At 38.4% G+C, this 72,089-nt stretch overlaps 1 protein-coding gene and 1 non-coding gene across 3 annotated transcripts; one reads left to right on the top strand and one right to left on the bottom strand.

Annotated features, from left to right (window-relative positions):
• Positions 1-31,876: 31,876 nt before the first annotated feature.
• On the top strand, positions 31,877-31,963 carry LOC119513023. The gene has a single exon (XR_005212530.1). It is a non-coding gene; the product is annotated as a small nucleolar RNA SNORD35 (small nucleolar RNA).
• Positions 31,964-45,857: 13,894 nt separating this feature from the next.
• Positions 45,858-62,020, bottom strand: C1D (C1D nuclear receptor corepressor). 2 transcript variants are annotated; one of them, XM_037807568.1, is made up of 5 exons: positions 61,955-62,020; positions 50,994-51,140; positions 50,161-50,227; positions 49,801-49,856; positions 45,858-47,076 (listed from the first exon to the last, which is right to left on the bottom strand). In XM_037807568.1, the coding sequence occupies exons 2-5, from the start codon at positions 51,129-51,131 to the stop codon at positions 46,912-46,914; spliced, it is 426 nt and encodes a 141-aa protein (XP_037663496.1). In that variant the 5' UTR covers positions 51,132-51,140; positions 61,955-62,020; the 3' UTR covers positions 45,858-46,911. The 2 variants fall into 2 exon arrangements, with proteins under 2 accessions (XP_037663496.1, XP_037663495.1); XM_037807567.1 differs by lacking the exon at positions 61,955-62,020 and adding an exon at positions 61,781-61,919.
• Positions 62,021-72,089: the final 10,069 nt, after the last annotated feature.

Below are 72,089 nucleotides of genomic sequence, written 5' to 3'. Positions count from 1 at the left end.
TAATATAAACGGATTCATTCACTATATAGTCTTTCTCGTGTAGCTGCTTTCACTCAGCATACTTAGGGATTTGTCTAAGTTGTTATGTGTATCACTACTTTTTCCCTTTTTATTGCTGAGTAGTATTCCATTGTGTAGGCATGCCACATTTTTTTTATCCATTAACCTGTTGTTGGACACTTGGATTGTTTCCATTTTGGGGCTATTACAAGGAAAGCCACTATGAACATTCAGGTACAAGAATTTGTATAGACAGATGCTTTCATTTCTCTTGGATAAATATCTAGGAGTGTATCAATCATGTGACAGGTTTATATTTTAAGTTTTTAAGAAACTGCAAAATTGTTTTCCCAAAGTAGTTGTATCAGCTTATATTCCCACGAGTTTATGAATGTTTCAATGCCACTATATTCTTCTTAAGACATGGTACTGTCAGTCTTTTTAATATTAGCCATTCTAATAGATGTGTAGTGGTATCTTACTGTGGTTTTAATTTGCATTTCCCCAATGATTAATGATTTTGAGCAACTTTTCAAGGGACTTTTTGTTGGTGGAGCACCTGTCAAATCTTTTGTCTATCTTTTTATGTTTTCTTATTATTGATTTTTAATAGTTCTTCATATATAGTCTTCATATATGCTGGGTACAAGTCCTTTATCAGATATATTTATAAATATTTTCTCCAAATCTGTGGCTCATCTTCTCATTCTCTTAACAGTGTCTTTTGAAAAACAGAATGCTAAACATTTTGATTTAGAAGACTGAGTGTGGTTTTCAGTAAATGAATTAGAGATAATACACTCTAGTCATTATGCTCAAGTCATGTAAAAAGTTTGGATACCTAAATATTGTTTAAGCAAGATAAAAAGAAGTTGAGGCAATAATGACATATCCTCAACACTCCAATCGTCACTTTCCTCTCTTCTCCAGTTGAATCTTAGAAAGAAATAAACCAAAGAAAGATTAAGCCCCCATCTCTGAATTAAAAGCCTTGGCAAAAACGGTCTAGTCATAGCGCTTGACTTGCTTTAGTAGACAGAGGCAAAGAGGGATGGAAGCACCATAAGAGGACAGAGCTGTGGTGAGCCATGGTGGGCACCTTCTTCTGCCTGGGATGATGCCCTGTGACAACACGACCCCTTAGATTTTCCAGGATGGGAGCTTGAAAGGGATCCAGATCAGTCAAGGCCTGTCCAAGAAAAGGCATTAACATTACAGCCCACCACATTTATCCCAAGAGTGAAGAACGAGGGATCAAGGACATCCTTCCTGGAGACCAGAAGTGGGGGAATAGGAGGGACAGGCAGTGAGTGCCCTTCCTGCTTCGTCCACCGTACCTGGTGTTAAGAGCTCAATTAGTTCAATACTGAGTTAGAGTTTCAATGGCATGTCTTTAATTCCTCCCACAAACCAAGACGCCATTCTGAAATCCTCTCTCTCTCTCACTCTGGCAGGGTCATCATCTTATCCAGTTTTTTGTACATAATCCTTAGCACAGTGCCTAAACACATGTCAGTTAAACTGTTGAATGTCTTGTATATAGATTAGTAGAAAGAATAGTGGATTAAGAAATAGCTCTGGGTTGGAGACCAGGTTTAGCTATTTACTATTGGTAGGGAGTTACTGTTTGTCCCTTTGAGTCCCAGTTGTGTCATCAGCCAAATGAAGATACTGGACCTTGATCTGGCTACCTCCCAGGGCTGCTGCAAAAACCAAGTGGGGTTCTGAGGTCAACACATAAGGCAAAAATCTCATTTAAGGAAAATTATCCTTGGTAAAATTCTTTAAATACCCATCAAGTATATCACATAAGTATAGAAGCAAGGTTTTATGTATATATCCTTGAAGGTTATTCTTTGCACACTAAAAATTGAGAACCACTGAGCTGCATTAAAAGAAATAAAAGGAAAGTCTATATGTAGATGTAGGAGTCTTCAGGAACATTTATTGTCTTCTGCTTTTCAGTTACTATCAAATCCTAGGGCAAGGTTTCTAAATCTTGACACTTTCGACATTTGGAGCTAGGTAATTGTTTGTTGTGGGGTGGGGGGTGATGTTTAGCAGCATCCCTGGCTTTTACCCATGGCTTGTGCCAGTTAGATACATTATGTCCCCAAAACAGCCATATTTTTTAATGAAATCTTGTGGGGGCAGATTTATTAATCTTTTTTATTAGGATGTGACCTCTTTATTGAAAGTTTCCATGGAGATTTGACCCTACCCATTCTGGGTAGGTCTTGATTAGTTCACTGGAGTTTTTAAGAGAGGACAAAACACCCCAAGGGCAGTTGAGAGAGACTTTTGGAGAGATGCTTGGGAGCTGACAGAGATGCTTGAAGATGCTGGTAGAAGGACAGCCCTGGGAGAAAGTAGCAAGGATGCACAGGAGCTGAGAGGAACCCAGAAACATTTTGGAGAAAGCCATTTGAAACACAACCCAGGAGCAAAGGACCAGCAGACACCAGCCACGTGCCTTCCCAGCTGACAGAGGTGTTCCGGACGCCATTGGCCATTCTTCAGTCAAGGTATCCTCTTGCCTTAGTTTGGACACTTTTATGGCCTTAGGACTCTAAACTTGTAACCTAATAAACCCCCTTTATAAAAGTCAATCCCTTTCTGGTATTTTGCATAACAGCAGCATTAGCAAACCAGAGCACTGCCCTAGAAGAACATGTCCACCAGCTTCCTATTTTTCCAAGCTGGCATTTCATGGCTCTCACTACACAGCTTTCCCTCTCATGTCCCAGGCCACTGTTCTCATCCTATGAGGGAACTAGGTTTTAAACTGGTGTGTAGATTAAGTGCACTTGTCATGTGACTGCACGCCATGTGAAAGTGTTTTGTTAACTTATTACTAATATTTCCAGCTTCCAAGCTTTTGTTCACAGCTACTCCTTCACCTTTCTAGATCCCCTTGGCCTGGTGTGCAGCCCTCATTTACTAGCTCTGTTTTTGCTCTCATTCAGTAATTAATCACTTTTAGAAATAATGCTCCTGTGTGTGTTCCATTGTTATTTCACTCTTCTGTTGTCGTTTTACTCTATCCAGACCTTATATCCAGACTGCAAGCACCTAGCTGAGAGTGGGGCCACAGCTGATGTGTCTTTCTATCCCTCACAGTGCTTGGCATGGTGCCTTGCATAAATGCTCCAAAAACATTCAGTGATTTGTAGTGCTTTTTGTGACTGCAAATTCTCTGATACATCTGCAAAGGTGGAATCTAGTTCCATTCCCCTTGAATATGGGCTAGCTTCGTGACTCGCTTCTAATAAACAGAATACAACGGAAGTGATGTGCATATCACCCAAGCCTGGGCCACAAAAAGTGGCACCGTGTCTGCCTGGTTCTCCCTCAGAAGATGCACCTTGGGAGCCAACTTGTAAGAAGTCTGGCTGCCCTGAGGCCACTATGCCAGAAAGACCGCATTAAGAGGCCACATAGAAATAGAGAGTCGCCCACAGGAAGGCCAGTTGCACCAGCCCGAGCTGGCTGAGTCTTCCCAGAATTAATCCCAAGACTATGAGTGAATGAGTCTTCAGATGATTCCAGGCCCAGCCTTCAAGCTGCCCCAACTCCCATGAGCTCTGCCCGAATTGCACATTCATGAGCAAATCAATGTTGGTGTTTTAAGCCACTAATATTTGGGTGGCTTGTCATGGAGCATTACCTAACAGGAAGACATTGGACCCACTAGCAAGTAGCTGTGAAATACCTAACCAAATATTTTATCCATTTCAAATACATTCCAGAAGCTTAAAGGTGATCTGTGAAGGTCACTCCAATTGCACCATCTTACTTTGCTAGTTCTCTAACTGAGCTTATGAAAGGAGTAGCATTACCTTGACGACAAAGACAGTCCAGAAAATCTCCAGGTTGACATAATATTAACTCCTCACATTCCAGCTTCTTGGGAATTTTCTTTCCAACCCACACTTTTTTTTTTTTTGACAGAATTTCAAGTAGTGGTTCCAGTGGGCGTTCACTAGGCAGAAGTAGAATACTTGTCCTTTATTCCTTAACAACTGAACTCCTGAGATGATCCCATTAAGCTCTTGTTAAGAAATTCAGCACAGCAACCAGGCTCGTTTTTGTTCGAAACTATAGGTGCCCAAATGTGGAGACTGTTCCCAGCTTGGAGTTCATGACAATTAAAAGGGGGACACATCCTGACAGCCCATCTCTCCCCTCAGCAATGATGCTCTTCAATGTCCTTGGTCCTCTTCCGGCTGCATTACTTTTCTAGTTTCTCGTTTGAAAAACCAAACTTCTTTGACCTTCACAAGCAATTTATCAGGAACTGAACTAAAACAACTTAAAAATGAAAACTGATGTCAGATGTTAGATTCATTGAAGAAATCCAGGAAAATCATCATGTTGCATTTTAATCAGCTGGCAGGTGGTCTGTGATCATGATGAATTTCTTACTCTGGTTGACACATTTTCAAATGTTAATGTCCGCTCAAGGAACAAACTGTGTTCTAATGATTGAAATAATGGCTTCAAAGGTGAGCATTCCGCTTATTATGGTTTCAGACCTTGGCACTGTGCATGAAGAGGTGTTAGGTTAGGCACTCGACGGAGAAATAATTATGACCGCATAATGAAAAGGAAGAGCCTTTCAAAGAAGGATTACAGAGAAGCTCTGGATTGTGGAGAAAAGACCCTCCTTCAGCTGGATGAAACAATCCTTAATCTAATTCAGCACAAGGTGGAAGACAAGGAGATCCAGTTTCCTCAAAACTGCATAATTCACATTCACCAAGGCCCCAGTGGAATGATTTTCTTCCTCTCATCCCGAAGGAGGGGGAAAAAAAGAGAGAGAGTCAGAGAGTTTTTTTTTTTAATCAAAACTCAAACTTTCCTCCGAAGTAATACTAAGGCTGGAAACGTGTGTAACTCGCAAGTACCAGTAAGTTACCAGTTATTCCACTTCTTGGAGGAAAGAAGGGCAGACATTTTCCTCATGACCAAACACACTTCCATCTGCCAGCCAACTGGTAGAATTTGTTTGAAAACAAATAAACAAGAACTGTCAGGAAATGGAAATATTACCCAGAAAGGAAGTTTTGGTCTCTCGCAGCAATACTTCTTTATTTTAAGCCATAGCTGGAAAAAGCTTCCCATCCCCTCTGCCTTGCAATTCCTAATTAAATCCATTCTGAGCTACCTTCTTAGGAAAACATGCAAAGTGCTTCGCCACAGAAATGTCTTCACACATGGGGTACATTATTAGCCAGACTTTTAATGATGAAGCCAATGCAAGGGGTCTTTTTGCTTTTCCTGAGACAAATATTATATGAATCATGTGGGTAAAAAAATTCAGTTGAGTGGAACTAAGAAGGAAAGTGAGGAAAAACTGATCACTCAGCTCCCAAATCTTGTCTTGTGCCCAAGCAATGGGAGACCTCCAACAAGCACTATGCATTAGGTTTCTATGCTACATAACAAATTACCGCAAATGCGGCTGCCTAAAACAGCACACATTCATTAGCTCATAGTTTCCAAGGGTCAGAAGTCCCAGTGTGGCTTAGCCAGATCCCCTGCTTGGGGACTCACAAGTCCACCATCATTCTCACCTGGAAATCAGGTCCTCTTCCAAGCTCACTGGTTGTTCACAGAACTCAATTCCTTGCAGTTGTAGGACTGAGGCTCTCAGCATCTACAGGCCACTCATCATTTTCTGACACATAGTTTGCTTCTATAAAGCTGAAGAGCATCTCTGCTGCTGCTTCATCTCTGATTTTGTGACCAAATTTAAAGGGCTCGCCTGATTAGTACCAACTCTCACAGAATAATGTTGTTTTGATTGACTTAAACAGATTAGGACCTTCATTCAATCTGCAAAATCCCTTCATGTTGGTCATATTAACATAACCTAATCACAGGAGTGCTAGTCCATCATAGTCACAGGTCCCACCCACACTCAAGTGGAAGGGATTGTACAGGGCTGGGTGTCTTTGGCCATTTCAGAACTCTGCCAGTCATACTCTATGTTGGACCCCGTGGTCACCCCATGGTGTCCTTTCTCTCATATTCCCTCTTCCCCCTCAGCACACTCATCTGTCACTCAGGATGTGGCACTGTATGCTGGAGTTTGGAGCTTTTAGCAACTGGACTTGAGATTACCCTTTGCCACTATCACCCAGAGAAAGTCCATTCTCCAGTCTTCCTTGAGATAATATCTCTCCTTGCTACAACTCACCACAGCTTTTCCCCATGAAGGTAGTTAAATTCACACAAAAATTTCCCAATAAGCCTCTCTGGTTCAAGGGACTCTCCTTGGGAACATGCACATTGTGTCTATGAGCTCAATAGGTCTCTCGTTCTCTCCTAGGAAACTCCCACCAAAGGGTCTCTCTTGAGCATCTGCGATCTTCATGAGAAGAATACGCCCTGGGCAGCCCACAGGTCCAAGCACAGTAAGAGCCACATGGAGCAGACTCGGACCCAGTCTTTACCATGAAGCCAAGCCCAGCCAAGCCCATTCTAGATCAGGCTACTCTCAACTGACCCACACAAGTGTGAGCAAGAATAAATGACTGTTCTAAGCTAAAAAGAAAAACAGTATTGTGCTCTGGTCCCACTGCTGAGATGGACAGTGGCCCTTCCCGACTCTCTGCCTCTCCAATTTCACAATTGTTTAGGGCAACTTCCAATACCAGAGGCTTGGAAGAACCCAATCAGCATCTGAGGTAAATCCTTCTCCCCTGACTTAGAAAATGATCACTGCCACCACCCCCACTACCACACACACATACACGTGCGCATACACACACGCCACTCCTCACAGATCTCTACAAATTGCTGAGTCATTTGGCCATTACCCACAGCCTCCCCATTCCTTTTTTCTCCTACCCTACATCGATCTTGACCTAAAAGGGTTGGCCTGTTGGAATACAGAGGGAAGTGGTGAGAAAGCAATTATTTTCTTTCTACCAATTACTAACAGGTCTAAGTGTGAACCGGATGTCCTTTCCGTCAGACCCAGAGCCCTTTTACTCACCAGGCATTAATAGTTACAGTGACTAATATCTACGAGTTCTTAGAGGGGCTACCACAAATGTTTGTGATCTGGAAAAAAATTTTATTGTCTCCAAAATATAAAAGCTCAATATTATTAAATGTTTAATTAAATGCCTATAAAACATAATATCAGCATAAATAACATGTAGTTACATATAAATTTTATTTAATGAGGGATGTGAGGATATTTTAATATGTTTGATATGACAAGGCACAGAACTCCAAAAATAAAGGCATGTAATTAGGACCTGTGAAGGCTTCAGACAGCTTACCCAGACCCATTTACTCACCAGTCCTAGAATTTACAGGATGTTACCAGAGAGGAAAAATCTTGGAATGCCACTTACTTTACTATATTTCTTCTTTTAAAGTATTTCAGCATTCAAGTTTATTTGAGTTTCCCTATTTCCTTGTGAATTAGAAAAGGCAAATAGATATTATTTTTATTTTATATATTGCAAAACCTAGAAATAATAAATTAAGCTGCCTGTATTAGGCCACAGCAGAATTAGTAAAAGAACATGGTCTACTCTTGAACTATAGACTCAGGGATTCTGAGCACTGAACAGCTGAGTCCCATCATCATCTGACAGTTGCGGAGGAAATGTATCCAGCCAGAACCGCATCAGCCAGGTGAGCTCCTAAGCCAGTGTTCTTTTCCATATAGTACACTTTCTCCTACATCTCTTGATACAAGACTCACATTCTTTCACTCCAACCACCCTGTCTCTCAGGCTGGAGAGTGTATGTATGTACGATTTTCCATTTTTTAATTTCTTGTCTTGCCAAACTTCACCTGGAATTGTGATGAGAAACAATAAGCAGAATCTTAGAATCTCGGTGACAGGAGGGTCATCTGCAGGGATGATCTAATTCATCCTCTCCCCAGGCTGAAGAACCCTTGGACAATATCCCTTACATGTGGTCACCTGGCTTCTGCTTCGATATCTCTAACAACAGGGAGCTCACTACCCAAGATGCAGGTAACTCCATTCTGAACATCCTTATCTGCTGAGAGACTCTGCTTCCCTCTAATTGCATATGTGCTTTTCTGGAGGCACAGAGAATTAGTGAGTCCTTTTAGAAGACATCATGTCTCATAAGGAAGATGATTTTCTTTCTCAAATCACTTCTCCCAGAGTTTCTCAATGTGGGTGTGATTAGTACTTAGGGTGAGACTTCTTTCTTGGACAGGACTGTCCCGTGCATTGCAGGATATTTAGCATCACTGGCCCCTGGAAACTAACTACTAGTAGCCCAAAATACTCACATTGCAACAAAAGATGTCCCCTGCATTTCTAAAAACCCTTGAGGAGGGGAAGGGGACTATCCCTGATTGGAGTCTACTGTAAGTCTAGGTCATGATCCCCCCATTGCCCTTGACCATTTACAGCTTGGGACATGGTAGTAGTGCTTTGTCAGCCCACTGAATCCTCAAAGCAGCCCCATGATGGGAGCTTTGTGTCACTGTTCTCATGAATGCAGGATCAAGGCGGGAATAAGAGAATTAATGATAAGAATTCAAAATTGAATAGAAGAAAACCTTCCCCCTTTGCCATATTTAGGAATCTGCCATCTTTAATTCCCATACGTCCCCCATCCAAAAGCCACCCACTTGTTTTCCTGTGGTGATCAGGAAGCATATGTTGCCAATTAAGTAATTCTGCTGAATTAAAATCCAAATTACTTTGTATCCCACCCAACAGCCATCTTCCAATTATTCTGCCAATAGAAGTGCCTTGTAGTTCTTTAAAAACCTTTCACCTTTGGCCATTGTTTTCTTAACTACTAACAAGCTACGGTTGAATCTTTTGGCTTTGATCAAAATTGTTCGAGTCAGGATTATTGCTGGGACAGAAAAACAAAAAATGAAATCCAAATTGCCCACAAAATTGCTTTGAAATCAGAGCACAACGCTGGCAAGAGATTATGGTGTCACAGAATGTTAGAATACCACACAGGACCTCCAATGCCTTGTCCCTCATTCCCAGAGTTTTCTTGGTTAGATATAGGATAGCTGGGGTATCCAGGGAAGCAGCGAACAGTGTACAGCACAGGAAAAGCAGGGGCTCCTTGCTTTGAACCTTGGGTCTGCCACTTACCTACTGTGTGACCATGGACAAGTATGTTAACCGCTCCATGCCTTGGTTTCTTTTCTTTAAAATAGAGATAATGATATATACCTCCCAGGGCTGTGGTGATGACTGAGCTAAAGCACTGTGGCAGGTACTGACAGTGTTCCACCTGGTCTCCTTGGAGCACTTTTGTGGTTTCTATACATCCCTCCCCTTGCTACCATATGTGGGGATTCTCCTCTTCCCCCTTCTCCTTCTCTTCTTTTCCTTCTCCTTCTAACAGCCTGTAACTCTTTTCAGAGAGCTGCTTGAAGGCTACTGAAGCTGCTCTGTGGTGAGGCACAGAAAGTCAGAAATTCCTGTCCTTCCCCACCCCACACACCACCACAATCACCTGACTGGGCAAGAGCATGAAAACCCAGCTCCCTTGCAGTGAATGAGAACAAACTCGACGTTTTGATTCATGCTCCAGAGTGCCCCACGCAATCCAGCTAAGGCTGGGATTTCGCCTGAAATCACACCCTTCTCCTCCTATCCTGCCTTCTCCTATCCCCTGGAGGCAAGCCTTCATAAATCCCTTGCACAGAAATACTCTTCTCAGGGCTGCAAATCTAACCTGAGACAGGTACTTACTATAATTCACACATAGTGAACATTTAATAAATGTTAGTCTGCATTATGTTAGCATCGGTAGCCACCATGAATTCAGTAACACTTTAAAACAAATCTGCATTTTATAAGTCACAGCCACTTCTAAATACATTTGAAAAATAGTCACATATGTGCTAGGCATTATGGACTCAGTCTACAGCCTGCTGGACAGTCAGGGCACACTACAATAACTCTACAGTTCTGCATGGCCCACATTTGGGAAACCGGGCATTAAAACAACTCCCTCATTTCACAGAATATAAAACCAAGAACAACAGTCTATGTGAATGGTCCCAGGTCCAGAGCTGGTGATTAGCAAGCGGAACCTAGAACCGAGGTCTCCAGCCCAGTTCAATGTCAATTTCACTGTACCCTATATGCTCTCACTGGACATTTGCAAGAGATATCTGAACTGCAGGGCCTTAGAAGCCCTTCTCAGAGCCCTGCCTGCAAACCCCATCAACAATTTTTAAAGACTTTGAGTGGGAAGCACCCCTGCTGGTTATTCTGAAGAAAATCAAAATATATCAAGACTTTCTGCCTTCTAGAAGTTGGTCACCGGGTATGCCAAATGCACAAGAAATGTGAGAAAATGCCAGAAAATCTCCAGAAAGCTCAAACCTTGCAGAAGTATGGACTAAATTTAGAGGTGGGAAGATTCTAGAAGACATGTCACCCAGTGCTTTCTGGTGCATTTTTCTTAAGCCACAGAAATTTTTGTTCAAATGGAGTCTTAAACCAAAGTTCAGATTATAGAGCACCCAAATCAAAGGAGGCGGAAGGCCTGGAGCCCTGTGGCCCCTTACCTTTCCCCTCTCCCACCCCGACTCATCTAGTCTAACACGCCACTCTTCATGGAGGAGAAAACTAAGGTTCACCCTTCCTTCCTCTGTGGTCCACAACACAGTCTTCACAGATGCCCTTATTTGCTCTCACCTGTCTTCCATTATCATCCAGGCTCCTTTCCTGCCTCCAAGCCCCCACACTCAGGACTCCAAGAACGATTTCCCTAAGGTCCAAGCTGCTCTCACAGGTCGCTTCCTGCTCACAAACCTTTAAAAACTCACCCTTCCTCACCAAGTCCAAACTGCACGGGAAACTATCTAGACCCCACAGAATCCGAACCTGCTCAGGTTTCTGACCCCACCTGCCTCGGCTCACCACCCACACTCACTGGCCTCCCGTTCCCTATTGGCCTACTTTCCCTTTGTTTTCCGGCCACCTCTAAAACAAAGGCTTAACAATAGGAATTTATTTGACTCACGGTTTCAGAAGCTTGCTTCCTCCAGGGGTTGGTATCTTCTGGCTGGCAGGCAGTCTTTGGGGCTCCTTGGCTTTTCCTTCACAAGGGATTGCATATGGCGGCGCTTATTCTTTCTTTTCCGGTTCCCATTGACTTCCGGGTCTGGCTCCTCCCCCTGGCTTCCTCTGCGTGTCAAATTTCCTTTGCTTATAAGGACCCCAGCCATATTCGATTGAGGCCCACTCTCATTCAGATTGGGCACACCTTAGCTAATAACATCTTCAAAGGTCCTGTTTGCAAATTGGTTCATGCCCACAGGACCAGCGAGTGGGACCTAAACACGCCTTCTGTGGGAGACATGGGTCAATCCCCAGCACCAACTTTCAAGGTCCGACAGAAATGCCATCTTCTCCGGGCAGCCTCCTGGGATCTTCCAGGACAGAAATGCTCTCTTCTTTTCCCCAAAACAGCATTCTGTTGGGGCTCTACCCTGCCCTGAGGATATGTGCAAACATCTCATCTTCTCACATAGGACTGTGTCCAATAGGCTTTGTTTCACCCATACTTACACCCTTAGGGTAGCATCTTGCCCACAGTGGATACTCAACAAAAGGCTCTTGAGATGGTTGCCCATAATCACTTAGCCACATTGTTGGCATCAACCAGAGAGGGACCAATGGAATACCTGGGTCTGTTGGGGCAAATCTGGAAAGATAGTCCCAAATACTTTCCTTTCAAGAAGCAAGATGTCATTATCTGTAGGATAAACCATTTCATGAACATGTTTAAACTGTGCAAGCATAGAGTCTTGGAACAGTTTTGGGAAAGCCACAGCCAAGGGTGTGTGTGTGAATTGATGGGAGGTATTTATCAAGAGGGGATGAAGTAGGACTGGGGAAGCAGCTTAGAAATTTTAACTTCACCGAAGACAAAACCATCCTGCTCTGTATTTTTCCTGAAGAAGAGGAGTTTTCTCATCCAAAGATGAGCAGTGAGAAGAGTAAATCCTTCGGCAATGGTCCTGGAAGAGTCTGCCCCATCTCAGAGAGACAGGGTGAGAATGCTGTGCGTTCACAGGACTGGCCTGTAATCCTCCAACAGAGGAGTGGCCCCTGTTATCACAAATACCCCAGGGCTGGCACTGGTGAGGTTCCAGACCTGACAATGCAAACAGGGCCTACCAGGGAAATGGAAAATCCCTGGCAGCCAAGTGCCCCCTGCAGCATACTTGGCCCATTCAAGCAGGTTTGGAGGCCTTTTCTGCCTACTCTGCTCCCTGAATCCATTCAGCAAGGTGAAAAATGTGGTTGTGCAGATCTGCCGGCTTCTCTACAGGCGTGGGCCAGAGACACCCTGGACTATGACAGAGGATCAGGCTGTCGGCATTTTTATCCCCATGGTGCAGCCAATGGCTTCATTGTCAGTAACTTTTCCCCAGAAGGTAAGAAGAAGACACCTCGGGAAGGGCCTCAAGTCAGAGGTCACCTCTGACAGCCCCAACCACCCCTCATTCTTGGGTTCCTTTTGACACACCACTTCCCAGGCTGTCAAAGCCAGCTTCCAGGAGGGATTCCAAGAGCCTTCGTTTACACCCAAAGGGCCATGGTATGCCAAAGGGTCTTCAAGTATATTGAAAAAGAAAAAGGAATGTTTTGCTCAAATGTGTATGGGAAATACCAAGTTTAAAGAGTGTGTTTTCTGGAGAACTCCTTAGAGCCTTTGAAAATCTAATGAACACTTGGAAGTTCCAACAATATGACACAATATATAGCATTTTCCCAAGAAGACTTAATCATGGATTCTTTTACTCCAGCAGCATCTCCAGAATTTGTGCAATGTCATTCAGTTTGTTCTGTCTTCTTTTCTCTACCTCAGTTGTTCTCAAAGTGTGGCCCATGGGATCCACTAGGTCAAACTATGTTCATAATAATATTAAGATGTTATTTGTCTTCTTCATCGTGTTGACATTTGCACAGGGCATAAAACTGCTGGTGTCTTAACATATTTCAAGGCAATGGCACCAAACTGTACTAGTAGTCATTGTATTTTTCACCACTACACACATGCAACCAAAAAAAGAAGAAAGCCAGTTTTACTTTAAAATACCCTTGATTAAGCAGTACAAGTAAATCCCAACATTTGAGTGCACGTATTTTTAATATGCTGTGTGAATAAATGTGAATTAGACACAAAGCATTTCTACTGCATACTGAAATACAATGGTTGTCTCCAGGAAAAACTCATGTCTGATTGTTTCAGTTGCAAGCTGAACTACTCTCTTTTAAAATGAAAACTCATTTTACTTGACTGACAGACAACTCTGGTTATTCAGACTTGGATATTTGGCAGACATTTTCTTGAAAATGAATGAAATGGGCCTATCTCTACATGTAAAACAATTGGCAGTAGTTGGTGCCAATTATAAAATTTGAGCTTTCAAGCAGAAATTGAAATTTTGGAAAAGTCATATGCACCATCATGAGCTTGACAGTAAAGACTTTTTAAATGAGCTCTCAATGGTCATATTAACGTGTAATATTTTGATATTACTGGCAATGAAATGTGTCAACATTTGGAAGATCTGCATAACTCAGTGAACTAATATTTTCAAAATATTAAGGCATGATGGTACAAAATTATACATGGGTAAAGGATCTATTCAAAGTACCTAGACCAGTGAATTTTAATGTTAACAGAGTATGAAATTTTCATTAATATGGTTTCCGATTCCATATGTAACCGCTTAGAAATTACCACTTACCGAGTTTCATTGCAGTATCAGAGAAAAATATCCATAAAATCCAAAAAGACTATTCAAATACCCCTTTTCTAACTACATCCTTGTAGGAGGCTGGATTTTCTTCATCTGCTTCAACCAAAGCAACACACAGCAACAGATTGAATGCAGAAGCTCTATGAGAATAGAGCTGCTTCTATTGAGTCAGACATCAAAGAGATTTGCAAAGAGTAAAATAACGCCACACTGAGTCTCACTGTTTTTGTTTTGTTTTGTTTTGTTTTGAAAACCGTAGTGATTTTTTTCAATAAAGAATTGTAATTTGTTATCTTGTAATGGTTTTATTATTGATATTTTAAATGAATTAACAAATCAATATTTTAAACATTTCTCATTTTAATTTTTATATCAGAGGTCAGGAAACTTTTCCATAAAGGGACAGATAAATATTTTAGGCTTTGCAGGGCATATAGTCTCTGCTGCAATCACTCAATTCTGTTGCAGCATGAAAGCAGCCATTGACAATACATAAACAAATGGGCATGGCTGTGTGCCAATAAAATTTTTTTTACAAAAATAGGTGATGGGCCATATTTGGCTCATGGACTACAGTTTGACAACCCCTGTCTTAAATGATAAATATCAATAAATATAGCCCACTTAAACAAAAGCTCAATAATTTTTAAGTGTAAGGAGTTTCTCAGAGCAAAATGTTTGACAAACACTGTTCTACCTGAAGTGTGAATACCTTGTCGTTTTCGAAATAAATTTCAGACAAAGGGAAAGGCAGGGTGATGTGTTTTGGGGTGGAGGCTTTCCATCCAGGGGGCATCATCCTAGTGTGGCTCACTGTGAGCAGATCCCAGAGCCAACAGAGCCAGCTGGACAGAGTGAAGATCCTGAAACAAGCCAGCACTCTACCCTAACACTCCCCGTCACTCCTGGAGTCAGGCTCCATCTAGGAAAAGACTCAGAGTTTGGCCACTGTGGCCAAAATGGACAAATAAATGAAATACACACAATTCTTCTCTTTACAAAAACAAAAGTCTCAGGATGCCAAAGCTTATCTGTAGCGTAATTTCCAAGCAACCTGAGGAAAACAGTGGGGAGTCCCCTTGCCTTGGATGGTGGTGAGAAGGGCCTACATGGAGGTGAGGTTTAACAGTTTCAATCCCAGTACAAACCAAAGTTATAGAAGACTCCATTAGGCTTGGCAAAGGGCTGACTCCACATTCCTGGGCTGTTACTGTACATTTTTAATGCAGGAACTGAGTCACACCTGCAAATCCCATGACAAATCATGTTTTATTAACTTTGAAGAGTGTCAGCTCATTTCACAGGTTCCAAGCCAACCTGACATAATAGAGTCCAAAATATTTCAAGCAATGAGCACTTCTCAATTTGCTGATAAGTTTTGTGTCAATCAGCTGTACTAGGGGAAAAGCCTGGCACCTCCCTTTTCCCTGCTGGACCTTTTTTCCTTGATGTTTTTGTTTTGTTTTGTTTTTTCCTTCTAGTAATGCTTTGTGTGACAAGCAGATGATTTTATTGGATCAACACATCAAGCTGTGAGGTTTTGCAAACATGAAATGTCAACAGAAACACAGATACACCCAGAATAACAGCTTTCCCTTTCTGCCAACAGCAAGCACCACCCACCCCACAACCATCTTTTTTCAGCCATAAAAGCTATCCAGTTGGGCTTATGTCTTCAGAACTCTGCTTTAGCCTTACCAAGTGGCCACACAAAGGCTTCTAGTGTTGTCCCTGCTCTTACATAGCAAACCAGCTCATCAGAGAAGCAAGGCAAATACAAACTACACACATGCAAAGAAACAGCCCAATTTTTAAGAGACAGATGAAGTGGCCTGTCTGCCTAGGGGGAATAAATGCAGCCTCAGAGCAAGACAGCACAGTCTTGAAAGGTGAGAGAGAACCACCTTCCAAAACAGGGTCTGCAAAATGGTACCGATCAAGTCATGAGGAAAGAGTGTCATCACAGGGCTGCATGCAGCAGAGTCTAAAGAGAGAAAGAGGGAATTGATCCATGCAAGAGCCTGCAAGTGCTTTCCAAGTGAGCTGGATAATATGGCCCCCCTCCAATTAGGTAGTTTTATGGAGTGGGCATCCAGGAAAATGAAGGTCTGCATCACTGAGGAAGGTTGAAAGTCCAGGCATGTGTGGGAGACAAGAGGGGCACTGCACAAAGGGTCCAGCCAAAAGCAGGGATGTCAACCCTAGTAGACCAGAGAATCCCAACCGTCAGGTTGACGAGGAAACAGAATCCCAGAGATCTTGAGCAGATCCCCTTCACAGCTCCCTAGCTGAGTGAACCAGGACAAGATACTTGGTCTTATTGAGCCTACTTTCTCATTTATAAAATGGGATAATAATAGTGCCTAGCACAGTGGATTGTTTTGATGATTGTGCTGATTTGGATGTATTATGTCCCCCAAAATGCCATTATCTTTGACATAGTCTTGTGTGGGCAGGAAAAATATTGGTGTTGATTGGGTTGGAGACCTTTGATTGGATGTTTCCGTAGAGATGTGATCACTCAACTGTGGGCGAGATCTTTCATTGGATAATTTCCATGGAGGTGTGGCCCTGCCCATTCAGCATGGGCCTTGATTAGTTTACTGCAGCACTATATAGGCTCAGACAGAAGGAGCCCACTTGCTACAGCCAAGAGAGACACTTTGAAGAATGCACAGAAGCTGAGAGAGTAGCTGCAGATGAGAGACAGTTTGAAGACGGCTGTTGAAAGCAGACTTTTGCTCTGGAGAAGCTAAGAGAGGACAAACGCCCCAAGATCAACTAAGACTGACATTTTTGAGGAGCTGAAGCCTAGGGAGAACATCCTGGGAGAAAGCCATTTTGAAACCAGAACTCCGGAGCAGATGCCAGCCACGTGCCTTCCCAGCTAACAGAGGTTTTCTGGACACCATTGGCCATCCTCCAGTGAAAGTATAGATTGTTGACTTACCTTGCACACTTCATGGACTTAAGACTGTAACCTTGTAACCAAATAACCCCCTTTTATAAAAGCCAATCCATTTCTGGTGTTTTGCATTTCAGAAGCATTAGCAAACCGGAACAATGATTAAATGAAATTTGCACATAAAGCATTTATTTAGCCTAAGGCCAGGCATATCATTTGAACATTTTGAAAGTAGGCAATTTTCTTATTCTTATTTGTTTTAGGGAGTAGGCACAGGAAGCATTTCCACAGGCTAACACCACTGCTGACCCAGAGTATGCAGCTGCGATAACATTTTCAACAAGGGAGTTTGTTGCCTTTTATATGGAGGTAGCTCTGGCCTTGCTCCTGGATGGCAGGAACACCGTCTCCCCAGGTCTATGTCCTACAATAGGCTACAGAGAGTTCCAGAGGAGGTCTCAGTTAGAGGAGGGGGACCGTCTTCCTCAGGGCCTCCTAGGCAACCATGCACAGACAGCGACCCTGGGTACAAGAACCCAGACAGGAACCTGTGATTAAGGGCTGAGACATCCTTTTGTCTTTTCTGTCAATGGTTCTCAAACTTGAGTATAAATCAGAATCCCTTGGAGGGCTTCACCATACTAAAACCCAGATTGCTGGGCCCCACCGAGGGTTTCTGATTGAGTAAATCTGGGTTAGGGCCTGAGAATTTGCATTTCTAACAAGCTTTCGAGTGACACCAATGCTGTGGTCCTGGGACCACACTTTGAGAACCACTGATATAGACTGTGAAATAGAGAATGCTGTAGCATGATTATTTACTATGACTATCCGAAAATTTTATAAATGGTTGATATTCCAGTAACACCTATGCCTTCACCAAGATTCCAAATCTAGAGTAAAATCAGCTACTACAGTTTTCAATATAGCAAAAGGTGAGTCACTTCAAAAACATGAAAAATAATTTAGATAAGTACAGATAAGTATGGAATAGATTCCCAGAACTGAGGGAAGGGTAGGAGTTATAAACTATCAGCTAGATGATAATCTATCCCTTTTCCCCAGCATTTTCCCAGGCATTGGACAGTCTTATCTTATCTTTGACACCTGGTATAACAACAATGTAAGTCAAACACTTGTCCAGTTCCCACCCTTAAGTTGCTCTAGGAAATAATTTGATTGACTTGTTTGCACAAAGGATTCTTGGCTTCCTGTCTGAGTCTGCAATTGACTTTCCCATTGCACCAAACTCCTGGAAGCACAGCAGGTGAAAATATCAAATGCTCTTTATAGACCTGAACCCAAGAGGCAATCCACAGGGAATTCCTGCTGCACTTGTCTCCCCCCATGGTCTGCCCTGAGGTGCCAGTTTATTTGGCCCCTCCCCAACAATATCATTTTCCTGACATTCACCAGGGCTTGCCCAGCTGCGTCCTGGAAGTCTCCACTGATTTACTCTTTTCTTGCTCTTTATGGGAGATTAGGCTGCTATCGTCACTGCCCAGCCTGACAGTGGTTTGCTTCCTTCCCTTCCCAGGGAGGTTTTTGATCTCATAGCCATGAACTCAAAGGCATAATCATAGCAAAAGTCCCTTGGCTCAGTTAACAGTCTGGATTGTTCAACCCAGAACCTAGTTCTTCAGAAAATCCCTCTTATTGAAAAACTGTATCCACTCTGCTCTCCAAAAAAATTCAGTTTCAACTTTCTAAGATACTCCAGGAACCCAGCCAGCTGCCTCCTTCTATGAAGATGTTAGCTTCTCTCAGGCTAAATATCATCATTGGTGAACCCTCATCACCATACTAGAATTGTTCTAATATATACCTTTTTTCTTATTATACTGGGAGAAGATAGTTTCAATGCAAGAGGATAATCCTATTTTTTCAGGCCCTTTTTAATCTGCCTTTTCCTCCTTGTTCAGTGATCCAAAAGGCTCCAAGTATGCTAAAGAAATCTGCCACATTAGACTCACATGAATTTGACCTAACTCAGTGATTCTCAACTGGGGGCAACTTCTCCCCCCAGGATATATTATCAACGTCTGGAGACATTTTTAGTTATCTGACCAGGAGGGTGGAAGGGAAGAAGGAGGATGCTACTGTCATCTCGTGGGGACAGGCCAGGGATCCTGCCGAACATCCTACAGTGAACAAAACAGCCCCTCCCAACAAATAATTATCTGGTCCAAAATGTCCATAGTGCCAAGCTGACGAAACCCTGATAAAGTACTGCTCAGAGGGAATGGGTAACCCTGTGCCTGATAAAGACTCTGTTCCTAAAATTAGGAACTCCAGTTAAATTATACCCTAAGAACACTCAAGAAAACCCCTAGAACAGTGTTGCTTCATCATATCCATTTGGAAATAGGGAGAATTTAAAGCCATGGTACCATACCTGATGATAGCATCTTAAGTTAGGTCCCCCTCCACTTCCCCAACAGACCCTGAGACAAGGAACAAATGAAAGCATTTCATGTGGGGGATGATCCCAGGAGGGTCAAGAAGTTAGGGAGACTGGAAGGAAGCCATTAGAGGGTGTGTTGTCCAGGAAGTTACCACTGAGGTCAACTGATGCTTATCCCACTAGGGAATGCAGGGAGATAATGGAAGATATTATCTTCATTTATGCCAACCAAGAGGCAAGGAAGCCAAGAACTTAACCACACATCCTGTCATCCATTGGCTGAGTGCTGCTCCCAAGAGGTAATAATTCCCCAGCACTTCCAGTCAGCCGAAACACAAGTGGAGTGGGCTCCAGGATAGCCAGGGAAAGGTCTCAAAGCATCTCGAACGCTGACAGTGGAAGGTCAGGCTGGTGTGGATGGAACTGCTAAGTGTCAGTGGCTTTGGGTGAATCACCAGCAGCAACTGCTACGTTCATTTTCTACATTGTTTTTCTCTCATGGTTGAGGATTTATAATGAGCGCTTGTTACACTGGTAGCAAAAATGAAATAAATACTTGTAATTAAAAATATGAAAGGGAAACTGCAAATGCAAAATTAAATTATGAGATTAATGAAGCTCTTTATATCAGCTAAGCTGTCGACTTCAAAATGAAGAATGAGGTGATTGAAAATCATATTTTAGCCAACACAAGATAGATGTTGTCCACCTTGTGGTGTTAGCAACATGGCCATTTTAGATCTGTCATCTCAGGTGCTCTGAGTCACAAGGTTTTCCAGTAATATTCCTAGTGATAGCAGGCACTGTCCTGGATATAACAGAATGAGGAAGCAAATCCACACATCCTCATTTCCTAACCATCCTACTTGGCTTTGGACCACCTGTCTACAAAACTTGAAAATTAGAAGACTTATAAAAAATATTTCCCCAAGTTTCCATTTAAAAAAAAAAACCATGAGCAAAGTAACTGAAGCAGAGAAAAGAAAGTTAAAGGGAAATTGCCTGATTTCCATCAACTTTGGAGCATCAATGCTACCTAGTCCATTTAGTGTGACCTTACTTTCCAAAGTCTGGTGTTTGTGGATTCACTCCAAACATAACCAGATATCTAAGCCTCATAGTCAGCAAATATTAGATAAAATCATATTTTTTCACCTTTTATTTCACATACTTCTTAAATTTATTATTTTGGAAATAATTTCAAACTTAAAGGATGGTTGCAAAAATAGTACAAAATCTGGAGATGGGGAAAGATGAAAGCATAGAGAGGTGTAGAATTTAGTTAGTTCTCTGGAGCAACTAGTAAATAGCCAGGAACAACTCGTCAATAGTCTGGAAAAACTGTTGGGGACATCTGTGACTGGACACACATCTTACAGCAGTCTAGAATGGGTAGAACGGCTGAGATACAACATAGAACTGTAAGTAAAGCTCCCCAAACTGCAGAGCTAGCACTTCTCCCCCACTGGCATGGCAGGGTGAGTTGGAAGACTTCTCTGTGGAAAAAAGAAACAGGCTTCTAGGAGTGAGAGAAAGTAACTCATCCAAGCACCAATGGTGGTTTTAATTAACAAATTTGGACTACTGAATAAAGCTACAAGCACAGATAAACCTGGAACAAGCAGGAAAGGAACCAAGAGGTCACTCCAGGCAGAGAGGAGGCAGGGTTGAAGGAAAAATAAATAAATAAATAAAAACAGAGGCTTTTGGAGATGGCTGGGCTGAGAATACTGGAAAATGGCTGTGTCCCTAGAAAATGGGCACAGAGAACCGGGTACCAACACCAGTTGACCAGTGAAACTGGGGGGCTGGGGACTGGCTCTGAAAATGGGCTTTCTTTCTTTCTCCTTATTTTCTTCTCCCATTCTAAGTAGCTCATTAGAGAATGCCTCAGACATTTTCAGTTGTCAGCACTGACCCAGGTAAGGGTGGAGTTATGAGAGTCAGAGTGACAAAGGAGGATAATTCTCTCCTTTGTGAAAATTCCCAAAAGGGTGTATCTTCCCTAAGAAAAGGAGGGCAGGGCCCAGCTCAAGTGACTGCCCTCACTCAGAGAATTCAGACCCCAGGGTCTGGGGAAAAAAAAACAGAAACAACTTAAACTTGGCTTCTGACACCCTCAGCCTCTGGCTGGGACAGGGACTCTTTACACTGGCACAGAGGTGTGGGCTGACAAGTGCCACATGATGGGCAGGATAGGAAAAACACAGAGTCTAGAGACCTCACAGAAAAGTCTGACAACCTGCTGGGTCTCATCTTCAGGGAAACCTGATACTGATTACACCTTCCTCCTGAGAACTTGTCCTGTCTGGTTTGGGAAAATATGATTGGGGTAATCAAGGAAACCAGATGCTTAGACAACAAAAAATTACAAGTCATATTAGGAAAAATGAAGACATGTCCCCATCAAAGGAAAAAACTTACACTTCAAATGAGATACAGGAGCTGAAACAACTAATTAAAGATGTTCAAGCAAATCTTCTAAATCAAATCAATGAGGTGAAGGAAAATGTGGCAAAAGAGGTGAAAGATATGAAGAAGACACTGGGTGACCATAAAGAAGAATTCATAAGCTTGAAAAAACAAATGGCAGAAATTGTGGGAATGAAAGGCACAACAGGAGAGATGAAACATTCAATGGAGCCTTGCAACAGCAGATTTGGAGAAGCAGAAGAAAGGATTCATGAACTAGAGGACAGGACATCTGAAATCCTACACACAAAAAAACAGACAGGAAAAGAATGGAACAATCTGAGCAGCGTCTCAGGGAATTGAATGGAAATATGAGGTGCATGAATATACATGTCATGGGTGTCCCAGAAGGAGAAGAAAAGGGGAAAGGGGCAGAAACAATAATGAAGGAAATAATCACTGGACATTTCCCATCTCTTATGAAAGACATAAAATTGCAGATCTGAGAAGCACAGCATACCCCAAACAGAATAGATCTGAATAGGCCTATGCCAAGACACTTAATAATCAGATTATCAAATGTCAAAGACAAAGAAAGAATCCTGAAAGCAGCAAGAGAAAAGTGATCCATCACATACAAAGGAAGCTTGATAAGACTGTGTGTGAATTTCTCAGTAGAAACCATGGAGGCAAGAAGGCAGTGGTATGATATATTTAAGATACTGAATGAAAAAACAACCATCCAAGAATTCTATATCTGGCAAAACTGTCCTTCAGAAATGAGAGTTTTAAATATTTACAGATAAACAGACACTGAGAGAGTTTGTGAACAGGAGATCTCCTCTACAAGAAATACTAAAGGATGTACTACAGACAGGAAAAGACAGAAGAGAGAGGTTTGGAGAAGACTGTAGAAATGAAGACTATCATTAAGGATAAAAAAGGGAAAGAAAAAATAAAAATAAAATAAGATATGACATAGAAAATCCAAAAGACAAAATGATAGACAGTAGACATTACATTGAGAGAAATTAGCCAGAAACAAAAGGATAGATACTGTATGGTCTCACTAATATGAACTAACATTAATGAGCAAACCTTGAAAGTTTAAGTTGAGAACACAGATTATCAAGAGATAGAAAGAGGGTAGAGAACAGGCATCTGACACAGAATATTCAACAGGATTGATTGTATAGATCCAGAAATAGATAGCACAATACTATGTGATGGTAGCACAATATTTTAAGTACTCTGAACAAAAATTAATGTGAGTATGGGTGACAGAGGAAGGCTAGGGGCATGTATGATACCAGAAAGAAAGACAGAAAATAAAGACTAGGGTTGTATAATTTACTGAAACCTGGAGTGATCAATGATGTTGATTAAGCATACTAATATAAGAATGTTTTAACATTAGGGAGAAAAAATGAATGTCAACATTGCAAAGTGTTGAAAACTGGATGGTATGGGGGAAAATGCAATCAGTGCAAACTAGAGTCTATAGTTAACAGTAACATTGTAAGATGCTTCCATTAATTGTAATGAAGGCAATATGCCAAAGCTAAAGTTCGATAAGCTTTAAGAGGGGAATATAAGGGGGTGGTATGGGATTCTTGGTGGTAGTGTTTTTTTCTGACCTTTTCATTTTATTTTATTTTTTTCTTTTATCTTTTTTATTCTTCATTTTTTTCCTCCTCTTCCTCTTTTGATGTGGAAGACATGGAAATATCCTCATATAGATTGTGGTGGTAAATGCATAACTATGTGATTATACTGGGAATCAATGATTGATTGTATGGGGTGTGAATAAAACTTTAAAAAATAAACAGAGGGTTACAAGTGCTGGAGAAAATTAGAGAGAGGGAAGTAGAATGGTGCAGCCCATCTGGAGGGCAGTGTGGTGGTTCCACAGGAAGCTAAGTTTTGGGTTGCCATATGGCCCTGCAACCCTGTTATTGGTTGTATACTAGGAGGAACTAACAGTGGGGACATGAGTGTACATTTGCATACTTGTGTTTGTGGCAGCAGTATTCGTGATTTTCAATGAATGGAGGTGGGCTAAGGGTACATCAACTGATAAACCAAATGGTTAACTGTGGTGTATGCGTACAATGGAATATTGAGCAGCAGCAAGAAGGAATGAATTTGAGGTATGCAACTAGGTGAATGGACCTTAAGGACAGTATGTTGAGTGAAATAAACCAGAAATGAAAAGACAAACATTATAATGCCTCACTAATATGGACTAACAATAATGTGCAAACTCTGAGAATTGATTCTGGGAGCATCGGTTATCAGGGGAAGGCTTGTGGTAAAGGTTCCTAGATTGTAAGTTCTTACAGCAGTCACATCTACTCATGAGTTGTAACAGTTATTTCTAAATTCTGAGATGCTGAGCTGTTTGTGTCTGACATGGCCAGTCCCTGGAACTTTGGGTGCCTGTGTGGCACCTGAGCCTCAGAGCCAGAGTTTGACAGCTGTGAGTGTTGGCACTGCCCCATGCAGCAACTGTAAAAGAGGCTGAAAAGAGATCAGACTTCAATTGGAGATATGAACAAAATGAACTTGGTTGAGATTGGGCAAGTTCAGACTAAAGGTTAGAGGATGATATTAACTGTTTTAAAACTTCAGCTTCTTTGTGGGACCAAAGGAAGAGATGTTTATTTGGTGCAAAATCTATATTTTCTGTAGCACACTATATAATTTAACTTGTATGGTCAGTTTACTCAAACACCATAATTACATGGACCCTTGAGTAGGGAGTGAGATCGGTTGGTTTGTACGGGTTAGCGTGAAGCCCCGATACATCCCAGAGTAATTTGGGCAGAGAATAAAAAGTGTTTGCAAAGCCCCCTTGAGGGACTAGGGGGAAATGTGCAAATATTAAACTTCCCCACCTGGGGAATTACTGATATTTTCTCCAGCATTGGGGACTACCAGTTAAGTAGGCCAAGCCCTCAATCTTGGGGCTTGCCCTTATGAAGCTTGTTACTGCAAAGGAGAGGCTAAGCCTACTTATAATTGTGCCTGAGAGTCACCCCTAGAGAACATCTTTTGTTATTCAGATGTAGCCTCTCTCTCGAAGCCCACTCAGCAGGTGAACACACTGCTCTCCCCACTACGTGGGACATGACTCCCAGGAGTGTAAATCTCCCTGGAAATGTGGGACCTGACTCCAGGGGTTGAGCCTGGCCCTCATGGGATAGAGAAAATCTTCTTGACAAAGAGGGGTAAGAAAAATGAAACAAAACAAAGTTTTGTGGCTGAGAGATTTCAAATGGAGTCAAGAGGTTATTCTGGAGGCTATTCTTAAGCACTATATAGATAACCCTTTTTAGTTTTTAGTTTATTAGAAAGTCTAGAAGGAAATATCTGAAACTGTTGAACTGCAATCCAGTATCCTGGATTCTTAAAGGTGACCACATAACTATATAGCTTATATGGTGTGAATGTATAATTGTGAAAACCTTATGGCTCACACTCTCTTTACCCAGTGTATGGACAAATGAGTAGAAAAATGGGAACAAAAAGTAAATGAATAATAGTGGGGGGAGGAGGGGTATGGGATGTTTTGGGTGTCCTTTTTTACTTTTATTTTTATGCTTATTTTTATTTATTTTTTTTTCAAGTAATGAAAATGTTCAAAAATTTATTGCAGTGATGAATGCACAACTATATGATGATACTGTGAACAATTGTTGTACACTTTGGATGATTGTATGGTATGTGAATATATTTCAATAAAATTGCATTAAAAAAAAAAAAGTAGTACAGAATCCATACAGAGAATTCCTGGCACCCAGATATCCAGAACTACCAACTTGCAACATTTTGCCATATTTGCTGTATCGGTCTGTCTGTCCATCTATGTATCTCTCTATCTATCTTTTTTCTAAACATTTGAGAATAGGTTGTATACATCATGCTCCTTGAACACTTTATACTTCAATGTATATTACCTAAGAAGAAGCTACCTAAAAACTTTAAGGACAGTTATCAACTTCAAGAAACTTAATATTGATATAAAGTTTACAGTCTATGGTTCAAATTTTTTCATATGTCCAATAATGTCCTTTTGGGGCTTTTCTCAATTATTAGACCTAGTCCAGGACTGTGTGATGCATATAATTACTATTATTTCTTTAGTCACTGTATTTTTTTAAATTGTGGAAACATACATACAACATAAATTTCCCCATCTCAACCACTCCCAAGCATACCATTCAGTGGAGTTAATCATATTCACAATGTTGTGCTACCCTCACCACCATCCATTACCAAAACTTTCTCATCACCCTAGACAGAAACATCCATTAGGTCCCCACTCCTCCTTCCTTTTGCCCGTGGTAAACTGTACTCTACTTGTGTCTGTATGGATTTGCATACTCTAGATATTTCATATAATTGGAATCATACTTCACATTACTTTTTTATTATAAATACTCATTTTTTTATAATTCAAATAATTTTTTGTTAGCATATAGGAAAGCAATTGACTTTTGCATATTGACCTTGTATTTTGCTTCTTATTTTGTCTATCCAGTCCAATCAAGGCACAAGCTAGTGGGCTCTACTTGCTTTTTTTAAAAAAATTCTTATTCTAATACCATTTTACAACCAAACATTTCCCCTTTTTAACCACATTCAGATATGTATTTCAGCACTGTTAATTGCTCAAATTACTTTTTAATGCCAGTTACAACAGTCTGAACCTTTGCTGTGTCAGAGAAACTTCTCAGGAGAGATACACACAGACAAATACACCCACAGTCACATATACACACACACTCAGTCTCTGCACAATTTTGGGGAGGCCCAAAGAAGGACCAGTCAGTTAACCATAAACACCATGCAGCATCTTCTGTGTACTTTTTCTTCCCCAAATATTTTTTTAACAAATTCCCATTTGGTAATGTAGCGTCGTTAGTATTGTTTTACTTTCCCAGTTCCCGTTACCTGCCACCAAAATATCTTTGAGGCAATGCTGGTTCAATGATTTTACTTTTTGGCTTCGAGAGGTCATAAGAAGCAGGTGAGCTTGTTGGTCTGTTACTGCCTAAAACAGCAGCTCAGCCTGGATGTGTCCTTTCTACTAGGTTGTTCCAGTAGGTTGATTTATCCAACCACTCCTCCCCCCCAAAAAATGTTCTTAATCTTAATTGATTCCTGTGGGTGTAAACCCATTGTAAATAGATCTTTTAAAGGGTGTTATTTTTAGTTAAGGCATGGGCAAACTGAATGGGGTGAGTCTTCATCCTATTACTGAAGGTTTTATGAAAAGAAAGCCATGTGGAGGTATAAGTTAAGGAACCCAGAAGAGAAAGAAGTTGCTGCCATATGCACTGCCATGTGACAGAAAAGCCAAGGACCCAAGGATCACCAGCAGCCAGTCCCAGAACACCACGGTCTTCAGAGAGAAAGCATCGCCTTACTGATGCCTAGATTTTGGACTTCTCCTAGCCTCAAAAACTGTAAGCCAATAAATTTCCATTGTTTAAGCCAACTCATTTCATGGCACTTGTGATTGCAGCCAGGAAATGAAGACAGTGGTCATAACACAGTCCACTTGCGAGGTCAATTTATTTGGCTATTTGGGGTTAACTTATTAAGATATATTTCTTCTTAAGATTAAACGTTCCATAGGAATTGCCTTGAGGTTCTTTCCTGGAAATGTTATGGTAGTCATGGAGTAATTGGCCCTAAAAGGTAGTCATAGAGTAATTGGTCCTAGAAGTTTTCTGGAAAAAAGTCATTTCTTCTTTGCAAAATAGAACTTTTTTCCAAAGAAGTACTTAGGCAAGACCTAAATTTTTCAGACATCTAAATGTTGCTTCTATGGCATCTACCTCTAAGGTCCCTGCTTCCCAGGCCTACCTCCAGGCTGGACCTTCTTTCAGGTGAGGCTTTTTCACAATCAATTGATGGTTCTCTTCCACCACATCCGATTGTGAAGCATATGGACCTTTCACCAAAATCATAGAATATCTGCTCTTTGGATACTTACTAGGGAATTCATCAATGAATAAACCATGTTTCCATTTAGCCAAATGCTCCCTTAAGATATCTAATTAATATTTTAAAATAAACTAATAAACATGCCAACTATCTATTCTCCCAAGTTGTCTAAGTTCCATCCTTGTCCCAGTTAGATTGCTATAAAGCAAAGTAACTGGAAGATATTATTTTCTCTGCTTGCAGAACCATCTTCCCCAACTTAAAACTCGATATGTGCCCTCAGCTTTTCTAGATGGTCAATGGGTGACTCAGTAAAGTTTGGGAATGTTACTCTTGCAAAATCAGAATTCAGGATGTTACCCACATGTCCCCATGTTTCCTGAATTCAGTTCCTTAAAAATATTGACTCTGCTGATGAAGCTGTATACTTTTGTGGACAGAAGATAAAACCACATAAGACAAAGTTATTTCTTTGGGGGGTTTTTGGTAATTTTTTCCTTAGCTTCCAGGAAGTTTCCACCCTAACCCAACCATATTGTTTGGAGCAAGTTATTCATCTCAGGTACCTGGTGAAGATAACTTTCCCTCCTCCATTTTGGTCAGATGTTCTCATATTTGAATGTACACAAGAATCCCTTATAAACTCTGTTTAAAAGCAGATTCTTGAGCCCCAGACTCTGATTCTTTGGATCCAGGGTGAAGCCCAACACCTTCTGACAAGTGCCCAAAGCACCCAGGTTGTATTTAGAGAAATGCTTACTTAGTGGGTTTCTGTTCTGTTTCTCATTTCTGTTTTGCTTTATTTTTTTTTTTAAGTAGAATACCTTCAGTCCTCTTAGAAATGGAAGGCGGGATGACAAGAATCCTGAGTAAATGGGATATTTTAAAAAACTAACTGAACATATTTCAACTGCATTAAATAACACAAGGCAAATCGAATAAAATTAAAATACTAGTCAGGAACACTCAATATCATTCAAGGATTAATTTTAACATCTTTACCACCAAAAGAAAGTCCTCAGTTATTCAAAACTTAGTTAAAAAAAAATTTAACTGTGTGAAATATAAAATACATTTTTAATGTAAATTTAAAGAATTTTTTCAGATTTTCAAAAGTACCCCAGAAAGTAATCATTTATTGAAATGTATATTTGTTTATTTGCTACTTATCTCCAGTTTACAAGATTAATCATGAACATATGGGAAGGAGAAAGAATGGAGATTTTTGTGATGCCAGATGAGGATGGTAATACTAAAACCCCAAACAATATTTTAAACACACACACATGCATATTTGTCTTTTTCCATCAACAAGCATATTTTGGACATTGTCATTCAGCATAAAGTATACATTATCATTTTAACTAGAAATATACATTCTTTTGAAATATTAACTATTCAATTATAATGTAAAATAAGTACCACGATTTTTTAAAAAGTAAAATGTGAATAGATTATTTTGGCAGTATCAACTTCAGAATTTAAAACAGTGGGTATACAAGTGTGAAGTAAAGCACACTCCCACAAAAATCAGACTCATAATACAGAGGCTCACCTGCTCTTGCTTATTCTGAACACCAGATATACAGGTTACCCCATCCAAGAATCTATAGATAAAGCATTGCCTGGAAGAATCCTTTAAGGCAAAACCACTTGTTGAGAGTGTCTGAACTCCCATCCTAGAATGAGAATGATAAACATTTTCCCACAGCTGGCCTAGGGGAAATGTACACAGCGATTGTGGTGTTCCGATGTCTAGCTCCTCCTCCTGCCAGTGCAGTCAAGATCAAGTCTCCAGCCTGACCCTGTCCTGGCCCTTTGTCTCCTTATGTGTGTCTCGTGATTGGGAACCTTTTGTCCTATGTCATCATGAACTGAAATTTCAGTTTATTTGTTGGAGGTCCCGTACCATCGGTGATCATTTCAAAAATTTGTTTAGACTTTTCACTCAGGATGGCACAGTGAGTCCATGCTTCGATTCACCACTCCTCTTCATAAAGAAAGTAATGATAAAACATAATAAAAAGAGAAAAACAAAAGCATAAAGTGGAGCTCAAAAACAAGATAAAAATCTTGAAGGACCAGAAAAGAACATAAATGCAGTGAACGGACTGAAACTGTAGACACGTGGGCCCCGGGTCTCAGGATCAGCAGTGATGGCCCTGAAGTCAATCCCTGCCAAGACACAGGAACTAAACATGCTTCGTGGGAGTTGGGGGGAGGGATGTGGGGGTGGGGGTTGGGTTGCACAGCCAGCCTCTCTGTCTCAGGCCACGAGATAGGGCCACTCCACTCCTGAAAGGAGGCTGGGGAAAAAAAATGTACCCAAACCCAGTCCCTGGGCTAGAGCTTTATAGGAGCATCATGAATAGGAGCTGAGCAAAGCTGTTTTGGATCTGCACCACCACCTTGGGCAGGTCCCTGGTCTGCCATTATTCAGATCTGGTTCTGGTTTAGGGGTGGGGTGGGGGACGATGTGGGAGCAACCCCCAAAATCACTAGAAGGGGAAGAGTGGGTACAGAGAGGAGTGTGAGGAAGTAGGGGCAGAAAGAGAATTTCCCACCCAAAATGAACCCACAAAAGATACAAAAAGATCTATGCACAAGGCTATTCATTATGGCATTACTTATACCACAAAAGAAAGGAAGCAACTCAAATGTCTATCAGTTGAGAACAAGTTGAAAAAGTTAAAGTTCCTCCAAAAAAAAATGGAGCACCATTCATCTGTAAAAGGGAACAAAGAGTATTTCTATAAACTACATTCAGTGATCTCTAGGATGTATGGTTAAGTGAAAAAGCAATTGCAGGAGATCTAAGATGGTGGCACAGAGAGGAGTGGAAGCTAGTTAGTCCCCCTGGAACAACTAACAAACAACCAGGAACAACTAGTAAATAATCCAGAATAACTGTGAGGGGACAAATGTGACCATCCACTCATCATACACTAACCTGAATTAGGAGGAATGCCCGAGATTGCAGCATAAAATCTGTAAGAAAAAAACTGCAGGTCCAAGCCAGGAGTTCTCTCCCCCCATGGCCCAAACTGCAAAGCTTTGTGGAGCTAGAGAGCAGCTTTCTCTGAGCAAGCAAATACAGCTGAGCTGAGCTCCAACTGGGGTTCATCAACAGTAACAAATGTACTATACCAAAACTATGAATCAGTAATGGAGGAGGGATGGTTAGGGGTATGGGAGGATTTGAGTTTCCTTTTTTTGCCTTTATTTCTTTTCTGGAGGAATGAAAATGTTTTAAAAATTGAAAAAAATTAATTGTGGTGATGGATACACAGCTGTATTATGGTACCATGGGCAATTGATTGTATACTTTGGATCTTTGGATAGTTGTATGGTATGTGAACAATCTCAATAAAAATATATATACATAAAAAAAGCAATTGCAGAACATTGTGTGCACTGTTTATAGTACATTGCCTAGTATCTAAGAAAATGTATATTTTTTAAAAGAAAAGTTACAAATAGTTAACTATTTTTGTTAGTACTACTGTTTTACTTAGGCATAGTGAGACAACAAGGTACAAGTTACCTTTCTCCGAATGCATCTTGTTTTGTAGGTCTGATTTGAAAGCATATAATGTGTTTTATATAAGTATAAAACAAAATCAAATCAAAAATGAAAGGAAAATCAACTTCTAAAGAAATAAAAATCAAAAGTAAAATGAAACAAGTGAACCCATGTGTCCAAGGTGATGGCTTAATTAAACAGAAAAACTAATTGAACTGATGTTAAAACACAGTAATATCACTGTACTTCCCTAGTGGGGTATCCTAAGGACAGAGAAAAACAGCAAGGAAACTGTAAAATGTCTTCAGTAATTGTAATAATACTACTAGTTTTAATTTCGAGATTATGTATGTATGTATGTATGTATGCATAGGATATGTAACAGTCTGTGTAACTCTTCTGAGAAGCAGACACTGAGACATAGTGGAGTGTGCAAAAGGTTTACTGGAGAGTAACACCTGTGAAAGGAAAATGGCAGAAACAAGACTGAGCAGGAGGAACGTCAGACTGGTAGAAAAGTCCCACCCTGGGGAGAAATGATAGGCCCTTGTTCTTGCTCAGTAATTGCCTGGAGCCACCATGAAAAGAACATGACATTGACTCAAAGCCGAGTTAGACCTGCAGGAGTTTCCAGCTACAAGGAGTCAGCTAACCATACTCCTTGCAGTGAGGCAATGAGTCCTCTTTTGAAGAGGGCTTTAAGCAACTCACCCGTATCTACCGCAGGAATTATACATTGTATAGCTCTCATAGAATAAAGCTAATAAGTCATTAGGAACCAAGATTTCAACCTACATGAAAAGATATACATACAAATCTAAAAGTATAATAAAAATCTTGTAATCCTCAATTTGAAACAGATAATCAGTATGAACTTGGGATGCATTTTCTCCTTTTAAAAAAAAAAGCACAGGCAGTTGATGGCTTTTTCTCACGGTGGTCTGAGGATGCCCCTGAGGGTCCTGCCGATAATGCCAGTGGCTCAGCTGATGCCAGGAAGGGTAGGGGGTTGGAGGGTCTTTCCAAACTTGGGCTTGGCTGGAATGCAGTTAATAAATTCCTGAGATCCAACAGTACAGGCAGGAGCTGCATGTCTCTGGGCTCTGCGGCACTCGGATTTCCTTATACCGTCACTTCTTTACCCCCCCCCCAAATAAATAAAATAAATAAATACAAAATTAGAGACAGAGGAAAAAGATCAGTGGGTGCCAGGGGTTCAGAGGGAGGGGAAAAAAATGAATAGGTAGAGCAAGGGCATTTTAAAGCAGTGGAACAATTGTGTATGATGTTATTCTGTGTGGTAGATACATGACATGATGCATTTGTCAAAACCCACAGGCTGTACAACACAAAGAAAGAATCCTAATGAAGGCTACAGACTTTCATTAATAATAATGTAACAATATTGGTTCATCAATTGTAATAAATTTATCACACTAATGCAAGATATTAGTAATAGGAGAAACTGGGGGGAGTGGACAGAGAGTAAATGGGAATGCGCCGTACTTTCTGCACAATTCTTCTGTAAATCTAAAACTGCTCTAAAAAATAAAATCCATTAAAAAAAAAAAAGAGTAATCCCTAGCTTTGCCCACCAAAAGGGGCTAGACACAATGACCAAGCCAGTAGCAATGAGCATTCCCAATACCCAAATTGTGTTCTTTGAACACCTTTTGCCACTGGGTGATTTAAGAAAACAAAAAACACAGAGTTCCTTGGAGAAGTCACTGATTTCATATCTGGAGCAGGAGATGCACATGACAAGTCTGTGGGATATCAGGCTTGGAAAAGCAAGGAAGGTATCCCAGACTAGTGGGGTTGTGTCAGAAGTACTTGGCAGCCAACTTGAAAAGGATCCCACTGACAAAGATGGGACAAACGGAACATCAAAAAGAATAATATCAGGGCTTCCAGGAAACCAAGATGGTGGTGTAAGACTCTCCAACATGCAGTTCCCTCCTATCCCCCACCCAGAATCTTTGAACAACTGGCAAAAATGCAGTCATCTACCTCAAGTCATCTACCTCAAATCTGAAAAACAGTTAAAGTGTTACAGAAACTGGGCCAGTGCCTCATCAAGGAAACGCAGCTTTAAAAACAGTAGGTCTTGGCAACCTTGCTGTCCCACCCCAGCACCAGCCTGCACTCCCGCTGTGGGTCCCCGGCCCTGTTCTGTAGGGAACACAGTAACCCTGTTTCACCAGAAGAAACTAATGGAATGTCCTGAGAAAGCTGGCTTGCAAGACGTTGCTAATCTCCTCTTATGGAGCACTGAGCTCATCCCATTCATTAACAACTGTATCCGGTGTATTCAGGAACAACCAGCCGACGTTGTTATACATTTTAACTCCATGAAACTCTGCTAAGGTAACAATTACACTGTCACCCAGAGCCTTGCCACTTCCAGGCATTTGAGTAACAGTATCCTAAGGTGATATTTTGCGTATCTCTATTGCCTATCCAGGAAGAGAGGATAAAGCAGCCCAAACTCCAGGCTCACTCCCCTGGACCCTGCCCCATCTCTAGACCTTGGCCTTAGAATTCTTCACTATCTTATTAGCTCTCTAGGATTTTTAAGCAGTCTGTTTGCTTGTTTTGGTCTAGCTTTTCAAGTTGTACTCAACAGGAGGGTCAGTCCAACTCATCACTGTTAAAAGCAGAAGACAGTGAAATGTAATTTCCTCCTTTCTTTTTCAGCTTAGAAAAACCAGGAAAACAAAAGGCTTTCTAATTCCTCCTATTCCCAAGTGATTCCTCAACTTAAATTACTTAAAGGAGCAATATATTTATTTAACCAAATTAATTTCTTTTAAAGCATTAATTTAAGCAAATGATTATATCAAAATATTAATGTGACCTCCACTTTCTTCAAAGTAGTAGCAAAACTGTACTTTGCAGCCACAAAATTTAGCATAGTTGATGCAACCATGGGAATACTAGACGTACACCTCGTGGGAAAAAATTACCTTAGAATTTTCATTTAAATTATGATAATTTTAATAAAATGAGTTAAAGATATTTCAAGCCTTGCTATAACATTTTAAACTTTTCATCATTACATAAGTATATGCAATTAAAAGTTACCATTACTGCCCAATGATTTTTTTTTCAATTTTACTGTATTCATAATTTTAACCATTTAAGGAAATCCAATTTAAATCAAAAACATATTTTATGACCAAAAAGAATTTTGACTTTGGAACCTCTTCAAATTAGCATTTGAGATTGAGAAATTGCTTTTTAACATTCCAAATTCATTCACCATTTAACAAATATTTGTTGAACACCAACTATATATCAAACATGTAAGTATATTGCTTGGTTCCTTTTTAAAATATGTCAGATACTTGCTCACTTATTTTGCTGATTTATGTTCTATATTAAAATTAGTGTCTGTAACATAATCAGTGAAAAGAATATTTTCCAGTTTGCTGTGGAATGTATCTTTCTAAGAGAGCCTTAAAATTTAATCCAAGGCCTACATAATCTTTCTCATAAAAAAGGGCATTGCAATGGATAGTAAATGACATCAACATTTTTTCTACTCACCCAGCAAAAACTGTCACCTGTGGTTTGATTATTTCTAAATCATGTCTATACCTAATTGGAGCTTATATTTACAGCAAAGCAAGGTTTATTTGAAAAATGGATAAGGGTTGTAAAATGAGCAGATAAAGCATATGGCTTGTCAGAGTCACGAATGTTTCCCCCATTTATAAGTGAGAAAACTGAAGTTGTGTGAGAGTAAACGAAATGTTTGAGGTCCCATCTGCCTAGGACCAATTCAGAGCTACAATTTAGGTCTATCTCTCAGGTCAATCTTCTTTCTACCACACAAAGAAATTGAGAGTTTTGATTTTACACCTGACATTTCCTGTATATATTTTTGTTTGTATGCATACACAAATATTTTCCCATCATTATTTGAGTGTTTTGAGGTAGTGAGGTTTCTTTTCTTTTTTTTTAATCACTTCAGGCAGATTAGAGAAGTCACTAGTTTCTTAAGAACTGTGTTTGTCCAAGTGAGCAGCTCTCATATTTAAGTCAGAAAAAAAATATTTTTATCATTTTGTGTCTGTATTTAGGAACTTCAGCAGTATGGGAGAAATCTCAGATGAATTTTACAGTAATTTTTATGTTCCTTTTAATTGCATAGGGGATAGGCTGGAAGGAATCACCTCTTCTCTCACAGAGATGCAGTAAGGTTAGAATTGTCCCAGGATGGACCATGGTTACCTGCCAAGATTTGCTTTCTTTGTTAGTGTGCTTTTTTTGTTTATCTTCAAATGAAAAAAGTAAAGGATGTTGAAGACTCTGTCTTTTCCAAACCTTTTGCAAAGTTGTTATTCTCTACTGCCGTCTTGAAATCAATGGTTGTCAACTTTAGAAGCACAATGGAATATTGTGAGGAATATTCAAACAATACTGAAGTGTAGGCACCACACCCAGAGGTTCTGATTTGTTGGTCTAGATACTGGACACGGGGATTTTTTTTTTTTAAGCTCCCAAAGTGATGCTCATGTGGTGCCATAGCTGAGAGCCACACCTCTAGATTCTGCTCTAGAGTCTAGAGGAATAATTTCTAATTAGTAACACAAGTCAGTGAAATCTATTCCTTGTGGTGTGGCCTTCTTTCTCCAAATGAATTAGAGAAGGATTGACATATTCTCAAATAAGATAATGTCCTTTCCTTTGCTAGAAATTTTTCACTGCCTGACTCCTTCAAGGACTGGCCCGTGGTCTCAAACAACCCAGCAAAATCTTAGCAATCCAGATAGAGTGAATAGAACTTCAGGGTCTAGTTTCAGCCAAAGAACCTTGTAAGTGCACGGTCTGAGAACTCGAACTTCCCTAAATGACCTCTTCAACTATTAACTTAGAAAACAGACCAGCAGAGAAACTTTTCATCAAATTTGCCAAGTATGGATGTAAAATATCATCTTAATTTTAGTACTAGCAACATACATCAAAATGTATTTAGTACTACTCAATACATCAAAAGGTATAATAATGTTGCCAAAAAGAAAAATCAAGAAGGGCTCAGGCCCTAGTACAACTGGAAGGCCCCAACCTCAACACAGGAGGAAAACACTGTTCTTCCATAGCTCCCTGGAAATAAGCCCTAGAATGATGAAAACCTTGGCTTAGCTCAAGTTCAAGGCTTTACTCAGCTCTTTGGCCAAAGCAGCATTTCTTGTTCTGCACTTAATATTTTTCTAACTCATTTTGAAATTCTCAGGTAGGCTAAGGGCAATTTTTGTCTAAAAGTTAAAAGAAAAGATTCTTGTAAAGTAAGAAAATATGATTGAAAAAGATTTGGGGAAAATGGGAAGCTCTGTTTTCACCCAAACAGATTTGAATTTTCTGTTAGAAAAAAATAGTGTTTGTTACATTGTCACTGCCTCATGACCACTCCATATTTTTAGTTGAAGGTATATATATCATATATGATACTCAGCTTGGACTAATCCATTGTAACTTTACATGAATGGGATGAAATCTTCAAAGCATTCCACATTACTGAAAATCTGCTTGCTCAGTGAGTTTTAAAGAGAGAAAGGAAAACAAACTCTTATCTATGAACAAGATCACCAAATAATAAATTTTTCTCTAAAAAATGCTCTTTAACACAGACTACTGAGAAAATTGGCTCTTTTCCATTACTTTTTGGCATTCAAAATTTCTGTTCACAAGTTTCTTACTAAACAAATATTTCTTAGTATCTTGCTTGAGTTCTTAACTTCACTATTATAAATAGAAAGATCATTACATGGAAATCTTGACATATATTTGTTACTAAAAGAAACTGAAAAGAAATTACAACATGGATTTGGTAATAATGAAGCATAAATTTAATTTTTTACAGTGATGGTAACATATATTTAGTGATGAGATCTGTTGGGGTCTCATTTGCTATAGTTACATATCAGGTTTTAATCACTGGATTTTTTTCCTCCCCATCACCCATGAAATCCAAAGAGCTTTCACTTCATTTTTGTATACACAAAAGCCAATTAGAAAGTCTTCTATGTTCTTTTGCTGCCACCCAGTGGTTCTAATCAGTAAATGCACTGACGACAAATTAAAAAACGGGACAAAAAAACATTACATCTCTATTGAAGACATACTCATCTCTTAAAGGCAATCAGAAAATCAAAGCATGAAAATCAAAATCATAAAAAGTAATAACTTTTAAAGGGGTATTACATAATGAAAGGTTTCTTCGTGTTACATAACGATTGAGGGAAAATCTCCAGTAGATTGTAAATTCAAGCAAGGGTGGAAACACTGAACTTCACTCTCCTCTGTAGATTCAGAGGCTAGCCAGGCATTGGCACATAGTAGGCACTCAATAAACACTTGTTTACCGCATCTACATTTTTAAAACTGCTTAATATAAATGCTTAGTATAAGCAAGCGGGGGAGGGGGAAGCACACAATGCAAAACAATATTTACAGTTGAATGCAAATAGAAAATAGGCTGAAAATGTTAGTCGGTTCTCTCTCCCAGTGGTGGGACTTCGTTCTTTTTTATTATCTAAATTTTCTATAAAGAGCATGATTTGCGGCGGGGGTGGAGGGGGTGGGGGGGGGTGAGGGTGGGAATCGATAAGTTTCATTTAAGGAAAGAATTACTTTTGAAGAATACACTCAGGTGTATCAATATTATCCTTCTTAAATAGTTTTAATATGGTCTGCTTTAGAGAACAAATTCTCAAACATGAAAAAAAATGGCTATTCAGGATGATTTTCCCACCACCAACACTAGCAAGCAGAGCATACTGTCAGAACTGTGACATGGCTCCAAGTCATATTTGAAAGTTGCTATGTAAATTTAACACTGAAACGACATAAACCAAAATTGAATCCAATTATATAGTGCTTGAAAATCGGTGCGAGTTTAGCCAACCAGCAAATAGCATCCCATGACTGACCCAGGACCTCACCTCCACGTGCGGTTCCTCGGTCAGCAAAGCTGGCAGAATGGGTAAGAATGCAGTCTTCAGAATGGACTCACATCCTAGCCTATACTGAGCCTCAGTAAGTTTATTTTTCAAAAGAAAATGATGAATACCCACCTCAGCAGACTTGTGTGGATCACAAATGGGATAACTCAATACCCAGCTCATCACAAGGAGTTGGTGTTACCTGCTACAGACACATCCACATACATGGACGGACACATGGCATTACTATTCAGAGAGGAAAGAACAACTGGAAAATCTTGGTTTTACTCAGTTAAAAATCATTTTTCTCTATTTATAATAGCTATGCTTTAATTATAGATAACTAGTACAAAAAAGTAAATATTGAGCCTAGGTTCTAGTTGTGAAAATGACAATCCAGTGGTAATATTAAGATATCACTTATTCCAGACACCTTTATAAAAGGTAAAAATATCATAAAACATTGGTAAAAGATAGCATTAATAACAAAGCCCTAATAAATTCAACTGTGCTTTCCAATTCATATGTTAACAAGCATTTTTAATATATTTCTGTTAAGAATATCTATTTGTGAAAGAGGATTCCAATACTTTACACCCTGCAGTGAGTGAGGGAACTTATCGATGTCTTTGTAAACCAAAGTCCAATGCTTATTCTGAATGAAATATCCTAGTTCCCTGCTTTTCAGGATATAGACCCTAGCTCCATTCTAATTTTATCATTAAAAAATCTAAGCTTTTCTACATCTCATTTGATCATTTAAATCATTTTCTTGCTTTGAACCTCTACAAAAATATATGGCAGAACCTACAAATAGACACTTTAAAAATAAATTGTATGTAAAGGGGAAAGGAAAAGCAGTCAACAAAAATATCTCACACAATAATAGCTTAAGAAATGGTTATTTCAAATGTTTCTGTAAATTTCAAGGCAGTACCCTAAGCATGAAGCTGGAAAGGAAAGTCTGAGAAGATATGTATAGTGCTGTTCATAAGTACATCCCATAAAAGGATTAAAACACACATTAGCACCACTTCTAAAAGCTGTTTTTAGTGTCTCTTTTCAAGAATTATATATTTAAATTATTTTAAGTTAAAGCTAAGCACAACTATGAAATTTAATTGCAGGTATTTCCAATGTTATGTATTTAGTAGCATAACGTTGTAGCTAGGTAACTTCAAGTAACAACTTATGCTAAAATTAATTTTTAGGTGGTGTCAAGAATTAAAACACTACTAGGTAGTCATTATTAGTGTTTTCTAGAAATTTTTAAAGGGATAGATAAAACCTAGCAATTCCAATTCCTTAAACCCTAATTTTGTTTTAATTGTTCTTGGGACAAATCCTAAAAAGCTTTTGCATTTCACTATACTTCCAACATGTATAACTTCTAATAGTGAACAATCAATTTCCACTATAATCCAGTTGGACAGCAGTGAGAAAAATAGATCTTCAAAGAAATTTATAAGCAGGTTTCCTATGAGCAAGCCTCATAGTACAATAAAATCCCCTCCCCAATTTAGCATTACTAATACATTCAGGCAAAGATCTCACTATCACTTACATACTGGTACCCCTATTGTTGTGGCATCTAAACTTATCTTGAATAACATTTACAAGTTTTAAAATAGCAAAGAAGGCAGATTAGCAAGAGTCAATTCTAAATAAGAGCTTTTATTTTCCAGCTATACCTGGAATGCAACCTGTCCAAAATTAAAATTAAAAATAAACTGAGCCCAAATTTAGGAAAATTAAAAATGCTTACAGACTACACTTTTTAATTTTTTTTATTGTGAATTTTAACATATATACATAACAGTGGTAACTTTCAAAGTACAATTTCACATGTAGAGAGCAAATTTCAAAGTATATCATGGGTCACAGTTCCACAACTTCAGCCATTTCCATTACTGTAAAATATACATACAGAAAGGTGTCATCTCTCGATATACAGCTCAACAAGCAGTTATATAGGTAGTTTCAAAAAATTGTTTTGGGTTACAGTTCCACAGTTTCAGTTCTTTCCTTATTATGCAATACAAGGTATATACAGAAAGGTGAAGACCTTCAAGGCACAATTCAACAAGCAGCTGTAGAGCAAATCCCAAGGATGCTATAGGCTACAGTTCCACCATGTCATTTGCCTCCTTCCAGCCATGCCAACACCCCAGCATCCAAAAAAATCTATAATTATATAGTTTCAGTATTCATAGACCTCTGTTAAATCGTATCTTGTTTGTTTGTTGCTACCCCTCCCTCTCACTTAATCTCTTTCTCCAACTTTAGGGGTGTCTAGACAGTGAGCACCCTAACTTGTTCATTTTGAAAGGGGGTGTTGACAGCATGGGGAATGGGGCGGGGCACATCTGATAGTTGATCGTAAAGAGGCTGTTGCCTCTGGGTTTTAGGACTTGTCTGATATAGGAACAGTCTGGTGGATTTAAGTTTCTAAAAGATAAAACTTAGTGAGTGCATCTTTTAGAGAATCTTGGGTAGGTACCTAGGTATTTGAGGACTACTTTTGACAAGGGCATGGCATACTGAGGTTACACTTTTTATATACATACATATATTCTGTTTTAAGCAATGAAACATCTGTTACTGCTACTACACTTAAGCATTGTTTTATTTCTCCACCATTGACATGTTTGGGTTTTTTTAATTGCCAAAAATTTCAAAAACCAAATAACTAGAATCCACTGGGGAATCTGATTGCCATGCTGCTCCTTTGAGCAAATTTTGTTGCTGATCAATATAACTTTTTTCTTTTTTCTTTTTACCAAAGAAATAATGTAAATGACAAAAACAACAAACTGTGCTCCCCATGTCACCTCTGCTCACATCCAGAGATTATCACTTTTAAACCATTTCTATCTTCAGTTCAGGTGACTGCATTCATAACTCATACCTACATTGCTATTTCATTGTACATTCTCTATTAACTCTCCAACCAGAACGTTAGGATTTAATTTTTTACTACTATTCTCTTCTATCACTTTGATGGAAGAATTCAAGATAATAATATAAATGTTACCTTTGTAACTTAAATAAACTTAAAACCCCCTTTACAGTACTCACCATTCGGATGTTGTAAGTTTCCGGACTTCTTACCATGTAAGATAAGGATGGCCCCCTGCCATGCCCTTTCCTCTCCTCCCTATTTTTAACTCCTAAAATTTGTCCACTGTACCTTTACTTTTACATTGTCAAGACTGATACCATTTACATTCCTGTATTCATCATCTTAGCTACAGGCTGATTTTAAAAGCTGAAAACAAAAAACCAGAATTTACAATATTAAAAAAATCAAACTGGACTCAAATCATTAAGAACAAAAACCCACTTTTGAGTTCTCTAGTGCCTTAAAGAAATTCGAATAGCACACCATAGTGGGCTATCAATTTTTTGAAAAACTAAAATGACACTTTAAAAATATCTATACAGATGAATTCAATAAGGGATTTTTTTAAGTGGTACATGCTCATTCAAGAGCACAAATTACACACCAGTTTTGTAAGATGTCTTAAGCATTTTTCAGTATTTCAAACTGACCACTGCATTACATTAGGAAAAGATCACATGGCACATAATAAGGAGCTTGGTGAAAATCTCCTCTCCAAGGAAATCTGACAGGGTTTTCTTTCCTTCGAGGAAATGAGTTTCTTCAAAACCAAGAAAACAAAGTTTAAAAGATAGTACACTCAATCATACTGACAATGCCTGCTAATAAGGTCTTCAGATTTTGGCTTCAGAAACAAGTACAACAGACCCTTGACATTTCAAGGCTTAAGTCCTGAGATCTTTGCCCAAATTCAAAAATATTCCTGGATAAGTTTACACACGTTCCTAGTTTTCTTCAGAATTACATTTCCATTTTGTGTCATAAAGTTTCTAGCACATACTTTCACACACAAGTTACTGATTTTTTCAACAGTTTCCTCTCATCAAATAGTCATTGTCTACGATAAAAACTACTATAAACCGTTTGGATAACTGTTGAATCTCCCATGCCTATAACAGAATCTGGCACACACGGCACACAGTAGGAACTCAATAAATATTTGTTCAATAATTGACTGAGACAGCAGGTGGGGAGAAAAAAAAACCTGTGGATGCTGAGAGGTTAAATAGGTTCAATCTCTACCTGAGTAATGCCTTCCTGCATGGAATTTAACAGGAATTATGACTATGAGTTGGCAAAATTACAAAATACTGTATACTCCATGGACCTCTTAAGTTACTCACAGAGAGTCAAAATCACAAATGTTAAAACAAATGTCAAAACCCACAAGCATCAGCAACTACTATATATACTTTTAAGTAATGACTTCATTCTTAAGGGAAATATTACAGAAAAGAAAGAGTATCAGAAATAGGGCAGCAAATATTTGTTTAAATAGTCAGGGAACATGTTAGAGAGCTCAAAGGACACCATATGAAACAATACCAGTCAAATACAGGACAACATAGTCTATGTGGATTCTACTGAAGTAGCACAAAATCGGAGGTGATTCCTTGTTATGGTCTTTTTTTTTTTTAATTTTAATAAGTAAACCTCTTTGGGCAAGGTCCAAGATGAATGCTACACCAGCAAACTGTGAATAAAAAGCCTCTATTCTTTTTACAGTAATATTTTTCAACATAGCCTCTTGATAGATAATATCCACATAACCAGGAAATGAAGGTCTTCTTTTCTATTTCCCCTAATCATCTCATTCAAGTCATATCACTATGAATTTCCCGGGTACGTGGCTTTAAAGTACTGTATTACTATAAACTTTAAATTCAAACCTTGCCTAGGTCTACATTCATTTTAGCAGAAGCATCTTGAAATGTTGAATTATCATCTTCAATTTCTTTCAGTCATTTATTGTAGCTGCCAAACTGAAATGGTGCACCTTAAAGGCAACACTAAACTGAAAAGCAAATAATAAAAAAAGTGTCTCTTAAATGTTTCATTTATAAAGCTTATTTTTCCCATCATCAAATTTTGAATACTGCCTGAAATATATCACCTTACAAAATTGATACCCTGCATGCAGTTATTCTGCCATGATACATTTGTTAAACTTTAAGGTTTATAAGGGGAAAAAAAGTAAAACTTGGCATCTTCTTTCAACCTTTTATGAATGGATGATTAATACAAGGCAAAGTTGTTTTTGGTTTCAGGGGGAAGGTTAAAATTAAACCTCAATTGCCAATAGGTTGTCACTACAGCTCTCCCTTTTCTGGATAGATTTATTTATCCTCCTAGCTATATTAAAAATTATGCCATAAAATAAACACTTTAAAAAGGCACATCAAGTCAGAGGCAGCTGCTCCAAAGAGCAGTCTATGACAGTTAGCTCACTCTGATAGGAAAACTAACCTGCAAACAAAACATTCAAAGCATTTTCTTGCAATCCTGCTAGCAAGCAATAAAACAGCAAATTAATCAAATTGAACAAATCTACTACATTATATCATAAAGTTCTATATACTTTCCCCAACATGATTGTTAATGACAACTATAAAATGTAAGATATAAAATAAAGAAAATATGGTTTATATTTCCAAGACTGAGAGATTTAGACAAGGACATAGGGAAAAAGAAAATGTTTTTATTAGTAATGTATATCAAGGTTACATTTATATAAAAACAGGTTGCTGAGAGATTCCAAAAGGAACCGAGAGGTCACTCTGGTGGGCACTCTTACACACAATTTAGACAACTCTTTTTAGGTTCTAAAGAATTGGGGTAGCTGGTGGTAGATACCTGAAACTATCAAACTACAACCCAGAACCCATGAATCTTGAAGACAACTGTATAAAAATGTAGCTTATGAGGGGTGACAGTGGGATTGGGAAAGCCATAAGGACCACACTCCCCTTTGTCTAGTTTATGGATGGATGAGTAGAATAGGTGAAGGAAACAAACAAACAAACAGACAGACAAAGGTACCCAGTGTTCTTTTTTACTTTAATTGCTCTTTTTCACTTTAATTATTATTCTTGTTATTTTTGTGTGTGTGCTAATGAAGGTGTCAGGGATTGATTTAGGTGATGAATGTACAACTATGTAATGGTACCGTGAACAATCGAATGTACGATTTGTTTTGTATGACTGCATGGTATGTGAATATATCTCAATAAAATGATTTAAAAACAAAACAAAACGAAACAAAAACAAACAAACAAACAAAAAAGAGGTTGCTACCAAGGTTGTTCAGTTAAAAAGCCACTGAATATATCCAAGCAAGTGTACTAATAATTATGCATCTGAACAATGAAGGAAGAAAATGAGACACCAGTGCTTCTTTTTCTTCCTTTTATATACAAAAGTTAGCCACATTACATGGTGCTCAGAAACAACACAAATCTTTCTTAATGTCAATTTTGTAAAGCCAGAATTTCTGATAATGTATTACATAAAATTATAACTAATCTGTATCATAAACTGAGTGACTCCTAAAATATCTTTTTCTCCAATAACCTCCTTAAGAAAAAAGTATCTACATTCAATACACTGTCCATTTTTGAAACATTTCCTACATTCTTAGTTCATTTTAAAAGACTTATTTAGAAATAAAACCAATCAATTTCTAATAGCTAAGTGGAACAATTTTTTAATCCATAGGGTCTTAAAAATCAATTTGACATGACTTCCCAATTCCAGGAATGTAGTAAACCATAATTCAAGCTTCAATTTTTCTCTGAACATTTTCTACTTTACCAAAATGAATTCCCATCCCACACCTATGAACAAGAAGGAAACTGTATTTAAAATAATATTAAAAACAAAATCTCATTATTTAGTATTTGAGTAATAGTCCATAATTCTAATCTTAAAATTATCTATAGCTGCGACCTCTCCAACTTGCTGACTCCCAAGGAGATTTAATAAAGGATGTAATTAATATCTAAACTTAAAGCAGACAGTCATTTGGAACAAACTATGTTACCAACAACTGCATCATAGTCAAATAGATCAACCTATCATCCCTTATGGTTCTGCCTAAGGTTAATGAGCACAGTTTGCAATAAATTTTCCAGTAACTGAAAAACTGAATTGAATGAAAAGACTACTTTTTTCATACACTTTATAAAAACAGACTAAAGGCTGAGTTGTCTTAGGAATTAGCTCCTAGCATGGTATCTGGCAATGTAAATGTCATTTAAGTATTTATGGAATGAATAAACAAATGACAAACAAATAAGCAATACAACGCACTACTGCCATTCAACTCCTTATTATATGCTAAGTAATGAGTATTTAAAATTATACATAATAAAATGGCATACACTCAAACTATTTTTTTCATTTCTAATAATAAGCACTGAAAGAAGTACTTGTTTGACAATTCCCAATTTAACAGAATGTAGAATTGGACCTTCACAAACCTAAATTTGGCTAACGATTTTTGGCAATTTTATGACATCTGTCATTGAATCTTTTCTTTATGAAGTTAAAAAATATAAAGAGAAATGCAAGTTACAAGTTTCTTTGCAAGAAATAACACAAAGGTGTGTATACTACACTTGATCTTAATTATAACAGTTTTCTCATGAAGAAGTTACTTTAAAGAAAATAGCTAGAAATTTGAGAGGATGAAGGTGGAAAAAAGTGAAATAGCTATAAATGTTCTTCCACTTCAAAAACTGTCTGACTTGAGTGCCAGAAGAGACTTTCTGCCTCTATCAGTGACTTCCTCTTCATGTGTCACAGAAAGAGTTCAACATGCTTTACAAAATCCATTACATTTTAAGACCATTTCCAATATCTGCTACCATAAATCAAGAAATCCATTTATTCAAGGTTACTTATGGAGAATTAATCACACAGAAAATTTTAACAACTCCTTTTCCAGAAATTAAAGTCCTTTACTGTACTTGGCATTCCTACACATGATGATGTGGATTCAAAGACAGAAAGCTTTAAGGGAACAGAATTAAAATTCATAGGCTTAGACATTTTAAAAAGTTTAATATGTAGAATTCTCTGTAACAAATGTTCCCAAAAGATAAATCAGAATATAAACACAATGTAGTCTCCTTTGGATTTCTCCTTCTACTTAAGTAGGATTATAGAAATTGTTCCAAAACACTTGTAAGTACTTGACATAGTCTCAAAGACATATAAGCAAAAAAATCTAAAAAAGTGAGATCAACAGAACTGTGGGAAGTTATCTAAAGCAATATGCATCAAGAACAAAAACTCATCAATTTCTTTATTTGTGATGGTTTCTAAAATCTATCTTCCTAATTTGAAGGGTAAATTTACACATGAGAAAAATAAACAGCTTAGCTACACAACATTTACAGCTCTTTTTAACAGGGTATAGCCATTATGCTAAAATTCAGTCATCTATATACAACCTCATTTCCCACCTAAAAGAAAATGAGAATAGAATGTATTTTATTTTAAATGGGACACAGAGGTGAAGTGCCAAGAATTAAAGTATAACCTTAAAGTTTTAATTTCACACTCTGAATATAAAAAAAGCAATAATTTCTAAAATCATGAAAACATGATGAAATAACCACAAGGAAAAAAAGGACATTTAAGTTATTTCATTATTTCTTAATATTATATAGTGAAAACAGATGTACTTATAACTTCAGTCTTCAGATGACATATTTCATAAGATCATTATTCATTTAAAATAGTACAAAATGTTTACAAAGAACATTAAACTTAAATTTCATAGTTGTTTATAAAACAGTACATGAAAGAATGGCCTATATAAGGAAACAGGAGTTTCATCAAAAAAAGACAGTAAATTATGAATATAAAATATACCATAATGTTAAAACCCTCATAGCTCTCTATAGGAAAATCAATAAAGATAACTTAATCTTTCTGGAAAAATGCATTCAGCATTAAAGAAATTTCTAGTGTGAACTTTATATATGAATTCAAAAAGGAATACATTTAAACACTGCATTGACACACAGTTATCCTCTATTTTGTGGAAAACAACAAAAAGTACTTTTTGAATATACGTACTTCAAAATCAAAAATTAATTTTTACTTTTCCCTTTACTGGCAACTTTTGATGCATTTTTAGGTTTTGGTTCCCAAAGGGCATTTTTTACAAATCTTGAAGCTGCACCTCTGTCTAGCTTGCCAGCCTTTTTCTTGTCTGTTATTTCTTTGACTCTGTTCATGTATACTCTGATTCTTTCCTTAAAGATAAAAGGAGAGAAAGAAATGTACTTAGTAAGCTGTTCACCACCACTACGTTTTATTATCTATACCACGGTTAAATCCAACAGATATGTATAGACTGCCTGGTAAACGCATGGCAATAGTAAGTGCAAGTGAAGAGTGTAAACATTCTCCGTGCTGTCCTGGAGCTCACAGTCTGGGAGGAAGACAGACATTAAAAAGTCCTTTCAGAAGTTTTCTGAGTGTTTCAAAAAAGAGGAAGAACTATACTAAGACATCACTAAAGAGATAAACATTGAATTGTTTATATGTGGTTATAAAGTTTTTTAATTAGCATTAAGGAAAATCCACATTTTGAGTCTGAGGTCCACAATCTACAATCTGAACTCTCATAATACAATTGCAACATGTGTCACACTACACTCTCCTGAAATTTTTCTAAATAAGAAATGGATGAGGCAGTGTTTAACTATTTCTTTTTTTATGTTACTTTCTAGTGTCACAATTAAAATAGGCAACATAAAAATACAAGGTCTTTTATTCAATTCCATAGTTTTGATTGATAAGCACATGAAATTTTCTAATAAAATATACAGTTCTAATCATATTTTACAAGGTGAGAAACATAATACGTTGCCATACCACTTTGAATCTTTTGAGGCCATTAATCAGAAGAAAGGGCTAGCCTATACATCAACTAGAAAAATAAAGTTGATGAGAGCCATAAAATGGCAGAGTAAATGACTGATTGCTTAAAAGCAACCATTTACTGAAATAGTCAAAATTTATATAAACATACACAGAAAAGCGCAGGCCCTAAAAATTATTTTTAACTGTAAAAGAATGACAACTCTGCTCAAAACCTCTAATGGCTCCCTATTTCTCTTCCAGTAAAAGCCCAAGTCCTTACAATGGTAAATACCAGCTACAGCTGCATCGTCCCCAGCCTTGCCTTGGGGCCTTTGCCCTCCTTATTCCCCTGCCTGGAATGAGTTCCATCAAATACCACGAAGCTACTCCCTTTCTTCCTTCTTTCTGCTCAAATGTTACCTTGTCAATGAAGCCCTGTCTTACTATTTAAAATTGCAATCCTATGCTAAGAACTCCCAACCCTCCTTACCATGCTATTTTCTTTTCCCATAAATGTAAAACTTTCTAATATACTACATATTCATACATATTTATTATTGATTTGTTTGTTTTATTATGTTTATTGTTTATCTCCCTCCACTGGATAGTCTCATGTCTGCCATGAGGGCAGGGATATTTATCGGCTTTATTTGTTGAAGAATCATCTCACTTGGAAATAATGCCTGCCTCCCAGTTGGCATGCAACTATTTGTTCAATGAAAAAACTGCTTTCAATGGTCCTTTCTCTATATATCGGCCAAAGAAGTTTCTTCTCAAACACTAACTTGTGATCAATTAGTAACGTCTGTCACAAGGTCCGAAAAGGGGAATCAGTAGATTATTTGCAAACCCTGGTCCAGAAAATTAATGTACTCCCCCAAAAAAGTAGGTTCTCAGCAGACAAGGAGACAGATGATCTTATCCTTTTCCACTGACAAGAACAAGTATTAATATTCTCCAAATAACTTTGTGTTAAAGAAAGAGGAATTTTATAAATGTAAAGTACCTACCAGAAAGTTGAAAACAGATGATACAACCCATATTTCTCCTAAGGTTTAAAGCCAGTATCATTGGTCAAACCAAGATCTGTGTATCATATTGCTCTATACTTTTGCTTCAAATAATTTTTACAATTGCTTTATTTAAAAATAAATTTATCTCCCTCCCAATAACTTTAAAAGAAGAGAGGAAAATATCTTACCAGATGTTAAAAAAAATGAAGATAACAGATCTGGTTTACTCATTTTAAAAAAATAAATGGCCAAGTACTTTACTAAATTGTAAGTAACACATGTATCAACTACCATAAGGCTTCAGAACATGAACAGAATATAATGTCAAGTATATTTCACATATATATTTACCTTATACTTTATATACACAAAGAATAAATTTATTAATAATATTCTTATTCATAAAGCCAAGTCAAGAAGGTAACCATAAGTTTGATTTCTAATTTCTTCCTTCAAATTGAATGATTTGATTTAATTTTTGAAGTCAGCAAAAACTCCAAGATACCAGACCTTATATACTGTACTTATATATCTAAATGGAATACAAAGACAAACCTAGAAGATTTATTACAGGTTGTAAATATGTCACTAATGCAGAATTACTGGACAGTACACATACAACTGGTGCCAAAAAAGCTTTTAGCTTTGTTGCTGAACTGGATTCTTTACTGCTGAGAAAATGAATTAATGGAGGAATTGAAAAGGTGGGGGAGAAACTTTCCCGTCTTTGCTAGTAAATCAACTAGAATATACTTTTAAGAAAAAAAAAAGGTAGTCCTAGAGATGAACAGGATTTCAAAAATTTATAGGAAAAAATAATATGGAAGTTATAAATAATTACTAGAATTGTAACATTTTCCCATCCAGAGATTTATATAATATATGGAACACCAATTCTCTGATACAGACAACTAAAAACAAACAAACAGTGAGATCTAGCTTACTTTCATTTATATCAACTCTAAATAATTTTGTTCTCCATAATTAGTGTGATAAAAACTTAAACTTGAAGAATACTACCAGTCAATCAGTAGATAATACCCCATGTTATTACAATAAATACACATGTAAAATAAATCAAAATAAATGAAATCTTACCAATTCCTGCTTTACTGGATGTTCCTTAGGATTAACTCCTTGAGTTGCCAAATAAACTACAAGAGAAAGATTTCATGAAATAAAATGATGTATATATAATTTAAACCATTCCAATTAAAGAAACTCTAGTCACTCACAAAAAAAAAGGATTAATTAAATCTTTAATTATTACACCTAGATGTAATATGAAATTATGCATGGCTCACAGGCATTTGGTATTCTAATTTAAAGGAAATAAATATCCGACTACTAAAATTGCCACAAAGTATAATTATATCTAAATTACTACTATTACAAAAAAATCACCCTTGACACAATAAATAATTTGCTTTCTAATCAACTCTAAAGTAAAATACTTACCCCAAAACATTGAATTTAATGTGTACGCAGAAACTAAATCCACTTTTGCTTGTTCAAGTGGGTCCAACTATTAAAAAAAGAAAGAGAAAGAAATAGAGCAAAGAAAAGAAATACACACAAACAGCACCATCAGATAACATTTTAAATTTCACCAAGCACAATGTATCAAAGAACTGTTTTTTCACTTCCTATAATCCAATAACTAAATAATCTGGAAATAATTTGCAAAAAGAAGAAGTTTTGTTAACCAGGGATTTTTGCCCACAAATTTTCACTTCAGGGTACCATCTTTAGTTAGACAAAGAAATATATTTAATTCAAGAAAAATTCTCTTGAATTATTTTAATTTCAGGAGTTATGAGCTGGGCTTGTATGTCAAAAGTAATTTACCAATATAAACACTGTACATGATGCATTTATGTATAAGGAGCAAGCTAAAATGCTTAGGCAATACCAAAGACAGAAGAAACATAATGAGATTTGTTTTAGACTGTCAAAGTCAATTTACTGTTTTTGTCCTATAAGGTTTCCAGAAACCCTGATAACATCATCGTAATACTTAAAAGGTCAAAGATAGAGTCTGTCAAAAAGAATGCTAAGAGGACTCTTCTTTTTTTAAAATCAAGTTGAAATAAATATAGTTATAGTTACGAGGTATTTCCTAAGGCAGGAGTTTTGTTTTGGTATTTTTTCCTTAAAAAAACCAAAAACATAAAATTGTAATAAAGGGGGAATGGGGCATATATCATTAATCTACTTCTTCCTCTATATGTTTCACAAAACAGAATTCTGTTTTATGAATTACATTTTTAGAAATTACACTTTTAAAATACCTTCTGCAACAACTCATTTCTAGAAACAGACATCATGGTTTTGAGCATCTCATCCACAGCACCAATGGAATTCTCGAATGTTGATAAATACTCATGAATTTCTACTGGATAATCTTCATTTATTTCTTCACCTGCCATTATGACCAACTGGAAAAAATCAAATTCTTAGAATTCATATTAGAGATAGAGATTGTTCTTTAGTTTACCAAAAAAAAAAAAAAAAAAAAAAATTCAACAGGTTATAAAAAACTTCAAAAGTGATAAAAGAGTTAAAACCTGCAGATAATTCAATAAATCTTCACAGAATATAATTCTAGAGCAATGAAACTCAAACTTCCCCTCTTCTTAAGTTGCTTGGGAAAAAAAAGAACCCATCCAAATCCACGAATGCTACACATATCAAATCCTCAATGTTCTTAAAGCACTCAAGACCAAACGTGGGATATTAATAAGAAAATTCTACATTTTTAAAACTTGCTGTTGAAGTTAAAGACCAAGAAAAGCAATAAATGTTTACATCCCCCTAATGTGTGCTACAGAAATGATAAGCAAAGCTCTTTATGTTTTTAAAGGCTTATATGTTTTAGTCATTCTAACATTAGGTGTTGATCTAGGAACATGTTGTATTAGACAAAGAAATTAGAAATCTTAGGTCTGAAATATCTCCTGATGATTTATCACCAGAATCATTTTTTAAGCCTCTCTGTATTTTTATTCTTTAGGCTTCTTTAAAATATTAATAAGAAACTCAAGGAGTCCATAAGTCACATAAAGTCTATAAGTAGAAAAGGAAACATGGGGGAAATAAACTATATGGTTTTCATTTAGGCTAGAGCATACCCTGACAGCCCATTCTTTTATAATTCACATTTGTATCATAATATTCAATATGTATGGGAGAAAAAACAAAATCCACATCAATGTATTTAATAAAGTATCTAAGACCAAATTTCAGAGGCAATTTCAAGTCATACATATCATCCTTAGGTTTAAAATTTTTTTTTATTAGCTGAAAATACCTCCTTCATTACATAGCAAAGGAGAGCAGCAAGAATGTGTAAAGAGCAAATAGCAAAGCAGAATATAAGTAAAGAGACCTGAGTTTTCCATCTTGCTTGATCACGGACTGTGTCACCTTAGATAAATCACTGAACTTCTCTGGGCCTTAAATTCCTCATCCAAAAAATAAAGCAGCTGGTCTAATGATCTGTAAAGTCCATATAGTTCTAAACATTATGAGTATGTCATTTAAGTTTAAAAACTAATCTGTGACTATTTAGTCACAATATATCAACACTTCTTCAGACCAAGTATACTCCATGACACATTTGGTTTCTTTAAAAATAAAAAAAGTGTAGTCCATCTGACTACAACTATCTGAGCTGTAAAGAGACTATCTAACTACTGTACAACCAACAATTAAACATAGGACTATGATTTAAAAAAAAAAAAAAACCACACAAGAAAGAATTGTGACTTTCTGTTTCAAATGGCTAACTGAACACAAGCATTTGCTTTCATTCCTCCCAAAATCCCTCTGAAATGACAGAAGAAATATAAGTCCATAGTAAAGCTGGAAACCAAGAAAGGGACATACCCATTAGCAGACCTCAACAGTAGAAATTCCTTGTAAGCTAAAGAGCAAACAGGATCAAACTGACAGGAAACAGAGCCAAGGAACCTGCAATCTCCTGCACACAAAAGAGGCTGCTGCCAAAAAACAAATCTCCCCAAGAAAATCTAGGAATAACCCCAAGATTAAGGGCAATAAGAGCCGGGCTATGAAGACTGAAAATGGCTAAGCCAATCTGTAGATCTCGGAAAGGATGGCTTCAGCATTTCCTGCCTGGATAATCCTAAGTACAAGGGTTATATTGCAAATATAGGGAAGACTCTTTAGGTATAATTTTAAACCAATATATTTGAAAATCCAGATGAAAAAATGATATGCTAGGAAAATATCAATTACCAAAACTGACCTAAAAAGAAATAAACCAAATAGATCATTAATCATAGAAAAAAATCTTAACAGTAGTCTAAGATCTCTCCAAAAAGGCTCCAGGCCTAGAAAATTTTACAGGTAATTTCTTCCAAAGCTTCAAAAAACAGAAAATTCCCATGGTACTTAACTGTTTAAGGACACAGAAAAAGATGGAAAACTCAGATACCTATTTCATAACATACACAAAATAAATTCCAGATGAATTAAAAATTGTAATATATAAATGTATTAGATTATATAAAATATTTATATAATCCAAATGAAATCCAAATGCTAAAAAAGGAAATGGTTGACAGATTTAACTACATAAAATCTGGAAAAACTTCTATATGGTAAAAGGATACCATAAACAGACTTAAAAGCAAGAGGCAGCCTGGGAGAAAATATCTGCCAAAATATAACAAAGGATTAGATAGATTATTGTATAGAGTTCCTACAAAGAAATTAAAATAGTGAAGATATCATCAACTGTCAGATTGGCAATAATTTTAAAGATTATGAATATCCAATATTAGCAAGGGTATATACAGAGAAGATGGAATATAAATTGGTATAGACTTTTAAAACGCACATACTCTTTGACTTAGGAAAGCCTTTTAAGAATCTAGCCTACAGAACCTCTTGTACATAGGCACATAAATTAAAATGGACTCCTCAAACTCTTCAAAAGAAAGGTCTTGACTTCCTATCCCCCTCCAGCTAAAGCCCCATTTTCTCTCTCCCTTACAGAACTCCTCAAAAGAGATGCTTACACTAACAGTCTCTAATTCCTTTTCTTCTATTCTTTCTTGAATCTACTACAAGCAGGTCCCCTACATCTCATTTAAAAATTGCCATGACTGGCAATTCTCAGTTCTCATCATTTGACGTTGATTCCCTTCTCTTGATTTCCAGGACATTACATTCTCCTGGTTGTCCTCCTACCTCACTGGCTACTTTTTTGGTGCATCCTTCTCATGTCCTCAGCCTCTTAACACTGAAGTGCCCAAGGGCTGTCCTTGATGATCTTTTCTTTAATTTACTCCCTAGGTGAGCTAAGCAAGTCTCAGGGCTTTAAACTGCATTAATAAACTGATGACTCCCAGGTTTATATTTCCAGCCCTGACCTTTCCCCTAAACTCTAAATTTACATTTCCAACTGTCTACTCAGTATCTCCCATTGGGTGTCTAATAAGATTCTCAAACTTAACATGTCCAAAGCCAAATTCCTAGTCTTGCCCTACTGCAGTCTTCCACAACTCAATTAATGGTAACATCAACTCTCCAACTGTTCAGACCCAAAATTTCAGAGTGACTCTTGACTCCTGTCTCTCTTTCCATCTTTAAAATATACCCAGAATCTAACCACTTCCTATCACTTTTACTGCTACCACCCTGGTCCAAACCACCATCATCTCTTGCCTAGATTGTTACAAGAGTCTCCTAAATGGCCTCCTTGCTTCCACTCCTAAAGTCTATTATCAAGACAGCAGAGTGATCGTTCAAAATCTAAGGCAAAGTATATCCTGCCTCTGCTCTGAAACTTCCAGTGATTTCCCATCTCATTCAGGATAAGAACAAAAGTCTTTAAAATGGCCAGTAAAAACCAATACAATCTGCCCTCGACTCCACCAGCTTTCAAGACCTCATCCCCCGGCACTCTCCCCTTGCTCATTTCTCTCCAGCCACAAGAGTCTCAGAGCTCTTCCTCCAACGGCCTCGGGCATGTCCCTACCTCAGTACTTCTCCCTTGCCTAGAATGCCCTCCTCCCCCTCAACCCAACAGCTTTCTTGACTACCCTATTTTAAATTTCACACCCCTCCCTGCATTTCAAGAGCTCCCTATCTCCTTCCCTACCTTACATTCCTCAGTAGCATTTATCATCATCTGACATACATCTATTTATTCATTTATTCTTTGTCTACCCCCGAACAAGGTAACTACATGACAGCAGGAATTTTGTCACTTTAGTTCACTGCTATATTCCTAGCACTGTCTGGCACAGAGCAGTTGACAAACATTTATTGAATGAATAAAATATAACAAAATATTGGAAATATTCTAAATGTCCATGGGTAGGGAAATGGTTAAATGAATTGTAGTGCAAAATCCAAGAGAATATTAGATGGTCATTAAAAACAAAAAAGTAAATCTGTATACAGAGACACATAATGAGAAGTGAAAAAAGTCACAGAGCATTATACGTAACATAAAATGTGTTTAACATCATGCCATCTGTTTTTTTAAAAAAAATCCTGTACATGTGTATATAGAGAGGTCTGGAAGGGGACACAAAAAACAAGACATTCTCTCTGAGAAAGGAGCAGGGATTAAGGAAGAGGATTAAAGCAGACTCATTTTTTAACTCTTCATTCTGTATTGTTTAAATTTTTTTATTTCAAAAAGCATGTATGAAATTTGCAATAAAAATAGTTTAAAAAGGTATTTTTTAAAGTATTTTGGCTTTTAATAAACACAAGTATAAAAAATACAAAAAGGCCTTTACTTAAATGTGAATTTTTTCATCCAATTTTTCTGTTACAAAATATTTTCCCTCTCCAGAATCATGGAGGGGTTTTTTCCCTGCAATTATTCCCTGTCCCTAGACCCTAATAAACAGGGTCCCTAGACCCTAATAAAGCCTATTGTTAAAATAGGCTAAGGTGGACATTGGAAGCAATTGCCCTCATTAAATCCGAACTAAACTACTTGCCTTTTTCCTAACTGAAAAATAAAGCCAAGGCAGACTAGAAAAATAAAGGTTTTTCTATTACTAGAAATGTCCCCAATTCAAATGTTTCCTGATATGTTACCTAGACAGTTTCTGAACATTTGTTCCTTCCAGAGGAAAAGGTGCAGGAGGGGGCTGCGGGAACGTCGCTCTGTCCCCTCTCCTACTCTGCTCCCTGGATCAGGCCATGAATCTATGGTCTTAGCAGCAGCAGTGAACGCCTGAGTAGCACCGACTGTGTGCCAAGCACTATTCTAAGTCCTCCACACACAGTAACTCATCTAATCCTCACAAATGAAAAAACAAAGCCACAAAGAGGTTTAAGTAACTTGCCCAAGGTTGTACAAGGTAAAATTTCCAAAGAAGAGCTCATCCACCTCTGCTCCTCGCTCCTCACTCCCCACCCCCGGCCCCAAGTCACGCCTCATGCCTCCACCTACTCCTTCAAAAGCACCAGCTGCAGGGGCGGAAACAGAGGGAGAGGGCATGAAAAAACATGCTTCTCTTCACCTCTCAGTAAGAGCTGGCTGAGACTAAGAGGCAAAAACCCTACCCAGTGATCCCTGTGGGATTGTTATTGCCACTCGTTGTCCCCTCCCATGACTGGTTTTGGAAGCCAGTAAGGGGCGGGGACTCAACAGGAGGGAAGGAAGGGTGTGCAGCATCACCTACAGAACTAAAGCCATCACCCACCTTCTCCCCTCCATCCTCTTCCTCACAGGGGTCCAGCCAGAAACCTGAGAGGCATCCCTGACTCCTTCTTCAGGCTCCAAATCCAACCAGTCTTGTCACTATGGCTTCTTTAATCTCCTTTCATCACAAACTTTCCTCCAGTCTCACTACCCAGAGTATTTCAATAGCCTCTGAGTAGTCTCCCTACTGCCAAATTTTCCCCCCTCCCAACTTTACAATGTTATAAAATATGATTTTTCTATAAAATTGTCTGGTCATGGTATTCCCCTGCTTAAAATCCTGCAGTAGTTTTCCACCACCTTGAGGATAAATCCCAAACTCTTTAGCATGGCATGCAAGATGCAAGAGCCATGATGATGCAGCCCTTGTGTTTCTGTCCATCCTCATCTTTCCTTACTTCCTCCTCCAATCCTAGAACTGGAGACATATGAGCTAATGGCAGTTTTCCAGATGTGCCTTGCTCTCTAACTTTCACCCATGCGGTTCCACTTGGTTCAAACCTTGATTATCCTTTGACATTAAGATCAGGTTTCACTTCAGCCAGTGAAGACTTCTCTGAGTACTCCCCTCTCATTCTCTCTGTCTGAATAAACACAACTAACTATAAATTGTTTATTTACTTGACCTCCCCTTGGACTATAAACTCCTTGAGGGGGCTGTGTCATATTGATGCTGAATTCCCAGTGGGTGACACACAGTGAGGGTGAGTCTCAATTTGCCAAAGACAGTCCCAGTTTATGCCTGTCATCTCAGCCTACGATCTGGCCACAATCCCTTTTCACTCTCAGAAGTCCCAGCTTGAATGGCAAACTGTATGGGCACCCTAAATAGTAGGTCATCTGACCCTCACCACCATCACCCACTCATTTGGTTAGAGAGAGAGCAAGGGAGAAAGGAGAGTTACTCCTTGTATCAGAGAAGCAGAACCAGTAAGAGATATATATTAAGAGATTCACTGCAAGGAACTGGTTTACACAATTGTGGGGGCTGGCTAGGTAAAATCTGAAATCCATAGGGCAAGCCACCAGAAAGGGCAGGCCAGCAATCTTGGCACAGGCTAAAGCAGGTGTTCAGAGGTGGAATTCCTTCTGTTTCTCAGCTCTGCCTCAGCTCTGCCTCTAAGCCCTTTCAACTCATTGAATCAGGCCCACCCAGATTATCTGTGATAATCTCCCTTACTTAAAAGTCAACTGATCATGGATTTAAATCACATCTACAAAATACATTCACAGCAACACCTAGATTAGTTTGATTGAGTAATGGGACTGTATTCTATTAAAGTATTTTAGTTTCCTACGGTGCTTAAGCTAATACCATGAAATAGCTCAGCTTAAAGAATGGGAATTTATTAGCTCACAGTTTTGAGGCCAGGAAAATGTCCAAATCAACGCATTATCAAGGCAATGTTTTCTTCCAGACTGGCTGCCAGCAATCCTTGGCCCCTCTGTCACAAAGCAAGGCACATGGCAGCATGTGCCAGTCTCTCCCTTCTCTTCCAGGTTTCACTGATTTTAGCCTCTTGCTTCTGTAGCTTTCTCTCTGTGTCTGAATTTTATTCACTTATAAAGGACTCTAGTAATAGGATTAAGACCCAGCCCAAATGAGGTAGGTCATACCTTAAATGAAGTAGCCTCATCAAAAGATTTGACTTACAATGGATTCAAACCCACAGGAATGGATTACATTTAAGAACATGTTTTTCTGAAATACACACAGCTTCAAACCACCATACCAAGATAACACATCAAAAAGACCATTACAGTCCAGGACTACAGCAAGAAAATATGTATGCCTGACATGACAATTTGTTGCTCTGACAACATTTTCCCACAACAACCTTGTTATTCTTGATTGTAGGTTCCCAAGTAATAAAAATAGACTTCAAATTCCAGCTAAGATGTAGGGAAGAAAGATAACATTTTTTTAAATCACCATTTGGCAATACTTAATGAAATAATAGACTCAGGTAATGATCACCAACAGATAAAAGGATGATAGGGAAGTATACAATGGAAGGATGAGCCTTCACTACCTGAACCCACAGGTCAATCTCTACATCACTAAAAAATAGGACAAGCACACATTATGCACCTCCTGATGTGCTACAATATGATGTATACAACACCATGTATGAAGTATATCTGCCTCCTCAAAAAAGCTGAATCTGAATCTTAACTGAGCCCTTAGAGGTAACTTCTATTTACAAGAAATATGGGGAATAGAAGAACAAGTTAAATAACACAAGAAAGCAAATAAACAAATCTGGAATGAAATATACTCTAGAAAACAACTGAGTACCAAGCTTTTGTACCAAGCCAATGGCATGAAGAAAAAAAAGAAAAGGGAGAGAAGGTAGAGGAAGAAGAGACTGCTCTAGATTAAGGGAGACTTAGGAAACATAATCAAATGGAGTGTGCAGACCTGGTTTGGATCTTGATTCAAATAAACAAGTATAAAAAAAGGCATCTCTGAGAGAAAGAAAGCAAACAGCAACTGGGTATTAGATGGCACCAAGAAATTATTGATAATTTTGTCATATATGATAATAGCATTATAGTTATATAAGAAAATGGCCCTACTATTTAGGATGCATTCTGAAGCACATAAGGGTGAAATTAAACAACATCTTGAATTTGCTTTAAAAAAACTTAGCCTGCATGGATTAATTATACTTTGAAAGCAAAGGTAAGAACCAATAAACATTGTCTTTATAGTGAAATTAGATTGTTAACTCACAAATTAACTTTTAGAATACAACTCAGTTCATAAATTGGGGGATACCTAAAAAGAAAGTGGTCTAAAATGTGTATGCAGCAATATTACATCTCATTTCAATCCCAAACATGATTGGGGCTAAGGGGAGGTAGATTACTGGGTGCCCACCTGGATCTGTGATAGTTTCTGAGCAAAGCTTATAAAAACAAAGTTTCTTTTAAAAAAATAAATACCAGTTCCTTACATCTTTACCTGGCCCTTATAAAAATACATGCATGTGACAATAAACAAATTAATTAGCAAAGCCTAGAGTCAAATGAAAAGCTAGGAAAATCTGTGCAGTACCAAGACAAAGAACGTCTACAAATCAATTAAAAAGCATTACCCAAAAGAAAAATAGACAGTTCACAAATAAAGGAATCCAGATGACCAATAAGGAGAGCTATAATTAAAGAAGTATAAATCAAAACAAGATACCATTTTTCATCTGTCAAACAAGCAAAAATTAAGAACACTGATAATACCTAATATAGGCAAAGTTGAGAAGAACCAGCCCCTCATTCATTATTAGTTGGAGTGTAAACTGAGCATTTTTGTAAGGCAATTTGGCACTGTTTCAAAACTTTGACAATTAATCTTTCTCTCACATTCTAAATTCAATCTACAAGCAAATCCTGTAGGTTCTAACTACAAAATACATTCAAAATGGAACCACTTCTCACCACCTTCACTTCTTGTGGCCCTGTTAAGCCACTATCATCTCTCTTCTGAATTATTACAATACCTTCCTAACTAGTCTCCTGGCTTTCACCCACCCCACCTACAACAACCTATTCTTAACACAGCAGCCAGTGATCCTGTTAAAACTAGGTCAGATCTCAGATCATGCCACTCTTCTGCTCAGAGCCTTGCTTTGCTTATTTACTCACCAGGCTATTCCTTCAACAGGATTCACATTGCACAGCATTTTTATCTCCACATCACTAACACTATGTCATGCCACATACTAGTACTTTGTAAACTCTGTTAACAGACAAAACCAATCAAAGTAAACTGTGATTAAATTTTGAAGAACCTTAATATTAGATTATGGTTCAGATTTATAGATATTAGGATGTCACCACAGGATTCAAATGAAAAACATATGATAAATGTACATTCTGGGGCTGTTTCCATCCCTATATCCAGTAGAATTACACACAATTAATGACTAAGCCAGCCAACAGATTAGACATATAACTTGTTTTTTGGAACTACAGAGACATCTGCAAATGTTCCATCAGAATTCTACCGTAAGGCCTTTTTTGCACTGCATTATCTTAGAAAATAATAGTGAAATGTACACGAAGCAAGCTCTCAATAAATACATGCTGTGAGTCCGTGTTACTGTCAATTGTAATTCTCTTTTAGACTTACAGTAAAATCCCTTAGACTTCTTCCTTTTCTAGTAAAGATGTTTACCCAAATCTAACCCAAAGTCTCATAATAGAAAAACATAAATTACAAAGAGGTTAATAAAATCAGAATGAATAATTACATTAAATATAGTGAATCTGATGTGGTTTCAAAATTGTAGATATCAAGCAACAAAAATTACTTTCCAAAACACACAGAATTTTGCTTATTACAATTTTCTCATCTCTAAAATAGTAAAACTATATAGATTCATTGTGCAGATTAAATGAACAATATAGTAAAGCTATTAGAACAATGCCTGGCTGGATTAGCACTCAATACATTAGCTAGTAATATCAGTTATCAGTTATTATTTTACTAAAGTGAAAACGATCAATACCCTAATCCAAAGTGGACAGCTGTTTAGAGCCGTACTTGTTAGGGTCAACTGTTTGAAAACAATAGTTAACTGAGATAATATATATTAAGAGCCATTTGAAAAGTTAAAAGTAGTTAAGAAAAAAATTTATCATCTTTGAACTGTTATACACACAAACACAACTGTTAGACATCTTTTGACTCAGATTATTTTGAAAAACCACTGATTACACTTTATCACTATCTTTCAACAAAACAAAGCATTCTACCATTTCCACCAATCACAAACGGTAGTCTAAAATTCAATAGGGGTTATCTAGCTATTTTCAAATCAAACGTCAACATATGGTTGATCAAAAAACATCAACATGTGGTTAAGTCTCGGTTCAATCTATTATCACAGTCCAACTAGTTAAGAAGTGAGTAACAAACATTTCATTGGGACAGATACATCTTTACCTGCCAAAACTGAATTGCACTCAACAAACATGACGACATTAATGATATTTTCGAACGTAGTTTGAGTCACCCTAAACTCCTGGACCATAAGGAAGAACTGCTTTTTGAGAAAACCCACTACAGATTTCAACTAAGGGTCAAAAATTACCCTTCCATCTCAGCTAGGTTACTACAGCTGCAGCGGGCATTTCGTGATCATGCATGTGAACAATAAAAGGGGCTAACATAGGAAAGTTAAACCTTCCACTTTAGACTTCTTCCCTAAACAAGGTTTTTAAGGCAGCTGAAAATTGTGAATTCATGTGTTTTTATTTCTCCTTCTTCCACTGTTTAAGAGGCGGAGCTAAAAAGCGGGAAAAAAGCTAAAGCCAGAACAAATGAAATGAGGGACCAAAAGCAGGCAAGCAGCGACAGGACAAGCGGAAGTGGGAGACCTGCAACAATGCTGTCCCCCAATGCTCAGACATGAGGGATCGCACTCCCGAAGGATACGGAGCCCGACCCTGCTCCTCAGAGTCAGGCCGGGGGTAAAAGGAGAGTCCCAGGACAGGCAAAGCGGACTTATTCAGGAACACGAGAAAAATTCACACCCCAACTTTGATTAATACCTCGCTAGCCTTAGACGCCTGTCGCCTGGAAAGCTGTCGGATGGCGGTGACGTCAATGACGCGCCGGCTTGGCCTGTGGCGTGAGCGTCGCTCTCCTGATGACCTCATGCTGCTCGCCCCGCCCCTCCGCTCTTTTTCCTTTGACGCTCAGGACGACGTGGTGGAAGGAGTTTGTAGCAGACGCTTGGGAATTTTTTTCTCCGCCAACCCCCATGTCAAGTACAAGTTGAGCGTATTTAACCAGAAAAGCGTTACTCAACCTTTGTTCAGTTTTTCTTTCGCTGAAGCTTGTCCCAGTGTCTTGGCCTCGAAAATAGCCTCCTAGAGCTTCTCAGATTACTCGTGGTGAAGGATGGATTATTTATTTTTGTAAAATACAGTAAGAATGAGTTGCTGGAAAAATAAAAATTTAAAAAGACCAACAAAATATGCGCCCAAATTTTAAATTATTAGTTTAAACAAATAAAACATCACGTTTCAATAAATACAATCAGAACAAACATAGGAAAAAAAAGAATTACAAAAAACTGCGTATTGTTTATTGAGGTGGTAGAGGCGGTAAAGAACAGTGCTTTACATTAGTAGTTGTTTATCATTACACAACGGTAATTTAACAAAAAGTTATTTGCGAAATAGCTATTCCCTATGTTAAATCCTAATATCCTTAAAAAAGCACTTTGACCAAGCACCACAAATGTCAGTATATAAAATCTTTAAAGTGGGAAATGAGCTTGCTGCTGGTTTGTTAATCTAATCTAGGTTTGATTAAAGACAAGACTTCTTGTCTTGTATATCTAAACTGTTTCTCTTTTTTAACACTCACAGAAGCCAGTCTCACAGAGGTTGGTTGATGGGAATGGAAGAAAATATTTTAAAGCAATTTCAGCAAGCTAAGGATATTCATTTTTAAGTTTTATTTAAAATGAAACAAATGATGCTATATCTTCAGAATTCATCTTCAATACTTCAATTGCCAGTTACAAACATGTAACCTTTAAAGTTATAACTAAATTTAAATTATCTTTTGATGAAAGAAATGGATTCCAGATTTGATACATTGTTAAGGTTACAGTTACCAAAATAACCTTAAAATATCACAAATTATAATGTCCTACTGACATGACTGGTATATAAACTCACATGACATGGGACACACCATCTGAGCTCAACAACACCCAAACTAGTTGTGCTGTTTTGAATGTATTATGTCCCCCAGAAAAAGCCATATTCTTTGATGCAATCTTGTGGGGCAGACATATTAGTGGGGATTAAGTTGGAACATTTGGATTAGGTTATTTGCATGGAGATGCACCCCACCCAACTGTAGGTGATAACTCTGATGAGATATTTCCATGGAGGCATGGCCCACCTATTCAGGGTGGGCCTTGATCAGTGGAGCCATATAAATGACTGACAGGCAGAGGGAACTCACTTCAGCTGCGAGTGACATTTTGAAGAGGAGCCACAAGCAAGAGGGACTCTTTGAAGAATGCGCAGGAGCTACAGATGAGAGACAGTTTGGGATGGCTGTTGAAAGCAAACTTTTGCTCCTGAGAAGCCAAGAGAGGAAAAACACTCCAAGAGCAACTAAGAGTGACATTTTTGAGGAACTGCAGCGTAGAGAGGAACAGCCTGGGAGAAAGCCATTTTGCAACCAGAACTTTGGAGCAGACGCCAGTCACGTGCCTTCCCAGCTAACAGAGGTTTTCCGGACACCATTGGCCATCCTCCAGTGAAGGTACCCGATTGCTGATGTGTTACTTTGGACACTTTATGGACTTAAGACTGTAATTGTGTAATCAAATAAACCTCCTTTTATAAAAGCCAATCCATCTCTGGTGTTTTGCATTCTGGCAGCATTAGCAAACTAGAACACTAGTCTATACCAATTCAAGAAAATAAGTTCACTGATCACGGTTGTTGTGGCAATGCCAAATTGCTATAAAAGTTTCTATATGTTTATTCTCAATTTCTGTATTCATCTCCTTGTGACAGGTAATAACAAATAGTTCATAAACTGGCCCAGCTCCACAGACTACACTTTGTAACACTGTCCTAGAGACTGCTTACATAACCTCACAAAAAAGCCTGGTAAGACTTGGGAAGACTGAAACATCACCCAGAATAACTCAAAGCCTGACAGTTTGCCCTGCACAAGCTGATAATGAGACTTCAAGGCAAATTGTTATACCTTGTGTCATTTGCGTCCTTGGGAAGGAAGCAAACATTGAAATGGAGTTAGTAGTACAGAGGTTTATTGCAGGGGTGGAGGGAGAGGAGAGTGCCTGTGAAAGATAAAGGGAGAGGAAGCAGAATTGGGCAGGAAGAATCTCAGACCATGATGCAGATCTGACAGAGTCAAGGCCAACAAACAGTGAGCTCCAGAGCAAGGAATGCACATTAGAGGAGTCCACACTGGGCAGAAATAGCCAGTCACTAGTTCCTACCTCTGTGTTAGTCTTGCAGGGGCTGCCAGGCAAGAGAGTGGCTTGGGCAGATCCTGAAGGTGCTAACAGCTGGAGGCTGTCAGCTAAGTGCACTCCTGAAGCTGAATTCTTTCTTGAAGGGAGATCAGAGGGCATACCTCCTCAGCTTCTATACACCTGAACCATCCACGTAACAGTAGCACCACAATCCTGTGAATTGCTCAACAAATTTTTAGAATCCCTTGTGTGTCAGACTCTGTTCTACATGTTAGAGGTTCTGCATTTAAAAAAAAAAAAAAAGGCACTCCTCCCTTTATGGAACTTACATTCAGATTTTCCACTGTGAAAAAATTCCAAATTTTCCACTATGACTATCTCTGTCACTATGACTATTTCTGCTCAAGGCCTCATCAGAAGTATTTTAGAGTCCACATTTCTACCAACAGTCTCTTCAAAGCAATCTTGGCCTTTTCTATCAAGCTCCTCACAATTCTTCCAGAATCGCCCCCTTATCCATTTAAAAAGCCGTTCCAACATGTTTGGTATTTGCAAGCTCAGCAGCACCCCACTTCTCTGGTACCAAAATCTGTTCTGGTTTGCTAATGCTGCTGTTATGCAAAATACCAGAAATGGATTGGCTTTTATAAAGGGGGCTTATTTGGTTACAAAGTTATAGTCCTAAGACTATAAAAGTGTCCAGACAAAGGCATCAGCAGTAGGGTACCTTCACTGAAGAACACCAATGGTGTACGGAAAACTTCTGTTACTGGGAAGGCACAGGCACGTGGCTGGCATCCGCTCCAGGGTTCTGGTTTCAAACTGGCTTTCTCCCAGGATGTCTCTCTCTAGGCGTCTGGGCGTTTTCTCTAATTTTCTCGCAGGCAAACTCTGGACTAGCAAAAGTCTACTTTCAATGGTCGTCTCCAAAATGTCTCTCTAAGCTGCATCACAGAGCTCCTTCTGTCTGAGCTCTTATAGGGCTCCAGTAAACTAATGAAGACCCACCCGTGCTGAATGGGCAGGGCCATGCCTCCATGGAAATAATCTAATCATATTTGGGTGGGTCACAACTCCACAGAAACAACTTAATCCAAATATCTCACAAGATTGGATTAAAAGATCATGGCTTTTTGGGGGGTGCATAATATATCCAAACCAGCACAAATGGCATAACGTGACACTCATCATTCATTTTTAATTTTAGCACATGACCATGAAGAGATTCATTTTTGCAAAAATATGTGAAGGCTGTACCAATTTTCCCAAAGGTCTCTCTTAATCCCTTGAAACCCTAATCTTTCTTCAAGTACCTATCCTGTCATAATCCTTGTAGACTTTGCTCTTTAACAATAACTGGTCTAACTCAGACAGATCCTCACTTGTCCATGACTCTGCATTTTCTCCATCACCTTGATCAACTAAATGAAATCTGACAACCTTTACAGTATTTGTGATTGACCTCTGCAGTCAACCTGCATCCACCACCCAACCACCCCACCCCCACCCCCCAATTTCCCTCCTCAACCTCCCTCTTCCCTCCACAGCACTGTGAAGGAAGATGCCTAGTGAAAGGCGACAGACTCTAGAGTAAAGGGGGAAGGAATGTCTGAGGGGAGACTAATTTTATAAGTGGTCAATTGTTATAGACTGACCTACACAACCTCATAACTGTAGAAACGCAGACAATTAGTGTTTGGAAGGCAAGGAACCTTGTTCCTCTACTTCTCCTGCACTGTAAGGATGTAAAAAATTGAGGAAATAAAGCAGCCAATGAGACTTGGCAGCCAATGAAAACAGGGAGAAGGCACAAATGAGATGTAAGTAAGAGGTACAAACTCTGTTCAGAGATTTTCTTTGCCTTCCATAAGGTGCTATGTCATAAACAAGAATATCAGAAGCATGTGACAAGAATGACCAACTCCCAATCTCCCCAAACTGTGGCTCCATAGAAGACAGGGATTCACACAGGCACAGAAAAGTTCAACACAAACCCATATTCAGTTATAATGTGATGCCCCAGATATGCTTATATTAAAATTTTCAGATCATCGCATAAGATAAGAACACAACAGTGTGAGTTCTCATGGAATACCAGGGTCCCTAAACTGGGAAACATTGCTCAAGGAGTATAGCAAGGTGAGAGGCAGTATAGGTAGCATTAAGTAATACAGCTGTAAAGTCAGAATTCTCAGGTTTGTAACCCTGGCACAGAATTTATAACTGTGCAACCTTCTGCAAGTTGCTTTGGCTCTCAGTGCCTCAGTTCTATCATCTGTAAAAGGAGGATTATAGCAATATCTTCCTCATAAATTGTTGGCAGGATTAAGTGAGCTAATCTAAGAAAAGAACAAAAAACTGTGCCTGGCGTTGGTTCTGCCTTCTCTTCCCTAGGGCTCTAAACAGCCAGGCTTGTGCTAAGATGGGGGAAGCTGATTAAAGAATCTTAGGGGTGATTCCCCCCCAACTGACAGTTTGCATTTACTTTGTTTTTTCCTCCTTTAACAGTTTAAAGGGACTTGTAGAAATGCTGTTTGTGCTTTTCTTCATGTCATCAACAGCCCCGCGCCTGTCTCCAGTCTTCCTTGAGCTCCCTGGAGGAAGCAATGGTGTGTGCTCATAAAAGCGTCCATTCATTTCTGGTTTGATTCAACCATAATCATATTGTCAACTTTACAAGATGTTAATTAAGGAATAAGAGACAATTGGGTGTGTTTTATGAGGCTGTTATGACATGCCTAGTATGCTGCTGAGTGAGCCATGAGGTCGAAATGCAAGTACTTTTGGCCACTTCTTACTAGGTGTTAATGGCTCAATTAAACATGCCTTCAAAGGACAGTTTCTTCTTGCTCCAATAAATGGGCGTTTAAAAATTTATCTTGTTTCGAGGTTTTTGCCCCAGAGCAGGTCCTCTGAGGCTGAAGGAATTCTAAAGGTCTCTTTCCAAACACGCTCCATTGTTCCTCTCACACATCCCTCTCTGGCTGGGGAGTATTTGTAAAAGCTTTTGACCAGTGTCACCTTAATTCCCGGGACAGCCAGGGAGCACAGACATGCCTAAAGGAGCTCAACAACTGCCCTTCTGAGGTTCTGAAACCACAAAGCTAACTGATTTGGACAGGATAGACATACTTAAAGAAATGCCAGAGTGTCTATCCTCACTATTTGAGTGAACAATTTTTTCACTTTGTTTTTGCTTCCTAGAGCGTCATTGGTGAAGACCTCATGACTGAAGTTCATACCACTACGTGATGGGCACATGGGGATACAGCATCCCATTCTCCCCAAATCCCCTCTCTCGTCTGTAACACAGAGCAACAGAAAAATACAGTTCCAGGTTGAAGTCTCCAACACCAACTCCTTTTGAAATGAATAGTTATATAATCAGATTGAAATGTCTATGAAGGAATAGTGCAACTTTGTGATCTTAATTGTGTTTACCATTCAATGGCCATTTGGATTTGAAACCTTGTTCACCTCTTTATATTTGATACCCCTTCTTGTCCACTGTATTACATTCTCTACTTAGAATTCCTCACTATACTTCAGGAGGTAGGAAGGGGTATTCTCAATAGAAAAGACTGCTTGACTTTTGTGCTACGGCCTCCGGACTGGTGCCATGTTTGAAACAGAAAATATAGACAGATGTTTTAGAAGCATAATTTAGGAGTTATGATTCCTTACTCTACTTCTGGCTCCCTGTCCCCAAATCCTCAGTCCTTGGAAATTAATAAACTACATAAAAAAAAGAACCTATTGGCAATGAAGGAAAACCAGGATCTAACCCTGGCTCTACCACTGACATATGGACTTACATCAAACCCTTACTGAAATTTTATGGGTCCCAGTCATGGCATCTCATTTACTGAACACATTCTGTATGCAAAGCTGTCTGTTATAAGCCTATATGAGGTGAGAGGCATGTAAATTCTTTGCACGTTCCTTTTTCCTTCTCCAAGAATCCCAAAACAAGTTGATTTATCTGCTTTGGTACCACCCTTCCCCCTTGTTTCCAGGGACCCATTAGCATGTCCTGGCTTTCTCAGAGATTCTGCAATGGGAGAACCATCTCTTAGACCTTTAGGATACAAAGTCTCCAGAAATCCCTACAGCCCTAACTTGAGAGAAAAGTCCTGCATGTGGTTGTTTAAAAGACTAATAATTCTATTTTCCCTTAATAACTAAAAATAGCATAGCTAGCTATTGTGGGGACCCAGGGCTGGGGGCCCCCTCCCCTCCATAGTGAAAGTAAGCTACTGAGCATAGCTGCCTGTTTGACTGGGACAGATGTTAAAAGGTCATCAGACTTGGTGGGCTGGTGGGGGGTGGTGTGCAAATGGTAAATGAAGAAGTAAAACTCCTCACCCCTGATCACTATTGATAAAAAACCTCCATGCCCCTGTGTCACAAGGCTCTGCCAAAACTCTGTTCTCCCACCCTATGGAATGTCTTTGTTCTAACCCTTACAAATCACCCCTGGCACACCCTGCTCTTTGTGGAGCACTAACTTCCATCTTTCCTGGCTGCCCACTGCTGTGGAACCATCTCCTGTCTGTAAGTCCTATTAAACACATGTCTAACTCCGTGCCTGGTGTGTTCTTTGGTCTTGGGGCTGAGCTGGGTTGAAACAACTATGTATCAAACCTGTTGAAACAGTGGCTGGATTAAATAATCCCATTAACAGAACATTATGCTGCATTTCAAGCTACTAGGAAAAAAAGTTTTCTTTTATTTGGACTTGGAAGTCTACAATAAAACAGAAATAACCTTGAGCAGAAAATTAGCTGTACAATTGGCCAGGGTATGTGTTTGTTCCAGTTTGCTAATGCTGTCTTTATGCAAAATACCAGAAATGTGGATTGGCTTTTATAAAGGGAGTTTATTTGGTTACAAAGTTACAGTCTGAAGAGCATGAAAATGTCCAAATTAGGGCATCAACACAAATATACCTTCATCAAAGGAAGGCCAATGGCATCTGGAAAACCTCTGTTACCTGGGAAGGCACGTGGCTGGTGTCTGCTTGCTCCTAGGTTGAGTTTCGAAATTGCTTTCTCCCAGGACGTTTCGCTCTAGTTGTCTGGGGGTATTCTCTTAGTTTCTCCCAAGCAAACTCTGGAGTAACAAAAGTCTACTTTCAATGGCCATCTTCAAAATGTCTCTCTTGGCTGCAACTCTCAAAAATGTCACTCTTAGCTGCTCTGAGGTCCTTCTGTTTGTGAACATTGTATAGGGCTCCAGCAATTAAATCAAGACCCAATGGGTGGTGTCCGTATCTCCATGGAAATAATCCAATAAAATGTTTCATTCACAGTTGATAGTCACATCTCCATGGAAGCACTCAATCAAAGGATCCCAACCTAATCAACACTAATATGTCTGCCCCCACAAGATTGCATCAAAGAACATGGTGTTCGGGGGGACATAATACATCCAAACCAGCACAGTATTCTCATGTGTTTTTATGTATGCATAAGAAATTCTTCCACTCCTGTGAAAAAATAAAAAAGTAAATTCTTCATAAACTAATAAACAGTTCACATGCCATTTGTAACCTAAATTCCAGTGAGGCTGGAATTTCGGGAACTGAAACACACCTCAGTTGACTTGGTGTGGCTACTTTTAACAACAGAGATAGGACCTGGCCTGATTAATTAATTCATGATTAGAAGGTACTTTTGGCTTCCAAAGTAAATGAAAAAATGGGTATGCTGATAATTATGGTTGTATTCAGTAACTTGGCTAATTTAGAAGGGAGGGCTGGGTTATCTGATAGTTTTCACAAAAAGGATGAATTCAAAGGAAAGCTTCTAGAAAGGCAAAATTTACACACCTCATTCATGGGGCTTGAAAAAATAATCAGTGTGAAGATGGCAAGTCATCACAAGTGTCTCTAATATAAGAGGAACTCAGTGTGCCCATGCTGGGAACTCAAGCCCCAATAGCCCATGCTAAGTAGATTAATTCATAGGATCATAAGTCACGATGAATATTTGAAGAGGTGCTGGAATCCTGCCCTTTTCTAAAGAAAGACCAGGACCATACAGGCAAAAGGAACTTTGAAGCTGAAAAAAAAAAAATCTAGATAATTCAAAATTCAGAAGACCTGTTTATGCTAACAAAATGAACTAAATGACTATCCTGATAACAAACAAGGCCGAAAATCTTTGAGTAGAGGCATTTGTAATATTTTGGGCTCCCAAGTTTCAGAGACTGACTCTTTGGTACGAGCTTTGCTAAATTGGAAAATAAATCACTGTTCGTGAAAAAGACCACCATTCTTTGATGGACCCTTTGCAAAGCCCATGTACTTAGAGTAAAATATTTGCATTTGAATATAAGAGATAAGGGGTTTGAAAATCTAAGTGACCAAAATTGGCTTAATCTTATAGTTGGTGATTGAATCATGTCGCCCACAAAAGGCATGTTCATGTCCCAAGCCCCAGTCCTTTGGACATGAACCCATTTATAAATAAGATCTTTGAAGATGTTATTAGTTAAGGTGTGCCCCATCTGAATGAGGACAGGCCTTAATCCATTATGGCTGAAGTCCTTATAAGCAAAAGAAATTGAGAGAAGCCGCTGGGAAGAACAAGAAGCTGAAAAGTCAACAGGACCCGGAACCTGGAAAAGAAATGGTAAGATACTGCCATGTGTACTGCCATGTGACAGAAAAGTCAAGAAACCCCAAAGATTGCTGAGCAGCCAGAAGATACTGACCCTGGGAGGAAGCAAGCCTCCATGAGCAAATAAATTCCCTTTGTTTGCCAACCTGTTATAACGGACTTGTTTTAGCAGCCAGGAAACAAAAACACTCATCAACAACATAATTTTGTCTCCACATTCAAAAACAAAATATTTAGTGTGGAAAGAAGAATAGGATGTTCTGTGGTTTTATTTGCTTGTTTTGCTCTGTTTTACAGGGTGGGCAGTAGAACTTTCTTTCTCATTAACAACATCATTGATGTGTGTTTCTTTCCTTTGACATGGGGGAGGAAACTCTGTTTTTATATTCGTCAGCAGGATATTTTGTTCCCTTCATATTAAGTAATAAATGCCATCTCACTGCCTTATTAATGTTATTTTCACTCCATTCCTCAAGTCCTATTAGCCTTAGGAGCAAAAAAAAAAAAAAAAATCTTGAAAGGATCATGTCATTCTGAATCTCGCCCGGGGAAGCCAACACACACTAGGGCCTGGAGGACTTTCTGCATCCAGGCTGACCCTCTGCTGCTCACTTTTCACTCTCGTTTTCATCAGTGTCTTTGGCCACAGCTGCAGTTCAGAAAAGGTGGTGTAATGTGCAGATAAAGACAGTGGGGGCTCCAATCTGAGTTCAGATCTGGCCCTTCTTTTAGAAACTCAACTAGATTTGAGTCTCTTAAAAACGGTAACCTGTTCCTACCTCTTTAATTTCTTAGTGCTCATACATTACAATAATCCTACCTTATTGGCTGGTTAGTTGGTTAATTAGAGGCATCCTTTTGGTTATCGTACAAAGAAAAGGCTAGGAAATCTAGAAACTGGGTAGCATAAAAAAGGAAATCTGGCATCATTTTCCTCACCATAAACAATGGAAATTTTATGATAACAAAATTGCTACCAGGAAGAAGTGCATCTTTATTCTGAAGGAAAAAAGTGAATATGCTCTATTCAATCAGTACATCTAAATGTAATGTGTGCAGAAGTTCAAAATACATATATAGTTATATAAG

The sequence above is a fragment of the Choloepus didactylus genome, chromosome 17 (assembly GCF_015220235.1).
Source record: "Choloepus didactylus isolate mChoDid1 chromosome 17, mChoDid1.pri, whole genome shotgun sequence".
NCBI classification, from domain to species: Eukaryota; Metazoa; Chordata; class Mammalia; order Pilosa; family Megalonychidae; genus Choloepus; species Choloepus didactylus.
The sequence above is the reverse complement of the archived record's forward strand: the minus strand, read 5'-3'. Positions and strand labels throughout refer to the sequence as shown.

Coding starts and splice junctions, on each gene's coding strand:
- C1D (XM_037807567.1), bottom strand. CDS start 61,813: ATGTCTGAGCATTGGGGGACAGCATTGTTGCAG. Junction 51,141..61,780: donor GGGGGACAGCATTGTTGCAG/GTCTCCCACTTC, acceptor GATTTTTTCCAG/TTGGTCATAATGGCAGGTGA. Junction 49,857..50,160: donor ATTAAATTCAATGTTTTGGG/GTAAGTATTTTA, acceptor TTTCTCTTGTAG/TTTATTTGGCAACTCAAGGA.